A 72,089-nucleotide genomic window follows, 5' to 3' on the forward strand; every position below is an offset into this window, starting at 1 on the left:
TATCAACTCTATCCCAGCTGAAACTAGGACACCCCATACCCAGGGTTGAAGTTTTGGTGGCAGTTTTCCTTCAATCACCAACGATTTTCAATCCGAGTACTGCGTGGTCACTATGGCCAAGATGGCCGCCAATCACCACTTTGCCCACAAGACCCTCTCTGTGTACAAGCAACAACAGATCTAAGAGGGCACCTTTCCTCATCAGCTCTCTTAGTACCTGTACCAAGAAGTTATCACCAAGGTGTTTTAGGAATCTCCTGTTTCTATCAGCTGTGCAGTATTCCCAGTTAACATTTGGCACTTTGAAGTAACCCATAAGGACAAGGGCCGCTCTTGGAGCAGTCTCTCTTAGTTCTGTGTAGAATAACTCATTGGTGTCATCATCCCAGCTGGATGACATGTAGTAGACTCCCCCAACAACATCTCCTTTATTTGTTTGTCCCTTAATCCTTACCCAGAGGCTTTCAAACATATCATCACCATCTGCAAGCTTGGTACAGCCCAGCCCCTCCGTTATATGCAGCACCAGCACCCTGCCTCACCCGCCCTGCCTATCCCTTCTGAAGAGCCTGTAACCATCCATCGCAATACACCAGTCACAGGACTCTTCCCACCAGATCTGCTTACACCAACAATGTTGTGGCTCTGGGACAGAGCCAGGGCTCCCAGCTCCTCTTGCTTGTTCCTCATGCTGTGTGCGTTGGTATAGAAACATTTCAAATCTGCTCCAAGGTACCTGGCACCTCATGGAGCAGACTGATGGGCCTCACTAGTACACAGCCCTTCAAATTTTGGCATGCTGTCATATAGCTTATTACCAGAGAGGCTAGTTTTATCCCCTTCCCCCTTCAAATCTAGTTTAAAGCTCTATTGATCAGCCCTGATAACTCCTGCACAAATATCTTTAAAAAATCTTTAAAAAATCTTTTAAAAAGCAATGCAAAGAAAATATTCTGAACATGCTCGGGACAGGAAAGGACTGCTTGTTCAAAATAGATTGTTAGGGTTTTGCACACTGCTAGGCTGAGATTTGTTTGTTTGTTTTACGGCCAAGTCTCATCAGATACAGAGCAGATAGTTCCCCCACAGAGCAAAAGGTCACTCTGATGCTCGGTGAATCCAGGCCTGGAGAACTGAGCCTGAACGCTGATGCACTCGAGCTGTACTTTGAGGCAGGATGGCATGGCACCATTGCACGCATGCAGAACGCCAGGGGCAGATTTACTTTAGACAAAGTATGAAGATTCAAGGGAACTGCTAGGGACAAAGTGGCAGCACATGCTGAGGCTACGAGGCTGTTGAGCATCAGAGCTAACTGCACACCAAGTGCCAAACAATAAGTGGAGTCACTGGTGCAGAGCCCTGAAATAGCTACGGCTGGTGAACTTGGGCAGAAGAAAAACTGCCTGCAGCAAGAGCTTCAGCTCAGCACTTCCAATCTGAGCCAGGACCGAAGAAAACTGATGAAGAAATAACCAGAGGAATTGTGTTCAGACCTAGCAGGTTTTTCTGTCTCTTGGAAGAGCCAATAAATAAATTAAATCAACGTTTAAGAGAACGGGGAGTTCCCCAGTGTCGTCAGCTTGCCAGTCCCTCAAAGGGCTCCTAGGTTTGTGATAGCCCCTTGACCTCATGTAAGAGGTTAAGAACCCAGAACAGAATTTAGCTACTACAAGTCTCTGTCCAAAATACAAAAGACATAACTATTCACTGGCAATATAACAGCTTATATGGCTTTTAAGAAGTTATTTTTGAAGAGACAAGAATCATATTTTTACAGCTCTTACCAACAAAACAGCCCCCACCCATTGCCTCCCCCAGATGTTAAGCACAGACCAACAAAGCATGGGGGGATGGAGGGAGTGGAACAGGAACCCTCTGTGTTATTTAAAGCAGGCATCTCCAGAGCTGTGAGTGTTAACAGACAGCATCCCAAGTAACCTGAATGGAAATCCTAAAACATGCATTGCCACAACTAAACATAACTATCCCTTCAACTTGAAGGAGGTTTTCTTCATGTTAAGTTAGCTGCTTTCATTATACGTGTTTACAAAATATATGTTGCCTGCATGTCTAATAGCTGAAACAAATTAGAAAGGAATAAACAAAATAAAAAGTCTACTTTTTGTTTTAAACAAAATATCCAAAACACCCATTTTAAATTTGGAATGGAAATGTTTTATTATGTTTAATAAACAGTTTACATCATATAGTTTATTAGAAACATGTTTTGTACCATAACTTTTATTTAAACTTTATTCCAAGTAGGTAATTAGTCTATCCACTTTTATGGTCTCCCTTAGACTTTTAATTTAGACACTTCCATTTCACCAGTGCATGTAAAGACAACACAAACATTTAGTAGTAGCAGGTTTGCTTTTCACATTTCCTTCTTCTTTCCCATTGAATACTTATTTTTACATAACAGCAAAAATTTTCTTCATGTAGATAGAAGGTTTTACCAGAAAATTCCCTTTGAGCAAATTATTTTTTTATTTTAATTTTTTTCTTAGGAAAACATTATACTTTGCAAGGCCTTCAGATGAACTAGGGCCACTTTAACCAAACAATTTTACATTTGAAGCATGAACCACTTAATCTGCACAGCAAGCTGATGAAATTTTATATACCAAAAAAAAATCACAACAGGCATTTGGACAAATGATCCAAATTTCTGGATCGTGACTCTTCCTAGGTGTTGCAGGACAATTCTGGTAACCTGAGCATGACCTAGCATATACTTTTCAGACACCCTGTTGAAGGTCTTTCATCTGTTAGTTCCTCAGCTGAGGAGCCACAAAAGATCTGTAAGTGACTCCTCTACATTCGAGTTAAACAACAACAAAAAAAAGCTTGAACACATTTCTCAGGCAGTTGTTTATTGGTTGTTTAGAAATAGGAAGATGCCAGTACTGAGGCCAGCAACAGACAAGGAGGGAAAAAGCCCAACAGCTGCTTCTTTCTTAACTCTTGACACTGCTGGGTAAGTCTGGAATCAAAAGCATCTAGCAAGAGCACTTCCAGATCTTGCCCCAGAAGCTCAAGTAATCCTCTTTGTAAAACCCTATTCCTAAGGGATTAAATGAAGGCCAGCATACTGTACTGTTCCAGACTGAAACAGAACGCAGCCTGGTTTAAGTACCTGCTACAGCATTTGCTGCAGCGTGAAGCTACTGACGAACAACACCCTCAAGAACAAGTCTGATATTACTAGGCAGTAAAACCCATCCTTCTGCTGGTCTGTTCCCTACCCCAGCCAGGAATATGAATGTCTTCATTTATACTTTTGTCTGAAATGTACATATATCCCCTAAAGATCCTCAAACAACAATAAGGGCTGTATTAACTCTTTATCATCTGGTGTACTTGGTAGCTACAGATCATTCTCCCCAGCCCTGTTTGTAATAGAGATATGGAAAAATTATACTGCTTCTTGGAAGAGAGTAAGTGTCCCAGTAAGCATGCCTGTAAGAATATGTTCAGCGTATGTTCCTTGTCACATTTCCCCCAATCCTGCTGATGGCAACTTCAGGGACTATAGAGTTTTACTACGAAAAATAAGGAGCTGTGCTAACCATGCTTCTACCACTTTTCACCAATATCCAATTGTTGTGGTTTCCTTGTACTCCACGGTTTGGAACTGCATCACCTAAATTCTCATGAATATACCAATGGCAGCTGCTATCCATTCTTTGTTCTGCTGCACTCCACAAACTACACTACAGTAACACTTGTTTTATTTTGAAGGGTACACTATATTTGACTGTTATTTAAAGAAGAAATTAATATTTGTAAAGAATGACACTGATGACAGCAATAATCTAAGCACTAGGGAAGAGCTACTGTAATACCACTTTCCCAAAAATCACTCTTCCTTTCTAAGAGCCTAATTTAACTAATAGTTAGTGGAAGAAACTGTAATTGTTTTAAGACTGTTTGGATTTGATCCCTTTTATATTATTCCCATTATAGGAATCACATGTCTATCCAATAGCCACAGAAGAGATTTGCACAGCTATTAGCGCATATACACAGATCAAAATCTTAACTTCCTGCGCTCTAAGAGTAACTTCGGTATATGAAAAAACTTTAAGGGACATAGTATTATTTAGAGAAATAAGACTGCAGTTTCTAGAACTTTTCTCCTTCAAAATATTAAGTGTAGCATAACCCACTGCAACAAGTGGGTTAAGTGGGTATGCAACACTGGAAACATTCATTCTTTAATTTCTGAAATAGCTTCACAGGAGTTACCCTAATTGAAAAATACATTTGAATACATGGCTATTAGGTATGTAATGTTCTTACTACCTTGTTCAGATTTAAGACTAAGAGATATTTTAATTACAACTGTATTAGGAAAGTAACCCCACTCCTTATATATAAGAAAAATAAATATATCTAGTAATGAGAGGATGTACGTGCATGAAGGAGAAAGTACAGGAGACCTAGTTAATACAGTGGAATTTAAGTAGAACTTGAAGGAAACAGCTGCCCAGCTTTTATGGATTCAGCCTCTTAGAAACTCAGAATATCAAGTGTTGAAGTTCCAAAGTTCATACACTTATTGAGGACGTAGTCTTAAAAATAGCATTAGCATTTGTAAAAAAAAAGTCCAGGTATCAGCAATTAAACTTTCTTCATAATATCAGAAATGCTGTTAATACGGAATAAAGGGGTAAAATACTGTTTCTTGGTGAAACTTATTTCCAGTGAAACCAAACTGTACTGTTGTCAAAGAAGATCTCTGCATTTGATGTAAAAGAGAGATCCATTACAGTCACTCGTTGGCAAGTAGTTCAGTTATGAAAAACAGATAAGCATAACTTCAGTAAGCTACAACTGCACTGCAGCTGCAGGAACTTAAAGAGAAAGTAAAGAGAAAGTGCCACATTAATTATCTTTTTGGACAAATTTGTCATAATACAAGCTTTAGACACTACAGTTACCAGCAACATTCTATCATGTAAAAAGGGGTGCACATTCTTCAAGCTTTTTTTGAAAACAAACTATTGTAAACCTAAACAAGTTTATAAATTCTTGCATCTTCTTCCTAAACTGAAATATATAATATATAAAGTATTTTACATATAATATTTTATATATAATTGTTTTCACATTGTAATTTAACAGGCAAAGTTAACATTTTTATTTTGGCAAAGGAGACTTCATTTCAGATGCTAGTTTGGAGCTCCTGTAACATCCTGAGCAGAAGATGAGGAATCATGATCAGATAGAATGGAAGCAGTTGTAGCAGCTGCTTCAGGAAGCATGGGTGCAAGCACGTGGCGACAAACAGGGCATGTTCCCGACTACAGGAAAAAGAGGAAAAAAGTGGGTCATTTGCATAGTTTGCATTCAGTTTCATCGAAAAGCTAAAGTTTATGATTTACACAGTATTTCATGTCTTAACAACAGCACTGTCTCAAAGTCACATTTGACAGGACAGATAACTGGAGCTAAAAAAATCTTATATCTCTGATAAAAGGTGCATTTTGTTCTTACACCAGGTGTATGAAGGTTACATCAGACTCCAGCAAGGTCTTCTTCAAAGTGAAGATTTTACATTTGGGAACTCTTATATTTGCCCCTTTACTCCAAAATAAAAAACTTTGTACAACCCAAATCTAACAAAAGTATTACATCATCGTCATCAGCAAGAGCAGTTTACTGTGACAGCAGAAAAAAGTAAGGCATAATACAAGCAATATTTACCTTGAAATCAACACTATTAGGGTACAAAAAATATAAACCCACCAAGAATTCATGCTAGAGGTCATCTGATCTCCCTAGTCTGAATCAATTAACCTTCTTTGTGTAGTTCCTGAGGAAATGATGCATTACCTTGTAGGCTCAGCACTTTCTAACAAACTATTTGAGAGCCATCAAGTCCAGGTTCATTCTGTCTGTAAAGCAGGGTGCAAGTGTGTGGACAAAAATACTAGTAAATCAATTAGTTTTTAGTCTCATCTCAGCATGATGCTCAATATTTTGAAGGAAAAGCTAATTACAGATGATTAAAACAAAGTCTAATACAATTGGTTTACCAAAGGTTCATGCTGTAAATTAATCTACATGTATTCTAGCAGATTCTTACTTCCTCTTTATTTCTTCAACAATACCTGTTACAACAAATGGGCCCAACGTATTCTGGCAGGACAGATACTTGGTTCTCTTCAGAGGAAACCAAGCCATTACCTTCACTTCAAGGTAGGGTATAGTAAAGAAAACTTCTCTTAACTAACTGAAGTATAACTCATGTCTCCTTCATTCTTACTGAAAGCACACCACGTTTTTCCAGACAAAACTCCTCTCCCATTCAAACACCACTACACTCCAGTCTACATAAATAAGCATTCAGATTTAAGGATTTATAGTATTCAGTTTATTTATACATATAATATTTACATTAACACCCATGCCTAACAAAGGCCAGGTCATTCCCCTTCACGTGATTATGGATATAAATTACTCTCCTCATTTGCATTAGAACTTGGTCCCATAATGCATATAAGTAACAGGCAGTTATTTCATGGCATTTCCTCCCACTTTTTCTAAAGGTTTTAATAGGTCTCCTACTAGAACACAAGTACTCAAAAAAAAAAGCATCCTGTTTTAATTACCTTCTGTAACCAAAGAGTGACACAGGGCTTGTGAAACAAATGATGACAGGGTAGCTCTGTTAAGATTTCATCTTTCACATATTCACTGCAACAGATAGTACAACACTGGTCTTGACCTACAGCCATGAAATAGAAAAAGCATTAGGTTTTTGGTTGTGATTTTTTTTTTTACATCTAAGATTAATTGAAGTTAAAACCAATATATATCAAAAGTATCAACAATGATTATGAAATACAATCACACTTACTGAAGTAAAGATTTATTTTCCAAACTGACCAAGGTTATATTCAGTCTAGTTCAAAATTTAAAACCTTAGAACAGCCTTGTCAGCTGCATAGTACATTTAAATACTATATCTATGCTATTATAAAAACCTAAGTTTGTTCTTATAAGCTTTGCAGAAATTAATACTTAATTGTTTTTTCCATACCATTATGGTCATCTGTGACGATAATCTGTGGCAGACGATCTATGCTTTCTTGAGTAGCTGGTGGATGAGCCTGTTCAACATCAAATCCAAGGGACTCCAAATGTGCCAGAGCATTCTGAAAAGGGTGAGCAGAGACCAAGTTCTCTTACAAATGCAACATTCCATATAAAAACAAATAAGCAAGAAAAGGAACCCTGTCAGACTAACCGTTACATCATTTTTATTTTTGTAATGAATGAGCTGAAACTGAAGGTCAAAACAGTAACAGCTTGTTTTTAAGACTTCTCAAAATATCAGGACAGACTCACAACTTATTCTGTAATGAATGTTTGCTCATGTTACAAAATTTCAGGAAAGAGAACAAGTCAAAAATGCAATAAAACTTGCCAGTACAAAACTGTCATTACATTTCATGTTCTGAAAATAAGTTTATTAATTTGTTTCTTGGCTTCAACTACAGCATTACCCAGATATGAAGAAAAACATCAAGTACTTGGACTAGACTGTTAATGTAAGCATTCAGGAAAAAAGCAGGATCCACAGAGATGTTTCTCATCTGTATAATTACCTAAGACAGCCTGCTCTTTGAATTCATCCTGTTTTGAAACTTAAAATTTAATTTTTCACCATACAAAACCACTATGACCCCAATGCCAAAGCAGGCAGATTTGATGTTTACATCATACATTCGACCACCTAAGACATTGAAAGTGAAAAGATCTTCAGCAGAAGAAAAAATAGCAAGAAAGCAAATATAGCAAATCTAGGTTCTAAGAAATGTACGAGATATACCTGATTAAGCAATACAGCAGACTAAAACTGAAGAGCCACAAACACATAAGCACTGAGTTCATATTCTGAATGAACTATGCACAGCCCTCAAGTACAACTACTTACTGTTCTTAGCAGGATGAAATGTATTTATTCTAATAGACAAACTTCCAGGCGAGAATTTTAAGAGAAACTGACATTTTTACAGTGTCAGTGGTTTACCTAATAACTGAAAAACAAACTAGAGAAACATTGGATTACTTTCACGAGTCTTTCCTCTGGATCTTTACAGAAAGTTATCAGCTGCAGTCTGACTATGTATCTGCTCTTGTCAGAGTGGCAAGGTAGCTTGGGCAACCATTCCACCTAACAGCTTTACACCTACAGTCAAATATTTGTGGTAACACAGAGATCAGCATGAGCTAACAAATACTTACAGCTCCTACTGCCACAAGTATTCTCACCTAGAAATGCCAGTTTAAAGCAAACCCTGGAACAGTTAGCTGTGGTGCAATACGCAAGTCTACTTGCAAAACAAGTACATTCCTCAAATTCAACAGCTTAAAACCATTCTGTTCTGCCACAACAGACAATGCTGCCGTACTACCATTAGGATAACTTCAGTATTTGTAATGGTATTTTGCTACTGCTGTGAAGGTCTGAGAATAACTTGTAGACAGTAGTATTGTATTTAATTAGATTAACTACTACAGCTGGAAAAGCTAGATAAGCTCCAAGGCAGACAGAAGGATGCAGTATTACCTGTGTCAAACCTCTGTGCCTATACCCAGTATTAGCACAACAAAACAGAAAATAATTCACATTGTACTGTTTGCTTTTTGAAAGCTACATAACTAGCAAGCACCACAGACGCAATGACTTTAAATGATGTTTAAAACTACATCTTCAAAAAAAGCAAACCTAAGAAAGGTCCATTTTATAACTTACAACTTTTTCGAGGCTTCAAAGATACCCTAATTTTCTCTTATTTCATGTGTGACTGTTTACTGCTCCATGTTCCATAAGCCACGTTGGACACTACTAAAACCAGGGCTGTTATGGGCTACAGGTGTGTGAGCACCTCACAGCTATGAACCAGCACAGGAAATACTCAAAAATGAGATCACTAACAATGCAGACACACCCAACCTGTTCTACACTGCTACTCTAACACTTTCAGTTAAGTAACTTCTTTAAAAAGTGATAGTACAAAAAAAGAAAAACCCACATACATAGGTCATTAAGGACAAAGTGCTTAGCAGAACCCAAGAGTCTTATAGAAGATGGCTTTTTTGTTTGCTTTTAATATGCATTTGCTTTTTCTCCCCTCCAAATCTAACAATTGTGACAGAACTCTCCCTCCCCTCGTCACCCAGGTATAGCAACTTTGTTTTGCTGGATAGTTTTTTTCCCCTGAAAACTGAGCTATAATAGACTACAATAACAAGTAATGTCATCACAGTTGAACTGTCTAGTTGAAGAATCTACTAGTTTCTTTAGGTAACACAGCTGTGTGGGACTTACAGAGGGGGATTAAGTAAATCAGTAACAGGCTGAATAAAGTCACAGCTTTTGGACAAGTTTTTAATGTTTCAATTAAAAACTCAATCCAACCTATTCACCAAACCAGAGAAATAGAATCAGAGACTGGTTTTGGTTGCAAGGGACCTTCACGACTTTCTAGCTCTAACCCCCTGCCATGGGCAGGGACACCTCCCACCAGACCAGGTTGCCCAAAGCCCCATCCAGCCTGGCCTTGAACACCTCCAGGGATGGGGCATCCACAGCTTCTCTGGGCAGCCTGTGCCAAGGCCTCACCACCCTCTGAGTGAAGAATTTCATCTTAGTGTCTAATCTGAAGCTAGCGTCTTTTAGTTTAAAATTATTACACCTTGTACTGTCAGTACACTCCCTGGTAAGAAGTCCCTCCCCACCTTTCCTATAGTACAGAAAAGCCACACTAAGGTCTTCCTGAAGCCTTCTCTTCTCCAGACTGAAGAACATTAACTCTCTCAGCCTGTCTTCATGGGAGAGCTGCTCCAGCACCCTGATCATCCTCATGGCCCTTCTCTGGACCCACTCTAACAGCTCCCTACCCTTCTTGTGCTGGGGGCCCCAGAGCTGAACACAGTGCTCCAAGTGGAGTCTCACAAGAGCAGAGCAGAGGGGGACAATCACCTCCCTCACCCTGCTGGCCACACTGCTTTTGGTGCAGCCCAGGGCACAATGGGCTTTCCGGGCTGCAAGCTTGGATTGCTGGCTCATGTTTATTTTTTTTGCCCACCAGTATCCCCAAGTCCTTCTACACAGGTCTACTCTCAATTCATTCATCACCCAGCCTGCACTGACACTGGTGATTGCTCCAGCCCAGACGAAGGACCTTGCACTTGGCTTTGTTGAACTTCATGAGGTTTGCAAAAGTCCACCTCTCAGGCCTGTCAAGATTCCCCCTGGAGGTCATCCCTTCACTCCAATTTGTCGGCCATACCACTGAGCTTGTCATCATCCACAAACTTACTGACTACACTCAATCCCACTGTCCATGCTGCTGACACGTGTTCAATAATACTTGTCCTAATTCAGACCCCTGAGGAACACCACATCACTAGTCTCCACCTGGACATTGGGCTACTGATCACAGCTTTTCCAATGCAACCATAGAAACAATTCCTTATCCACCGGATGGTCCATCCATCACATCCATTTATCTCCATTTTACACAAGGATGTCATGCAGGACTGTATGAAGTGCTTTGCATAAGCCCAGATAGATGACATCAGTTGCTCTTTCCTCATACACCAGTGCTGTAAACCCATCGTATAAGGTCACCAAATTTGTCAGGCAAGATTTGCCCTTTTTGAAGCTGTGATGGCTGTCACCAGTCACCTCTATTTTCCATAGCTTACTGGAGAATCTGCTCCATGACCTTGCTGGGCATATAGGTGAGACTGACTGGTGTGTAGTTCCTCAGGCTTTCCTTTTCCCCCCCCTGCTTTTAAACACGAGGACATTATTTCACCTTTACCAGAGACATATTACTTAAAGCTAGTCAAAGCTTAGACTTCTACATTATGAAACCTCTGGTGCAAAAATACCTCATCACCAAGAAACAAATGGGTTAGTTTAAAGTCACAACAAAAGCAGAGGTGCAGTGAACATCTTCCGTAAAGGTCAAATCAGACTAAGCAAGATTTAAATAACATGTTGGCCCTAAAGACAAATCTAAATAACACTAAACTAAATAACATTAAAACAGTGTAACTGACAACTAGAAGAAAGCATTTTTGAATACTTGGACTACAAATACTGTAACAAGAACAAGTATTCTGTTGGAAAGCTGTTATACAGATAATATGCAATTGCAGAAAGACAAATGTGCCTGGGTTCAAACAGGGAAAGTTGTTTATATGGGGAAAGGAAAAACACATGCAGGCAGTAAAATCTGCAAGGTGAGAGCAAAAGATGTACAACAAGCAGGAAAGGTTTCTAGTGAACTGGAACCAAATCTCCCTGTAGAATAAGCAAGAAAAATGCCCAAAGACAGAACAAGTCCTGATCTCTGAAATAAAATGGGCTATGTCAAGAACAGATGAAATCACTCCCTTTACTCTTGGAGAGGGAAATTAGAAGCATAAAAATCACATCTTTATTCTTCATGACTGGCATTTTAATTCTTACATCCTTCAGAGCTCTAAAGCCTCATCACCTTGACCTTAGTACCTACGATAACCCTTCATAGTGATCTCTCTCTACTTGATATATATGTACAGTTAATTGAAACTGCAGAACAGAAATTGTTGTATTACATTTTCTATATACTGAATAAAAAGACCGCATTAAGAAGTACTGCATCAAAAATTGCATTTTCTAGTTCTAGAGAAGATATTTTTGAGTCTTATTCAAACTTGGAAAGTCTTCAGTTTGTTCTTCACATCACAAAATATATTTATTTTTAAATAGGGTTCTTCCCCCCCCGCCCCAAAAAAAAGAAGTTCTGTATTCCACATTTTGGATTTCTGACCAAGCACTGTGACCACAGTAGGAAAGATAAGGAAAAGGCTTTGTAACATTATGACATTTATGTCATTCACTGTTCCAGTGAACGATTTCTCATTTTTAGATTTGTTGAAGAGAATTCTACATCCTACATCTACAGCTGCCTGATTACGAGGAAAGTTTAAGAGGTTGCTGTTCCAGCTTTCACACACAAATTTCTAGTCTTTGTTAATCCAGTGACAGATAAGGTCACATCATATTTTATTAATAGATTATATCAGAATAGCCACTCACAAGTCCAGAAAACATATCCTACGTCTTGCTGTGATCATTAAAAAATATGATCTCAGCAAACAATCAAAATTAATTCTGGATGGATAGATAAAATGGTAGGTAATAACCCTTAAGAGAAAGGATATTAATTCTGTTTAATCAAATAAAAATGAGAATATCACCTTTAAAAGTAGCTTCTTAAGTTAAATTTTCAAAACAAAAAGAGCACTGATGGATTTGAACTAAAAAGGACACTATACTCAGGAAAGGCAAGGAGCAGATATATTAATCAGCTGTTGCAAGACATCTATCTGTTTCAAGCAACAGATATTCTAGAATTTCTTAGAGGGTATTCTGCTTTGTGCCAACAATACAGAAATTGACACACAGATAGTATCAGTACACTTTCTAAAGGACAAGGATTGAGAGCATTATATATAGATCCTTAAATCGATCTATATAAGTATGACACTAATGTACTTCCCCTTAAACTCTCAAGACTTAAAACTTCTTATGGAGCAGTTATTTCCTGATGACTAATTCCAATTATGCCAGACTTCTTATGCCCACCATAAAGTTTCAGAGATTCAAGTGCTAATTTCAAGTAGCAATACTATTTCAGAAAATTGGCTTTCCCTCTTGTCCAATACCCAGAGCGACCTGATCCACAGGTTCCAGAGAATAACTACCTCTGTAGTTATCTAACTGCTTGCAATGCAAGTTCAACAGCACTCAGTTCCTGGAGACACTAACATAATCACAGCAGCTTCTCAGTCAGCCATATATATATTCACCTATGACTGTGTTTACAGGTCAGCCTGACAAAAAGTCCACACATTTCTTCTGACAGAAGAGCTACAGAATGCTGTTGCACAGTAATGAGAAAAAAATCTCAGAACTGTAATAACCTCAAGTCACCTCTTCAAGTGTTTACATACAGATAAAAAAGGATGGGATTAGTTTCCCCTCTCTACACAGATCCTTTCTTTGGTGTTAAGGAGGAGGTCAACTGCTTCTATAGTTCTCTCCTGTCTGATGTAGTGACAACTGGCAGCTATGAAAAGGGCATAGATTTTTCCTATACAACTTCAAAATACTGCTTTTACAATAAGGATATCAACAGATACATCCATAAACAGTTTTGATACATCTCCAGGTAAGTAACACTAACAAGATCCTGCAAAGCTGAAGAGGACCCTGTGGTACTCTATCATAAATAATGCTGACCTCCCATATACCTTGAGGGATGCACAATACACGGAAATTCAATGACTGCCAACTTCAGGGAACAAGCTTTTAATCCCCTTGGAAAATTCACAAAATGTTTGATTTCATTGCTATCTGAGGAAAAAAATGCTTTATGATTGTTTCCACTGACAGCCAGCTTTAGAAAACATTTTAAAATGTCCTTGGAATTGTGCCTGCAAGCATACTATGACACAGCCTGCCCTATTCACCCCTTTTAACTAAAAGCCAGTTGCCAGGCTGCCCCTTGCTGCCCTCTAAACTTCACATAAACATTCAATTTAATTGTTGCAGCACCATATTATATGTCTACCAAACACTTAACTCTTATTTTGGCAAATATTCTGCAGGGAAGATTTCTAGCAGTGCAGGAATTGTCACATTGCATCAAGCTGAATTTCAGCTAGCTCCATATTCATTCTGACAGTGACCACCATCACACAACTCAAGAAAAAAACAAACAGGAAAAGAGACTGTAGCCATGACAGTTTATTTATCCAAAGTATAAAATGAAATCTATTAGAGTAAGGTAAAAATAAACAGGATTTAAAAAAAATATGGAACCAAGACACCAGAAAAGTCTTGTGGTGAAGTATAAAAAATAAAAGACTTCCATTAAAGCTCTTAAAAAAAAAAGCTGGGATAATCTATAGGTACAGATTCAGGTATGAACTTTCTTTTGTTAAGTAGGGAATTTAGCAACATCTTTAGAGCAATTTACTCAATGTGTTTATACTTGCTGAAATTACTATCTTCTCCTTTTTCCTCTAAGAGAAAATAAAGTTCTAAAAGTAGTGCTGATCAATAACTGCTTGCTCTGTATCACTTACAACAACTTTAACATTTATTTTCAAGTTTGCATACCTGAAAGTTCAAGATGGACCAGGAAAGTAGTTTTTTAGTTCTCAGTCAACTTCCAACTAAGAAAAATTTGTCACAATGCCACTTATATAATACTACCAAGAACACATGTACAATTCTTACTTTTTCCCCAAACACTGATTGAAATAAGGTCTGAACCCTTTCATATTTAATATAGCACAAAAGATTACACTCTGAATTTTAAAGAAAATCTGAAACTCAATGACCTGAATATTTGCTTATTAAAAACAAAACATAAGAACAGAGGGCTCTGTTCACACAAAATTAAATTGCTGTGTTTTAATACCTCCATAGCTTGTGCTAAGCGTTCCTCTAGTGCCATATAAGTGGTAAATTGGGGATCCACATATGAAATGGCTTGAGCAACTCCTAGGCCATCACCAAACTCATCCAGCAGCCTGTAAAACATGAATTAGGAAACATGGTTAACATTAAAAAGTTAATATAACAAGATGAGGGCTGGACAAGTTGTCGCACATTACCTGTTAATGAGTGTGTATTATCTCACGAGGTGGTTATGGAGGCAGCTCTGACCTCGGCTGGCTGCCAGACACCCACCAGACACTCTCACACCCCCTTCCCAGTAGGACAAAAGACGACAGAGTGCTCATGGGTTGAGATGAGGACAAGGAGATCACCTACCAATTAATTTCTATGGGCAAAACACTCAACTTGGGGAATGTTAATACAATGTACTGCCAATTACATGGAGTTAGATGGTAAGACACATGGTCGATTGCTGCCACACCTTTCCCCCAACCCCTTCTCCCCAGACTCAGCTCCAGCCATTCATTTCCAACACCCCCACCCCCTGGCCAGAGCACCTCAGGAGCATAGGGGCTGTGCCCATTACATCCCAGCTCCACTCTGCCCCTCCTTCCTCCTCACGCTTTTCCCCTGCTCCTGTGTGGGGCCTTCCACAGGCTGCAGTCCTTCAGGAGATGCCCAGCTGCTCTGCCACAGTCTCTCCACAGGCCTGGAGCACCTCCTGCCCTGACCTCGGGCTCTGCAGGGCTGGTGTTCTCACTTTTCCCTCACTCCTCTCTGCATGCAGCAGTTTTCTCCTTTCTTAAATCTGTTCCCCTGAGGCACCACCATCTTGGCTGCAGGGCCCAGCTGGAACCAGCATCCCCACTACCAGCGTCTGCACCCAGCACAGTAGTACAGTCACAACAGCGCAGACCTCAGATGAATCTGAGGTAAGCTTTGACTGAGCTTTTGCTTTGACACTTCAGAGAAATTTGTTATATTATTAATAAGTAGAAGAGAAGCAGCTTTAAATCTCTCACTGAAAAACATTCCCTCTAGCTTACTTTCACTTTAAACCAAACATGTTATTCTAGGATTAGGCTTTGCAAGTGGCTTTGATCGCTTTCTTCCTACTATTTGCAGGACTCCTCTAATAAGTATATCACAATATTCTTCAGCAATTTAATGACAAAAGATTGACTGAAATATTTGAAATTATGATGTTAGGTAAGCAAGTGTCATTTCAAAGAAAAAAGTAAGTTTTACAACATCTGAATTGTACCAGCTGCAAAACAGGTAAAGACCACAGTTAAAATGCTGTAGTGACTTGAATGTTGACTACATTCATATTACTTTACTCTTTTTTACACTTCCACTACACTTATCTTGAAAAATCAATTGAATAAGTATACCCATCCATAAAATACTTAGTGCACCAGAATTCTCTCAGATCAGACTGATTTAGCAGATCTACATTCTTCCCTCGTTAAAGGAAACGTAACACTTGCAGTACCTTAAAACTTATGTTTCTTTGCAAGTCTTAACAACCAGATTATCAGCCTTTGAAGAATATGTATACCAATAGCCACATGTATTTTGACATCTTACATGAAAAAGAAGACAACTACAAAACCTCCAAAATTAATACAGAAAACTACAAGAGGCATACACACCTCCACTCGACATCCAGGTCCTCACTCACACTGGAGTCATCCTCAAGGTTGTTGTTTCCATCTAATATAAATAAGCCAGGATGCACAAAATCACTAACTGGATGATTTTCCTCATCACTGCTACTTTCCGTTTCTTCATGGTACTGTAACCAAGTAATCTCTCCTTCCTCCAAAAGCGTTGGTTCCCTTCAAACAAATAAAAGAAAACTGTTTTTTCCTTTCAAAAAAATCAACAAAGAGCTAATACTAAAAAGTTAAGAGAATTTACGAATATATACCAGCAGGTACACACATTACACAAAATATATATATTTTACAAATATATACAAGAGGGTACACATATTACATCAACAGCTGAAGCTGCATTTCATGGACTGCAGAGTCCCAGACTAGGGATTTAATGTTGGCTGTGGGAAAAAAAAAAATCAACTGACCCATCCAGACTAAGAGCTTAGTAAAACACGATTCTGTGGCAAAATTATTTTTATAATACTCAAGGCCAGCAGTATAGTAAGCTACTTGCTTTGCATTTTCTCCAGTACAGGCAGTATCCCTGCCACAGTTAATTCGGTACCAACTTTCTTATTCATCTAAGCTCCTAAAACAAAAAAATAAAGGCTCTCTCAACTCCCTAGAACAGCCTTCCATGGGGAAAGCTTGGCCTAAATGCAGAGATATTATTTGTAAGAGAAGCCATGTACATGAGGAGAAAGGTTTCCTTTTCTTTGATTCTCTAGAGGAGCACAAGTCACCAGGATGTTTAGAACCACAGCACTGCAAATCCTACTTTCCTGTTTATTTGTCCTCTGATAAGGAATCATTTTAGAAATGGGTATATTCGCAGGCTATTTGCACACAGAAAGCTAAAGGATACACAGCTCCATTGCTGCTGTTCTGAAACAGATTACTTTTCATAAAGACATGCTAATTCTTCAAACCTCAGGAGACAGCAATACTAACAAGGCAGTAACAGATTTGGACTGCTTGGTGCTAGATACCATCTGCCTAAGAGCATAAGCAGGAGAAAGAACACTTAGGCATGACTTGTTGCACTACAAACACTCAAACTAAGAATCAAAGGTCAGTATTAGATGCTTAGAAATATTTTGCTTGCCTATTTATAGCTACAAGTTTTGCCTTGCAACATTGGCAGACACTTTAAAAAAGCATACAATGAACGACTGGAAAAAAACTGCAAGCTCTCAGCAAGCAAATACTTCCAGTTTACTTCAATCACTGATAAGGCTGAAGAAATGAAGAGCAGCAGCTGTATTCACTGGAATATGGAAAGCAGGGACAAACAGTTTTGCACGGAGTACTATGCAGTATCAGAAGATGTGTATAATATATACCTCTTTACAATTAGCTTGTCTTACCTGACATTTTAAAGTCAGTATATCCAGCCTGTTATCCCTACAGGTGCTACTTTTTCCTCATTATTGGAATGTCAGCGCCCTCTTATTATTTCTGTACCTTTCATTAAATAGTCAGTATTGTTTGTATGACATGTCATTTTTCATTTCATTTTAAATGAGTAACTACTGTGGTTATTATGATGTAAGCAAGTGGTTACTGCTAAGATAGTGACTACCTTTAGTATTTATTTTATTCTATACAGTGTCACATGGCTACTGTGTTACTGCTGATGTCAGAACTGACAGAAACAAGTTTCTTAGTGAAATAAAAACATACCCTCCTTGAAAACTGCAGTCTACAAACACTTCTATACCACTGGGGCTGCTATGCACTTCAGGCTCATGTTCCTCCCTGCCTGGGACAGTCTCCCAGCTCTCATCACTTGAGGACTGGTCTTTTTCTGCAGCAGCAAAACAGGAAGGCCTAGATGCAGACCATTCTCCATCACTACATTCTGAGCTGCAATATGAACAAAGCAGAGTGTTAATTTAAGCACTGGTTTATGGAAAGAAAAACAAACATACAAACATTGTGTCCTCCTGCTTTTATACAAGTGCTGTTGTCAGTGTAGACTACTTTTCTACGATATTTTTTTGCTATTTATAAATGTATTAAGTTTATATATAGAGTTGATTCAAATTCCTTTCCTAAAAAAGTGCCCATCCTACTTCACAAAAAGGTTTTGTTCTTCTCTCCACATTTTCAGAGTATATGCAGCATCTCAGGAATATAAGCCCAGACCGCATACACACCTCTTTCTACCAGCACCTAGCAAAGAGAACATCGTATCAGTGACACTGAACATCAATGCTTGCTTAGCGAACAAGCAGAAATGTCAGCCTTACTTCTTGAAGAGACAAACCTGTAGAAAGATGTTCTAACGACCTCTAAGCCATACACACCAGTCCTTTCCCCTGGCCCCTTTTTTAAACCATACAATTAATGAATTACTGAAGCTAATTAACCCACCAGCAGAAATAGATGAATGGTAGCAAGTTTTTCCACGTACAATTCATCCTCTATTTCACCAACTGAAGTTGAACATTGATGTTTTTGTACTTATCCTCTAAAAGATCAACATACTGTAAGACTAACGCAGAGATTCAGAACTGTCCTTTCTTTTAAAACAATCTAGTAATGATTTCCACAGATTAACAGATTATAGTAATATTACTATATTGGTAGTCAAATTTATTCCAATATTCTGCCTATAAAATTCTCATTAAAGTTTACACACATACACTAATTCATAAAAGAAAAGAGGTTATGTTTACAGTCATTAATAGCAAACAATGCAAGAAATTTGCATGTGCATATTTCTAAACTTAGGATTTAACTATGCCAAATTCTACAGAGATGCAGAGCTTCCCTTAGGGAAGGGGTTACATACAGACTTGTCACTTACCGAAACATGACACGTTAACTTAGCATGTGGACTTTCTGGAAGCAGACCTTCTCCTAGACAAGCTGGCCTGTACGTGCCACATGATCCCAACACTACATGGTGGGAGGTAAAGGTCACACTCCTTGTTCTACCACCCTTGCCCTCCCTAGGGACCCACCATGACCCTCCCAGCTCAGCACACACATGGTTCTAGCAACTAGGCAAGGCTTCCTCCTCCTCACGCAGTCTATACATGCTATCACCAAAACAGCTGGGCATGTCCTCAAGGGATAAATCTGAGGTGAAGGCCCATGCTGCAGAAATCAGGATGGTGAACTTCTCCCTGGGTTGGAAAGTGAAACTTGAGTTGCAGGATATAGTCTGACATGTCAGCTCTGCTCTCTATGCAGCTACATATACATTTTTGAACACTTAAATATGGACTAACCATTTAAAGACAATTTTACCTTGTGAAAGTAGAAAAAAAGTCTTTATACAGAGTAGACACTGACAGTTTACCTCATAAGAACACATCTTTTGAGGGTAAACACGGATTATGTTTAAATTAAAGAATATGCATGCTTCCTGTTTAATAGGTCAGTAATTTCCATCACGAAGAACATAGTCACTTCTTCACATCCAACCTATATTTCTCTTATGTCATGTTACAACAAGCTATCACTCCATCATGGAAGTCAGCACTATAATTGTACAGTATAGTCTGTTTCCTCCACTGCATTTTAATCTTCTAGCAGCAGCATTTCACAAGTAGAAAAAAATATTACCTAGTAACGAAAATGTTAAAAAAAGTAAACCTTACAGGGAAGGAAAGGATTCACTTGCAAGTCCACCTGTATGTTCAATAGAAAAAAATTGAAATTATGTCTACTAATGCAGTTTAAAATGCCTTACGGATTTTGTTCTCTTATAAAGACAACTCTGCAACATTTAAAGGATTGGATAAAGGATAAAATATTTTATGACCATATTCTGAAATTGTTTTAGTTACTATGTTCCATTTGCTGACAAATTATAAAGACTTGCACATTACTTACACACACAATTCAGCACAATACAAATATAAAAATGGTACTTTACCTGTCTTCATCTTTGTGGGGCCGTGGGAAGTATCTGCTCCAGTCTTCAAACTCATCCCAAAAACTGCTATCATCTAAGACATCTTTTTGTTCTTGAGCTGTTGTGTTTCTCCTTAGGTCTATCCTAGCGTTTTGAGGACCTTTGTACTCTTTGGGTTCGAAGAACATATTGGAACTCAATTCTTCTTCATCATTTCTCGATGTACGTTCATCATAGCCTTGCTGGATTTCAGCAGTTTCCCTTTTCCTCTTAGAACTGCTTTCTTCATCATCGTCAGGCAGAACCGTCTTTCTCTCCAAATGGCTTGTGGCATTTTGTTTTCTTATTTTAGGTCTCACTACTAGCTCAGGTGAGTTTCTTTGTTCAGTCTCCTCACCACTGAGATTTAATTCATTACAAGTTGTTACAGGGGTCCTAATTCTAGTATCTACCAGATTCACCTGTTGTGTTTCATGACTGTCACCACTCAGGTTACTTTTTGGTATGGCTTGATCTTCGGCAGCAGCTTCTTCAAATGTCCTGTTGTTTGGATGGTTCAAGTCTGAATCTATGCTCAAATATCTTGTTGAAGGCACTGGTCTCACTTCCTCACAACATTCTCTAGAAATTCTGCGGTTGAGAGTGGACAATCGGGACTGTACGTCATTGAAAGCCTCTGTACCGTTTTCTAACTCAGAAGCCACAACATCTAGTGTTTCCTGAAATACACCTGCTTCTTCTCTTCCCAAACAAAGCTGGTCTTGTCCATCCTCTTCTCCGTCACTGCTGTCTGGCTCGTAAGAGTCGATGTTTACAACAGCAATTCCATTGTGACCATTCAAATCATTAGACTCTCCAGAAGCATGTTCAATGAGGAGCTCAGAATTCTTATCAGGATTCATAATGTTCCCTGAGATTTGGTTGCCTTCCACTTCATAAGAGGCTAGAGAAAACGGTGAAGTGCTTGCCCCAGAAATTTGGCTCAAAACGGTCTGACGAACAGGTTCTCCAGTTGCAGTATTTTCTAACAGTGTCTCATCCAATAAACACGAAGAAACTTGGACCAATGGCCTGGAAACTGCACAGAAAGTTGCAAGAAAATACATCAGGAAAAAATATCAAAAACAATAGAGACATTCTCACTTATAAAATCTGCTCATAAAAAAGGGTAGTTTACTGGGAATGTGATGCAATTTGATAACGAGAAACATGTAGCAGAGACGTAGTCATTCTTCATTATTGTATTTACAGTCTCATTTCTATAAACTAAGCCTAAAAAAATTAAATGATACAATTTCAGCTCAGCCTGCAACAGCAAAAAACAAATATTAAAAAAGAAGCATGCTCATAAGCAGCATCCTTACATTGTTTAATTAAAATGGAATTTTAAGATGAGAACAGGAAACCTGAAATATACCAGAAGATTTAAAGAGCTGCAACATTTCTTTCCACATGCTAAAAACTGGACTAACTGTTCATTAACCAGCTGAATTGTGCCTCCTGCCACACACAGATAAAGCCATTTATTGCTACTATAAATTACATACTAATAACATTGTATTTTGTACATGCAGCTGTGAGTGCAACTCTTCATGAGAAGACAATAATAGCAGAGGTGAATGTGGAATTTACAGTTGATAGTTACCATCACTGCAAATTCTGTTTGGTTATATTACACTTGAACAACTCTTGCATAAAAGGGACAATAAATATCAGATTCAGCAGCAAGAGCAGCTTCCAGCTATGAGTCTGGCTTGTTGGAAGCGATACTGTAGCATTACAGGCATTATCTGATTAAAATGCTGAAGTTTCTTCACAAAATTGCTTAACACCTGAGGCTGCCAGGCACCTCTGGAAATCATCTTGGCCAGCCCCTCTGCTCAAGCAGAGTCACCTAAAGCAGGTAACGAAGGACTGTGTCTAGTCAGGTTTTGAAAATCCCCAAGAATATATATTTCTACCAATCTTGCATGGTTGCTTAGATGCATTTAAGGTGTCAGGTCAATTAATAAAGAAATATGCAGCTCATTTTAGTTAGCACTGACCCAGCACAAGACAAGAATCAACAGGGGAAAAATTTAACCTAGTTGAGGGAAATAAATCGATCCAAAATGTTTCCTCAAAGAAATCTGAAAAGCTGTGATAAGAAAAGAGACCAAATAAACAAAAAGCATTTTGTTGTTAGTTAATGTAGAAAACAAGTCACTCTTAGAATTTACATACACCACAATCATTAAGAACAAGGAGATAATACTCTCCAAAAGGCACATTTTTTAATGACCCTTGAAATAAGAGCAGGCACAGGTCTGAGTAACTGAAATAAGGTGGTAGCATTACAGAGGTGGAGCTACAAATAAAATAAAGCCATCCAGAGATGATCCACTTCACCTAAGTCTCCAGGAGCAATGGCATATGATAAAGTTAATACTATCCTATTATCAAATTAAAAAAAAATAAAGGAGACAGCAGTTAGAAAATGGTCTACAAAGAAAGGAGAAAATGTTACTTTAGAAGTTCTGAGGCTATGAGGCTATGTCAAAACTTTTACGTCAAACTTTTTTTCTTTTTAAGCAGAAAACAACCTCATACTGACTAGGATATGGGAATGTTTCTAACCTAACAAGTCCTTTCTATTTCATTATGAAATTACTATCTAGACACTAAAGTCATAGACAATTTAGTAAATACTAATGCTTGATATTCATTAAGCCAAAAAATGAAAGTGGCCCAACTGGTATCAACAAAGGAGAACTTTTAAGGTGTCATACAGGCTTAAACTAATTCCAATGTAACTACTCTGAGGCTGACAAAGATTACATAGCAACCTGGTCTATGATACATCAAGTGTTTCACAGCCTAGTTCTACTAAACGGTTAAAATAGGAATTCCCTTCCAAATGACATTTTCTACAAAGGATTAATTTGCCTTAGAGACAAAATAATTGGAATTCTATAGCATTATGATTATGTAATTGGTTAGCATGCATTAACTCAATCAGGAATGGACTTCTAGCAAAATTAAAATGCAAAACAGATAATACTTCGATATGCCTTCATGTTAAGTTTCATTCTAGGAAAACATTCAAATAGTAGTTTACACATATTACTATGTGGCTACTCTCTTCCCTTCTCCACATTTTCCTGTGCACCTTCCCTTCCCCAAGCACCTCAATTTGCAGTTAAATGAAATATATACAGAGATATGCACATACATAAAGAAATCTCTTCCTGAATATTGTCGAACTCTAATCCTTCATGTTCTCCATTGTGTTGGTGTGCATTTCCATCTTGGCTGTTCAAGGACGGTCTAAAACTGACATAAGCATGTCTTCTTCCGTATCTTCTACCTGTAATAGTCTGATATCCACCTGCTGGTCTTGGCCATGCAGGTTTTCCAGCTTCTTGATCCATTGCTAGATGAGATTACAAAGAAAGAAAATAAAAACAGAACAAAAGAAGAAACAAACAAAAAGATTGTGTTAGACAGCATTATCTTAAAGTTTTCTTCCTCCCCAACAATTTGTTTTTTTCCTCTTCGTTTTAGCAAGGAATTTCCCATTTCACTTCAATAAAGTTTTGAAATTCACTAACTATAATTTTTAAGAATTTAACATGCTCTGTGTATATATGAAAGCACATAACAGGATTCTGATCTACACTAAATATTGACAAGTACCAATATTTCCCTCATCTTAACATGTTTGAAGCAAGTAACAGACATAATAAAAACCTGAAATTAAGTCCAGATACTACATGACTTCCTTTTTTCTTTGGATGTGATACACCTCTACACAATGATACATATGTTATCTTGCAAGACATTTACAAGCACTATAAGAGAAAAGATTTCAGGTAGTGCAGCACAATACAACTAGCACTAGCTGTCTTACCCATGTGACAGGAAAAGTACAAATAATCAAATTACACCTTCTAGAACAAAAGTCCAAGTGCATTACATAGTTCAGGCATGGCCATACAAGGCAACAGCCTATGTATGGTTCCTGTTATTACAGTAATATTCCATGTTGATGGATCTTAATCTGTATTTCTTGCTAAAAATTGTAAGAGCTACACAGAAACTTGAAAAACAGCGGGGGACAGCTGCCAATGTTGCAATGAGGTGAGTTTCTAGTACAGCAGTAGTTATCAGCTATAGATAATCTAACAAAAGATTGTAATCCAAGGCTATTGCTTGTACATCTACAACTAAAATTTCAATATTTCAGATGTTCAATGGTTATCTCATGTCCTTCTATGTAATTTTTAATCTTTACTACATATAGCATTAACACAGTAGCTCTTCCACTCTTGAAACTCAAACTGAAAAGGGTGCATTACATTTAAGGAGAATGAAGTTTGCAACTATTAACACAGTCTTCTGAACTTCAGGGAAAAATATGAAAACTTCATTTTTCCTGGCTGTTAAACTAAACTCTTCATTACTCTTAAAAAGGGAACGTCTGTATGTGAAGACACTGTTGATCAGTGGTTGCTTTATGAAGCTTTCAGTACAATACCCACAAGTAAAGCTTCTACTTGCAATATGAAGACTACCCAAAGAATACAGCTGCACATGTACCAACCATCCAAGACCTTAAGCAGTTGTTTTGTTGTTTAAATTAGCATCACCATTGCAGTTGTCATTCTGCTAGGTCTCAGACACAGGAAACTACTTTTGGTGCTGCCTACGTAATGTAAATCATAAAAAATAAAACGCAAGGAAAAAATTAATGAAGTATTTTTCCTGGGGCTGTACTTACAGAAAAATCACATAATCCCTTAAAAGCTTTAACCGAAGAAGCAAATAGAAGAAAACTACCTATTATAAAGTACAGCTTCTAGTAGAAGCTACTGTCTTAAGAGGTTCAGACACAACCTCCTACAAGAATTTGTCTACAATTGCCTGCATGACAATTCTGAAAACATTTCCTAGCAATCTGCACTTCAAAGTTTTGTGAAGAAAGTTGAAATACTTTCTGCATGATCTTCCCTGTAGTAAAAAAAAAAGAGGCAAACATAAGTTGTAGGATGATAGTGGAAAGTGCTGGGTCTGAGAAAAAATCAGGTTTCCAGAAAAAACAAAAATAATTCCCCCCCCGCCCAATATAGAAGAAAAAAGCTAAGGTTCGAATAAACCAAACAGAATTACACACACTAAAATATCTGTCACAAGAGTCTAAAGTATTTGTGCTTCATTCTCAGGTGAATTAACAGCAATAATGAAGAGACTTCCAGTGCTCAAAATTAAAAAGCAAATATTTGCAATTCAATTACTTAAAATTGCAATGTTCAAGCTACGTATAACATAAGGAGTCTTCTATTTGAATTTTGTCAGCTTCAATTTTTGTGATCTTTAGCTAATTTTAACAAAGCATTGACAAAAATGCTGCTGTAACTTACTACATGAAATCTGTGGCTCTAAATCTCGCCTAGAATGTGTAACCCTAGTCATCTCTTCTTTCCACTTTTCTCCCCACACCTGAAATGTCTTCAGCTACAGCCCACTTCCGTGAATACTAAGTCCAAACATGCCCATCACAAGCTACAAATGGTGATACTTCTTATTTCTACAGACCTGGGATAGAACCCAATTTAACCTTTGTAGAAAAAGGTTATCAGGTATCAGAGGCTGCTTTTCTCATTTGTCTATGATATTCTGTGTAGTTTGATTACATATAATCTTCCTCAAAAAAAAGTATTTGTCCAAAGCTGCCCATCCTGTAACAAACAACAGAAGCTAAAATCATAAATTCAGCATTAACTACATTACTCCTGTAATCCTTTGCAACTGCTGCTCCTTAGAAATGTTAAAATTCTCTAACATCTTTGCCAAAACAATCTCTGCAACTAATGCAAAAAATAAGGCAGGGTAGGAGGGTGACGATTTTCTTAATTAGTCAACCAGTTAAAATCCTTACTATGTCAACCAGCAAGTCATGTTTACTCAAGTAATCTCTGACAATTCTTAATTTCCAGTTATTATAACATGACTGGAAAACAGAATGCCAGAGGGAGCTGACAATAAGCATCTACATCCAGACAACTTGCAGAGCAAAATCCAAGTTAGATTAGTAAGTTAGCATAGCAACAGAGAAATCAGCCTTCAACCACACTAATACAACTGGTTGAAACAACAAAAAAATAGTGTGAACATAGCAACACTGCTTAATTGTTAATTTCAGTTTGTTCTCTAAAACATCAGTATTCTTCATGAACAGATGTCCACCCAAGAGAGTCAAACTCTTGGAATGCAACTCTTGATTTTTTATTTTTAAAAATTGATGCTCACAAAAGGTAAAATCTTTAAAGCTGGATGCAATGCCTTTTTTTTTTTTTCAAGTAATTCCTCCACATGCAGAGTATACATCTTGTATTCAATTGTTCTTAAAAGATACATCATGCAGCTATTCTGTCCTGGGAGAGGCTTATTAGATCAAAATAGTGAAAGCTTTCACCTTTTACTGAACATTTGGATTAAGGGAAAAGTAGAGATCTACCTAGATACCAAAATAAGGAGCCTGCATGCCTAAAATGGGCAGCATTTAGGCATCTAAATCCAGACACTTGTCTACAAGCAATCCTTCACACAATCAAGTTCTTTGCAACATGTAATAAATTCTCTCAGTTTCTGATTATATTTATTATATTCTGAATAAATTCTCTCAGTTTCCCCCAGCTAACCCAACCATAAAAGTGGGCATTGCTCTACCTGGCAGCCAGAAGCTCAGTTTGTTAGGCCTGTTCAAAACACATCCAATTGCTGCTGACAAGACAAAGTTCTGCAAAAGAGAAGAGTCTTGGATATATCTTCATAATATCTAAGGCCAGGATGAAAGGATGTGCTTCTCTTCTGATGCCACACACCGGTGATTAAATAATTCAGGCATGTGAAACAGGCTAAACACATTAATCACATGACAAGCTAAAGATGTTTATACCCACACCTCCATTGTTTCAGAAGGATACTGCAGTCACCTGAATTCCTCAAAGGCTCATTAACAGCAGTTATTAAGAAGAAAAGTTTAAAATTATTGGACATAGATTTAAGAAAGACACAGAATCCAGGAGAGTGGTTCCCAAAATGCACAACGAAAAGCAGGTAGGCCCAAGCTTTCCTGGGCAGAGCCTCAATCACTAAAGCAATGGAGCAGACTTCTTTACTTCCATGAATACTGCACCAAGGACTCCACTCCCCAGAGCCAGCAGACTACAGACTATGACATGGAAACCCTGAGAATCTGGATGGACACCATCTATCTGACTTACGTAACTCCACACACAAAAAAAACACACTATTTTTCTAGAGCAAACACAATAATGTTCAAGGCTAACTGAAGACGCATGCTGTTCATAGCCCAGTGCCATAACACAGGCATTCAGAAATGATCCATTACCTTGACCACAATCCTACATACAAGTCTCAAAGTCGTTGTGGTTTACAGAGCCACAGCTGGCCAGACTGGAGCCTCCTGCTCCATTACCTGATGAGTCCTCTGTTGGAATGCCAGCCCTCACACACTACAACCCCAACAACTCTCTTCATGGCAGAGGGAGGTTAAAGGGATCCAGTGTATGATTCTTCATTACTTTTCATTCTCCCCAGTGCACTTCACTCTCTCACATCCTGTACACTAGAAAGAACAGAAAGGGCTTCCAGGAATTAAGGAGTGCACGGCCTAGATCACAAATCGCCACCCTCTGGGTGGGTGCAAAATACCCATTGTGACATACGAACCTCTGCATGGAGCAATGCCGACCACCATAGGAGCAGGCAGTTTTGTCTTACCTGTGGTTCTCAGAACTGCTCTGACCTACTTGAACAGCACCATTGTGTTCAAGCAGAGTCTAATCCATAGAAGCACTGGCAGAAAAAACAGAATGAAGGAGAAACCACAGCTTATCTGAGACATCTTAAGAAAATCCTACCTTTCTTCCAAAAGCTGAAATACTGAAAATCTTTCGTTATGTACCTAGCAATTTTTGTAGTTTAAGGAATATAATGAGAGCACTAGCCAAAAAGTATCTGAATACATTTTTTAAATTTAGGCTATATTATGATTGCTTTGAAACTTTCTATGGTGATAATTGCATGGATGTGCAACAAGTAAAAATAGAAGCATATAATCCTACTAGAAGTGGTTCACATATTTAAGTTTCACATATTAGTTTCTTCTAATTGCCTGATACAAAAACAAATGTGTTCCAACAAATCTGTATTTAAATTCCTACAGGTTTTCAACTTCAAAGGTGGAACTGGCCATTGGCATTTGCATTTCCATTACTGACATTAATGAGTAATGGTATAAAACCTCGTCCTTTTATTTACAAAAAGCTGTACAGAAATGGAGTACTGTTGAAGATACGCATGCATTATTCCAGCTCAGAATTGTGAACTGCTTGATGGGAGCTGCATGTTCAGAACACAAATCACAATTGCAAACTAGTGACTATGCAATTGTGAATAAGGGTTCCTGTAGAAGGATTTTTTTTTTTTCAGAAAAATTTGGCTCCCTTAAGAACCAGGAAAACATTAAGAGACTCTCCAAAGACATTCAATAAGACAAAGAAACAAAGAATGTTTCTTTGATTAAGTGATCCAGGGAGGAAACTGTATCATGAATAAATTGTAGCTGTCCTGCTTACACAAAAAAAAGAAGCAGACCCCTGCTACACTGACAGCTTTATCACATTAAAGTCATACAGAGAAAAAAAAAGTCACCACTTTTCACCATCTTTCCTATTCCCAGTCTTTTTACTTCACGACAAATGCTCTAAGCATTTGTTGCCGTGACAGCTCCCAAGAAGCGACCATTATGACTGATCAAGATGAAATAGACCATATCTCCTTGAAGATCTGAAAATGAACTTTATATGGTATAGAAAAAAGTAATTTGATGCTTTTTCATCGATTCACAGCAAAACTGCTTAAGTATCTAATCATCCACCATCCTTTGCATCACACCACATTATTTCAAGTACATTATTCCTAAATTAAGCATAATAAAAGTTTTGAGGAAAAAAGCTTGATTTCAGACATCTTAATAAAAATACAAAGCCAAACTCTATTCTACCTCTTCATGTCTTTAAGGTAACTCTAGCTAATACTAAGCACTGCTTCCTTTGCAGTTTGTTCCAAAAATTAATAGCTGTGGTATTAAAAAAATCTCCGTATAACCCTGAACTCAGGCCTATTTTTACATTCAGAGGCACCTAGCTTCAGATTCCAGTTATTCAATCTAGTGGAAAATGAGATAAAAATTGGTCATTAGTTACTGCTGCAGAAGTTTGGGAGTTTTGTTGTTGTCTGTATTTTTTTTAAGCTAGTTAAGATATATAGTGAGTCTCAACTGTCTCTCCATGAAGTATTTTTTCCAACTGTTTAATACCTTTGAACTTTTTCCCATTCTTCCTCAAATTTTTCACAGGATCCTTCAAAAAAGTAGAACTTGTGCGTATTGTGGCCGTGATCTCACCAATACTCAACACAGAAGTAAAAGTAATTTCAGCTATCCTACCCAGCTGCTCTTTTTTCTTTTACATCTACTAACAAATAAACCATTTTCTGCCACAATATTAAAATAGAAACTCACATTCAAGGTCTGAAAAAAGTAAATGCATATAATACAGACACGCTTACTGTCTTCTAGATTACAGAATTAATTTACATATTTTTGCAGAAGTTTAACAGTGCATTTGGCTGTCAAATGGGTGAAACAAAAACAACTCAAGTTCTTGACACCTTCTCCCTAACCTGGCTAGTCCTGAATCACTGCTAAAGCACATCCTTGATCAATTCAGAAAAAAGTTAAAGGTAAAAATATTCATGTTATCTTTTAAACTGTATTAACTAGTATTCCTTATCTGTAACCAGCATTCTACAGCTCCGTTTCCCAGAGGTATTGGAAACTTCCAAGAAGAGATGATTTAAAAAAATGAATTTGAATGGAGAACTTTCAGTTTTGCAAGCACCAGTGATCAGGATGATGGAGAGATTATTCCATTTCAGTTCACAGAAGAAAGGCATAGAAAGAAAAGGAAGTATCCGCATAATTTAAAACAGCAGATTGTCACAGTTCCCCTCTCCCAACTACAGCCAGATCAGCACTGAAATTCTTGAAATACTTAACTATGCTCACAAGCTCCACACTACATACATTGGCAAATTTCATTTCAAGACAATGAATGTTCAGATAGAATTTAGCTTCATTGCCTGGGATTTACCTATCTAATTTTATCTAAAATGAAACATTTTACTAAACAACCTGATTTATTTATCCAAAAGTTTCTTCTTCAAAGTCTTTAGCTTAGCAGTGACTTCAGACTCATAATTACGATATTTGAGAACAAAATAGTGATTATTTTTAAACAGTATCACCTCAACTATGTGGATATAAACAAATGGAGTGTGCTTCAAGGATTTATTTTTCAGTCATTAATTACTGTCTTTTCATTAACCTTCCAGGTCATTTTGCACTCTCCTTTGAGCACATGAATTCCACTAAGTCAATGTTTTCACTTAGTACAGCTCCTTATCTCTGCCTGAAGCTGAAAGTAGCCTGTGGTCCCTGTTCAATAAGCTGGCAGGCTGGCTTTCCACTGAATTCACATTAAATGAAACTGAACTTTTTTTTTGTTCACCTCTAAGATTACAGAAAGTGATGACTTTTAACATCTGAAACATCACCTGGTTATACCTTCAACCAGACTGACCAATTTAGGTCTCCGGGATCCCAGTAGTGCAAAGGATCCCTTCTGCAAATATGAACCATGTATTTTTTCTTCCACTGTGGGCCTAACTTTGGAAATACAGTACAGGCAATTAAAGATATCTGAATCTTTTTTCTGAAGAAAAGAAATGCTTATTGTCACCTTGTCTACTTGAATGACAAAAATAATTCAGCATTTAACATTATTTGGAGAGCTAATAAAAATACTAACTACATCAAGTTTATATTTTTTGAACTCCAAGAACTCTGCAGGGCTCTTCACAATTATTTGCTAAGTCATCTTAAACTAAGCTCTTAACTTAAAAGCACGCATGCACACTTGGTGCCAACATGTTTATACCTAGCGGGCACTACAAGCCTGACCCTATCAATTTTGATATAAGCAGGATCAATGCTAGTGACAGTAAAATAACAATACCAGGTGGCAATGTGATCCTAAGCACATGCAGTACCAGAATTAGGTTCTTACACTTCCGAGACACTTCCCTCAGTCTCTGCTCTGTGCGCCCTCACACACGGCCCTCCCCATGCTCCCTAGAGCAGGGCTTGCTGCATGGCCTTTCAGCTCCAGCAACAGAAAGGCAAAGAGGTCAGAGCCAGACTGTGCTTGTCCTTCTGCCTGCAAGTACAGCGGATGGAAAACACAGCTGCAGCACACAGGCATGCATCTGGAAACAGGTGAAGAGAGGAAGGCTGGGCATTTCTGGGGCAGAAAGGGAAGGAAGGGACTCAGGTCCAGTGCACCCTTCCACTGCACCAAGGTCCCAGTTTCCAAGGAGTATTAAATCAGATAGAGCACTAAGATTGTTCTTTGGGAAGACAGAGGAACAGACAGAAGGAAGAGGAGACATCCAAAACCATATCATCTCTTAGAGATGTAATAGCAAGGTAATGCTTGGTGATAGTGGATGAAGCACATTACTAACCATTTGCATTTTAGGCAAAAATAATCAACAATTTAGATGACAGAAATCCTAAAATGCTGTTTCAGAAAAAAGCTTTTTATATCAACAGCAGAAGTCTAAAGATAAATTTGAGGAAGGTTTTATGCTCCTATTTGTTTCTTGCTGACGAATACAATTTGTCTTGGAAAGCATAATACCATACAAATGCTCAAGTGTTAGACCATGTTAACAGAGCAGACATCCCTTGGAATTGCGTAAGAAGGTAATAAACATGTATATGAACAAAACCAAATACTACTACCAAACAAAAAGTTATCCTCCACGCACACACTCTTTAAAATGAAAGACTCCTAGAAGAAAGGCCACTGCAAAATACTCTGACGCTGATCTGAATCACTTTGCAAAGACCAAAACAGAGGGAAAGAACACCAATGAGATGTTTAAATTGATAGGGGCTTCCTTCCACTTCAATACTAAATACAGTTTCTATTTTGGATTTCCCTGAAAATTTGCAGTTTTATATATTCATTTTTGTGCCACAAGTGCAAAACATTTTCTGATATATTGCAGTCCATTAAGGAATAATAATACAAATAGTTCTATTTCTGCATTAGTCAATATGCACACTAAAAGAAGATACTTAGTATTTTGGGCACTGTCTGCATATCTTTAATATCAATTAAGGATGTATACATGTCCTGGTTCCAGTTCGGACAGAGTTAATTTTCCTCATAGTAGCTGGTAGGGTGCTATGTTTTGGATTAGGATGAGAAGAGCGCTGATAACATGCTGATGTTTTAATTGTTGCAGAGCAGTGCTTACACCAGGCCAAGGACTTTTTGGCTTCTCGCTCTGTCCTGCCAGCGAGCAGGCTGGGGGTGCAGCAGGAGCTGGGAGGGGACAGACCCAGGACAGCTGACCCAAAGTGGCCAAAGGGGTATTCCATACCATCTGACGTCATGCTAAACAATATATAGGGGTGGCTGGCCGGGGTGGGGGGGCCGGCTGCTCGGGGATAGGCTGGGCATCGGTCAGTGGGTGGTGAGCAATTGCATTGTGCATCACTTGTTTCATACACATTATTATTATTAATACTATTATCATTACCACTATTATTATTATTGTTATTATTATTTTCCTGTCTTAATAAACTGTCTTTATCTCAACTCACCGGCTTCACTTTCCCGTTTCCCTCCCTCATCCCAGAGAGGGAGGGGGGAGGGTGAGTGAACAGCTGTGTGGTGTTTAGCTGCCAGCCAGGTTAAACCACAACAATATGCTGATACTCAGCATATACAATCACAACTCTATCCAAATTGTAAAAAAGTTTGCCAAAGGCTTTAAGGGGAACAGGCTCTGGTACTATACAAGTAATAGTGAATTCAAATATATGCAGGAAATTCTAAATGGTTGCTTTGAATAAAATGTTTTAAATATAGCCACAGGGCAATTGATATTTCGTAAAGACGCAAAAAGGAGAAACATAAGACTAGTTCAAGTCCAGAAATCCCTTCGCAAGTGGATCCCAGTCACGACCTCCCATGTAGAATGGGTGAGCTGCTACAAACCACCATCTTGTCACAGTCCCTTTCTATCCCTAGACATTCTCCTTAAGCTGAAGATCCTGCATCATTCCTAATCTTCGCGCAGGCTTTTCCAGCCAGCATGGGTGCAGAGAATCCCCTGCACAGTTGTCTGTTCACTTCAGACAAACTGCCGGGGTCAGACAGGCTTGCTCTGATGCTGCTTCAGCTGCAGTTACAGTAGCTGGCTGCCAAGCTGTAAACTGGACCAAGTGAACTTACTAAGCTTCACCAAATCCCCCTTTGTTAGGGTCTTTTTTTTCCCCCAACTTCAAGCTCACATGACAGTTGCATCAGCACAGCTGAGGTGACAGAACAGAGCCAGAAGCAAGCAGCTAGAAGCAGGGATCACCAGGCAAACCGCAAACTCTGCTACTAAATACCTGCATCCCTTAGCCATGAACTCTCTGCCCATTGAGTACTGATCTGTAACCATTCCAGCACTGATTTTTCCACTGTCCTCCTACCAGTTATCTGGTCCAAATGTGTGTTCAGCTTCTGCATTATGCCTAGTTTCTTTGCACTGCCTTGCTCATATTTTAGCCCTACACACTTTACTTTCCTAGATAGAACTGAAAATAGTTTAAACTCATTGCTTTCGTCTGCCTTGACTTTGACTCAACCCTGACTTTGGTAGGACATGCAAATCTGTCCTACCAACTGCCAGCTCTGGCTTACCATAATAATTGCTTTTCCAGTTTTTATCCTGAGGAATAGCTTCAGCAGAAGTTCTACATTAAAACTCAACTCAAGAGACAGGAAAGATTAAGGAACTGAAGCACTAAAAGCTTTTAAAGATAAGGATGGTGTATGTATCGCATGCACTAACCAATTAAGTGCAAGTCCCACCCTGCCTTAGTAAATGAGCATTACAGCTTGAAAAATAAGAAGCCTAGCTTTGGCAGTAGCCCCTGCAGTGATGTGTATGGTGGTTTAACAACTGATGGGCAGATCAGCTCCACCACACAGCTGTCTCACTCCCCCTTCCCAGAAGGACAGGGTGAGAAAACAGGATAGCAAAAAAAATAAAACAAACTCATGGTTAAGATCAGGAGTGGTTTAATCAGAGGAAAACAAAAGCAAAGACTGTGCAGAAGAAAAAGGAGAACACAAATACTCTGTACTTCCCACCAAGGAGTAAATTTTGGCCATGTCTTGGGAAGGAGGGCCTCAATGTGTCGCAGTTGCTTGGGAGGCCAGGCGCTTCCCTAACAAGAGCCCCTTCCCCAAACATCCCGTTGGGCAGTTTGGGTCAGATGCCCTGGCGTGTCCCCCCTCAGGCTGCCCACCCCATCCTGCTTGCTCTGGGGGGCCAGGGAGCCAGCCCTGGTGCTGTGCCAGCGCCACCCCGCTGCAGACAAAACATCGCTGGTATCCAAGGCTGCAGGTGCGGGGCACAGCGCTGCGTGGGGTGCTGTGGGACAGAAAACTCCATCCCAGTGGGACCCAGCACACAAACATTACTGTTGACACAACACCTTGGGGTGCCAGCTGCCCACTGAACCCATGCATCTCTCCTCCCTGCAATTTCCCACACTAAACATGTACCAAACTAACGGTGTGGAAGGAGTAGTTTTCATCTCCTGTTTTTAAAATGATATCCAGAAATTCACTCCTTTTTTTCAGACTGCCAGCACACGGTTTATCTCCTTTTCTCTCTCAAACCCAGAATTACTTGTGCACTAAGAACACCACCAAAACCTTCCGCCACCCTGATCCACCCTCTTTTCCCTTTGCCTCTGACTTCCATACTGTGCTTTTCAATTTCAGTTCCAATTACAAACTTTAGAGATGAGGATGTGTCTCTTTAGAGCTGAAAGGCCACAAATGGAAGCCAGAACTAAACAGTGTCAAAACTTTTGAACAGTTTAAGCAGAGAAGGTTCAGTTTTATGTTTTGTTAGTGCAGGTAACCTCAACATACTTTAAGAAGTTGGAACAGTCACTTCCCCTCTTCCTGGCAAACACAGCAAATATAAGATGACAACAGAATCACAGGGTGGAAGTTCAGGTACTCAAAACTTTTAGGAGTGATACAATTCAGCAGCAGATCATGCCCAAAGATGTGTTTTTCCATTGTCATCTTTCTCTCATCTTACACAGCTGCCTCTATTAAATTCAAGTTAACCCAAACCCAAACGAACCCTCATCTGCTTCAAGAAGTACTGAAAATCATTTTCAAAAGTGTTTTTTTTTTCCCCTGAAGAACAGTGAAAACTCACTGCTTTGAACAACATTTTCCTTTCACAAACAGTACCCCATTTCTTGGATACAGGGCTAACAAAAGCCTCTGATCCAGCTGACAGATAGGAGACCTCTCCTGAAGTTGGTTGGGCCTTCAAGATTCTTGAAGTTTAGACACATAATGTGAAGTGATCCTAATGCACCTGGGAAGAAATTGAGACAGTTCTGAAGAGAAGAGCAGGACAATCACTGTCAGGTGGGGATAAGCAACAGAGCAAATTGTCAAAGCAATAATTGGTGATGTGCAGCTCCACAGGACTCTGGAGGCCCACATGTTACAAAAGTCAATACTCCTGCTCTGTCGCAGCAAACAGTGACGAACTGAGTGGTATTAGAGTGAGGGCTGCAAGGCATGCAAAGTAATCCCTCTATATTGATCAACATTAAAACTGGATCTAGCATTCTGCAAAGAGTTTTAAGCACCATACCTCCCCACACACACAAAGAGGGGAAAAAAAGAAGTTGGTCTTTAATTGCAGCAAGGAAGATTTTCCTGACATTCAGAAACAACACAAGTGAAAGTGACAAAAGGGAAATGTTTCTACCTAGAGTAACACCATGGAGCTTAAAGGGATTGCGGGGGGGGGGGGAATGAAGATGGTCATGCTGCAGCCCAGAGAACAGGGCTCATACGAACTCCCAGTGCTGGGATACTGGCAGAGCAGAATAGCTACCACTCCCCAGGTGAGCCCACCTGAATTTCAGATGTATATGCTAGAAGAACATAGAAATGGGGTTCACGTCATCCCTTACTATACTGGAGAGGGAAACATCTGTGCTTTTTTCTAGCCCCCTAGTGGGTGGGGTCAGATGTGCCCTACAGTGTGACTCCCGATCACTATTTGCTTTCACATACTTCAGATGTGAAATCGACCGATCAACTTCTCATTTTTATTACTTTTGCACATCTTCTACTTCTTACAAACTTCTGAAGTGTTACACAATTGAAGTGCTCTATGAAATGGCAACAATTTCACTGGGTGTGGTACAAATACTTGATTTTCCTGTCATCTCCTTTTAAAAAACAATCACCTTTCACTTGAAGCCTCTTATGCCAGTCTTAGAGACACGTTATAGATTTAATACCTAGGAGTCAATTTTTAAGAGTCAAAAAAAAATACTGTTGCAGACTCCTAACTCAGAGAACTGCTTAAAATTCTTACCCAACCAGCATTCTGAAGCTGTTACCAAGCTACAAACACCTTGCTCACCAAACGTGATGAAGACTTGCCTGTTTATAATGCAATGGCAACTACAGAGCCATTAAAACAAAAGGCTTATTTGGGCTTTTGCTGATGTTTTGAAATCATTTGAGTTATGGAAACTTCCCTTGATTATTTCAGGTTTATTTAACCTCCGACACTAAGCTGATGGGGAAGGACATTTTGGTGTAGCTGATTACCACTAATCTCCTGAGCAATCATCCACAGTCCACCATCAGTATCAGAATCATTTCTCTGTACTTCGCTTTTCTATGTTATCAAGTAGTTACATCATTTCATATTCAATCAGTTAACACCTTGGATTTTTTTCTTCCTGCACAGCATCTAGCACAAAGGTGTTGCAGATGTTACAGCAATACATGAAAACCACAGGGGATTTTAGCAGCTAAAACATTACAGACTTTCCAGACCATGTTTTAATAATTGTAAGTACCTATGAAAGAACACGCATATGTGCCAGCTGGAATTTTTTCTGCTTCCATAGTCACACATTTGGCTACCTGAAACACTGTATAAGGGTACCAAAATATCACACTTGAAATTAATCAGATTGGAAAAGCTGTTTTAGAACAATTACTCAGAATAATAAATACTATTGGCAGCAGAATCCCCAAATATCTTCCTCCATGGTGACACAAGCTTTGAGGAATTCATGTGCCCACTCTGTTGTCCTTACGGATTATTCCACTCATTGCTACAAGCTTGTTAATAATTACATCTGTTTCCAGTATAAATAGCTTATAACCTGCTCCACAAGTACCACAAAAGCAGCCAACCCGACAGGGCCTTTAGGCCTTTAAGGGAGCAAAGGTTTGATGGCTCAGGAAGTGCCCCTGTACTAAATGAGCACAGCATTACTCCGAGCACTTCAGGATATTCCTGTGAAAAACTTCATTAAGGGTGTTTCATTCAAGTTCAGGCTATCAAAAAGGCACAGAGACCCAAACCGCAAACACTGAAAGTACCACCCGAAGCTCAGGCCTGTGTGTGTTTTAAGGACATGCAAAGGATCGCCCCTCCACCAATGCTCTGACCAGAAGGCCGGGGTTAGCAAGCATTCCCCTCCCCCAGTGATTTGGGTTTATACTTAGGACATGTTCAAAGGTGTTTCTATAATATCTTGAAACAATGTTCAAATGAACTGAGTTTTTAAAATGTTTGTTTCAATTTCAGTTGACACACACAATCTGGACCTGTTCAAATATACCACTAAATATATAAATAAAAGGCTGCTGAGGCATCACTACAACACCACAGTAAACTCTGTCAGAATTTTACAGCCCAATCCACAAAAGAGCAGAGGGATCATTAACATATCAGTGAATATATCAATTTGAACACATTTACTCCCTGTGCTTTGTTCAAAATATTACTTAGAAATACTGTGATAAGCCCCTGTTGAACTGCAAGTTTTATGCTTGTAACCTCAAGTGCATCCACAACTCCAATTACCTCAGCTGGCAAACAAACTGTACTTACACCGCAAACTGTAAGCCATAGCTTGTCCCTCTTACAAACGCATTGTCTTCAGTACAATGGGGTTCTGGCAGCTGCTGCTGTAGAGCACAGTAATACTTTCTGTTTTCGTTCAAGGTTCCTAAGACATAAGAGGCCAAGAATCAAAACACATGCAACCCAGCAAAATACTACGGATCACAGTGGAGACCGCTTTGTAAAAATGGCAGCAATAGCAGTTTATTTTTTTTGCTGCCAATATCCATCGCACTATTTGCTGAATTAACCTTAATATATCATATAGCTATGTTTTATTTGCTACACTGAATTGTTTTAACAGAAGAAAATGTTTTTGTAGGAGGAGCTAGCTTAACAAGGCAGGAACACACAAGTTATTTTGATGAGGCCTTCACCTGCGAAGAACTTTTGCATGCTATCTACATTGTATTGGTGAGGGGGAAAAAGTGGTCCCATTTCATAATGGCACAGCAATTGCGCATTTTAATAAAGCTTTAAAACCGCATTTTTAGTGAGCCACTTTTCAGACATCTTCCTTTCTTTAACAGGCAAGGAAGAGCAGGCAGTTCTGCACAAGCCTAACTCAACTACGCACAAACTTATTACACTTATACGCTCGGGAAGTTTAAACATATGCACTTTGCAGGTGTGAAGCTCGCTCAGCAGAGCGGCTACGTGTTCCTCGCGATTCGCGCACTGACAGGGCGCAGAAGGCTGCTCCTGTCAGCCCCGCTGTACCAGCGGAGGCCCGGCGGGCCAGCACAGCCCCGCCGGCCCTCCCGTTGGCCCCGGCCCCGGCCCCGGCCCCGGCCCCGGCCCCGGCCCCGGCCCCGGCCCCGGCCCCGGCCCCGGCCCCGGCCCCGGCCCCGGCCCCGGCCCCGGCCCCGGCCCCGGCCCCGGCCCCGGCCCCGGCCCCGGCCCCGGCCCCGGCCCCGGCCCCGGCCCCGGCCCCGGCCCCGGCCCCGGCCCCGGCCCCGGCCCCGGCCCCGGCCCCGGCCCCGGCCCCGGCCCCGGCCCCGGCCCCGGCCCCGGCCCCGGCCCCGGCCCCGGCCCCGGCCCCGGCCCCGGCCCCGGCCCCGGCCCCGGCCCCGGCCCCGGCCCCGGCCCCCACTTACGGGCCCAGCCCGGTCCCAGCCGCCGCCAGCTACCCGCCGCCGTCAACGCAGCCAATCCTACCCACAACGGCAGCCGGCAGCAGCCACTAATAGGCCAGGAGGAAGGCGGAGCGACCAATCATGGCAGGGGGGAGGGAACTAGAAGGGGCTGCGGAGAGGGGGGCTGTAATGGCCCTGCCGGCCGCGGGGGCGGGGAGGGGCGGGGCTCGAGAGGGGCTGGGGCTTCCTCCATGTCCCAGGGGGAGGGGGCTGCGCTATGGGGTGGTGGCACCTGGGTTGTGTGAGGACTGGTGGCACCTGGCTCGTGTCACTGTGTCCATGTCCTCGCTGCCCCCCAGCAGCAGCCCTCATGCTACGTGGTCACCACTGTCCCTACAGCCCAGCCCTGCCTCTCATGCCCTCTGCTCAGTGCTTGCTCCTCAGCCCCTCTGCATTTACAGCCATTCTTCCCCATGGTGTTCCATGTTAAGCAAGGCGAGAGGCAGGGTGTGCTGCATTTCAGTGTGCTAATTCCATGTGCAAGCAGACTGGGAGCCAGGAAACCATATAAAGCAGACAACTAAAGAGTTCAGGCTCAACAGAAGTACTCCCTTCGTTTGCTTTCTCCTCTACATAGCTGCTGATTAGCCCTGTAAATCAGGGATTATTTGGATGAGAAAGTTTGAGAATAATAATGGTGAAGACAGGGTTGAATGTTTATGGGTAAGAATCAGGGGGAAGGCCAATGAGGCAGGCATCCTGGTAGGCATCTGTTATAGACCACCTAACCAGGCCAAAGAGGCAGACAAAATATTCTACAGAGAAGTCTCGCAATTATTAGCCCTTGTTCTTGTGGGCTAGTGACTGCGAGAAATTTCAGCTTACTACACAACTGCTGGAAATACAACACAGCAGAGGGGAAACAGTCCAGGAGGCTTATAGTGTGGGTGGAAGATACCTTCGTGACACAGCTGGTGAGTGAGCCAGCTAGGGACAGTGCCCCATTGGACCTTTTGATCGTAAGTACAGAAGGACTTGTGGGCAATGTGAAGGTTGGAGACCATCTCAGGCACAGCAATACTGAATTAATAGAGTTTTCAACTCTTGGAAAAATGTGGAGGGGGATTAGCAGAACTGGCACCCTGGACTTCTGGAGGGCAGACTTTGGTCTTTTAAAGGGATTTGTCGGCTGACTCCCTCGGGAGGCAGTCCTGAAGGGCAAAGGAGTCCAGGAAGGCTGAACACTCTTCAAGAAAGAAAACCTAGAGGCACAGGAGCAGGCCATCTTCATGTGCCAAAAGATGAGCCAGCGTGGAAGAAGAGTGGCCTGGCTGAACAGAGTTTGAGACCATTAGGAAAGTGTGCTGATAAGCATGTATGTAGACAGACTGATGGACAGACAGGCCAAACTCAGGTATGTTGAGGCAATGTGAATTACTGAGAAAGATCACGATAGGCTAGTGTTTGTAGACTGCCTCTACAATCAGTAGAGCCTAAATCCCTCAGTAGCAGAGGATACAGATCTTCAAGTTAGGCTCATGTCGCAAATTACCCTCTTAAGGAGCCACCCTACAGATTGGCATACAAGAAAAAAGGAAAAATTAATCACCGTGAGTTAAAATTATCCTCTGTGAGTGCTCTTCTTGGTACGTCAACCCAGCACACCATGCAAATAGAAAAAGAGTTTTGGCAGAAACAATCAGTCCAATTGGAAGGATCCTACCACTGTGCAAGCATCTTGAGATTGTGTCCTCAGCGGGGAAGCAACAGTGAATTCTTCCTGAAAATTTGATTTTCTGATTCATGATTATATTACAGTAAAGACATAATCCAAATATCCGTGGACTAACAGTTTCTTTCTAATGAATTTTAAATGATTGAATAAGATACCTTCACACTGCTGAAGCATCCATGCTGTCATTCGTATGGTATTCAAAAGACTAGATAAATACATAAATAAAACATAAATAAACATCAACACCTGGACTTATGTGAAGTGTTTGTAACTGTCCCACATGACATCCTTGTCTCGAAACTGGAGAGACGTGGATTTGACGGATGGACCGACTGCTGAGTAAGGAACTGGCTGGATAGTTGTACTCAGAGTTGTGGTCAATGTCTCAATGTCCAAGTGGAGATCAGTAATGAGTGATGTTCCTCAGGGGTCAGTATCAGAGCCAGCATCATTCAATATCTTTGTCAGCGACATGGACAGTGGGATTAAGTTCACCCTCAGCCAGTTTGCTGATGGCACCAAGCTGTGTGGTGCAGTCGACATGCTGGAGGGAAGGAGGGACCTGGACAGGTTTGAGAGGTGAACCTGTGCAAACATCATGAAGTTTAACAAAGCCAAATGCAAAGTCCTGCAGCTGGGACAGGGCAATTCCAAGCACAAATACAGGCTGGGTGGAGAATGGACTGAAAGCAGCCCTAAGGAGAAGGACCTGGGTGTGTTGGATGACAGAAAGCTCAACATGAGCTGGCAATGCATGTTTACAACCCAGAAAGCCAACCCTGGGCTGCACCAAAAGCAGCGTGGCCAGCAGGTCAAGGGAGGTGACTGTCCCCCTCCGCTCCACTCGCATGAGACCCCCTGGGAGCCCTGCGTTCAGCTCTGGGGCTCCCAGCACAAGAAGGACATGGATGTATTAGAACAAGTCCAGAGGAGGGCCACAAAGACGGTCAGAGGGCTGGAACACCTCTCCCATGAAGAGAGACTGAGGGAGTTGGGGTTGTTCAGCCTGGAGAAGAGAAGGCTCCAGGAAGACCTTATGGCATCCTTCCAGTACCCAAGAGGGGCCTACAGGAAAGTTGGGGAGGGACTCTGTGTCAGAGGGTGTGGTGATAGGGCAGGAATAAAAGTTTTAAAGTAAAGGAGGGTAGATTTAGATTAGACATCAGGAAGAAATTTCTTATGCTAAGGATGGAGAGGCACTGGAACAGGTTTCCCAGAGAAGTTGTGGATGCTTGTGGTGGTTTTAATCATCTCGGCAGCTGAGCTTCACCACAAGCACTCTCTCACTCCCTCCTCCTCAAAGAGAAAGGGGGAGAAAATGTGATGGAAGGGGCTCAAAGGTCAAGATAAGGACAGGAATAACACTCAACAATTATCATCACACACAAAACATACTCAGCATAGAGAGATTAATGTAAGTTATTACCTATTTCCAACAAGCTAGAGCAGTGAGAAACTAAAAGCAAGCTACAAACACCTTTGCCTCATCCACCCTCTTCCACCTCCTCCCCACAAGCAGTGCAGGGGAATGGGGAATGGGGGCTGCGGTCAGTCCCTGATGCTTCATCTCCACAGCTCCTTCATGGTCACTCCCTGCCCCTGCTCCCCGTGGGGTCCCTCCCACGGGATGCCGTCCTTCCTGAACTGAGCCTGGGGGGGGCTGCCCACAGGCAGCAGCTCTTCAAGAACTGCTGCCACATGGCTCCATACCACGGGGTCCATCCATCCCCCAGGAGCAAACTGCTCCAGCACGGGTCCCTCACGGGTGGGCGGCAGCTCCCCCCAGACCCCCTGCTCCTGCGTGGGCTCCTGTCCACGGGCTGCAGCTCCGGCCCGGGGCCTGCTCCTGCGGGGGCTCTCCGTGGGCCGCAGCCTCCTCCAGGCCACATCCACCCGCTCCACCGGGGGCTCCTCCACAGGCTGCAGCGTGGAGATCTGCTCCATGTGGGACCCATGGGCTGCAGGGGGACAGCCTGTTTCTCTCACATTTCTCACTCCCCTCTTCCAGCTGCTGTTGCACAGCAGTTTGTCTGTTGTTCCCCCCCGCCCCCCCCCCCCCATTTATTGGCTTGGCTTTGGCCAGCAGTTGGTCCCTTTTGGAGCCATCTGAAACTAGCCTTTACCCAATGTGGGGCAGCTGCTGGGCTCTAGCGGAAGATAATCTCTGCCCATGGCAGGGGGGTTAGAGCTAGAAGGTCTTCCAGGTCCCGTCCAGCTCAAGCCATTTTGTGATTTTATAGGCAGATTTGTCATGTGAGAATTATTTAACGTATCTAAGGGAGAGCCACATAGAATTTTTTAATGTTTTCAATGTTGGTAGTATTCAAACCAAGCTTTTTGCTCAGGAAGCCAAGCTGTAGCTGGACATACTGATGCCATGCCTATTATGAACATACAGAACACCACCACATCCAGAGTGTCACCTCTTCTCCCAACTCTCGATTATTATGCTTTATAGCAGGACAGGAATATTATGGTCATCCGTCAAGTTCATCCACTTTCCTAGAGGAATTCAAATGAAAGTATGACAGAGTAGTAAAAGGAAGACATGAAAAACAATATGATGGTAGGTTCCTCTAAAAAATTCTGTTGCAGACTTTAAGTATGCAGTGGGAGAGTGTCTGCTGCTTTGCAGCTGTTTGGTCAAGGACCTTTTTCAGTGCAACAAAGGATAATAAGAAAGGGAGAAAGCCATAAACAAGAAAACACAGGGACAAAAAAATGACCAACAAAGGATAAGGGAGGCAGTGATGGCAAACAAACCTGGTCAGCCACACGGATTGATAAGCGCATGGGAGAGGGTGAGAAGACTAATCCAGCAAGGTTATTTGATAGGGGACCTGTTCTGCTGGGAAGCTAAGGGGAGAGGAGGAAGGAATGGGGGCAGCATCTGATTCTGCCCTGCCCTGGGCATATGTGGGGGACCCACATTCTCCAGCAAACTTTGAGCTGGCCCAGCCCAGGGGGCCCGTGCTGGGTGTTTGTGATTCACAGACTCAGAGGTTTGTGATTTTGGGTGCTGGTGGGACGAGTGTGTGGGCACTGGTGTGTGCAGCCAGCCCGAGAGGGGAGCAGTGGGTGTGCGGGGGCCCCGCGGGTGGGCAAGAAGCTGGGGGTGTGGGCAGGGGTGCCGGGCAGGCAGAGGGGCTGTGCTGGGGCTGGGGAAAGTGGATGTACAGATGCTGGTGGCCTGGGGATGTTGCCTGTGGGCCTGCATCAGGGCCTGCTGGCTCTGCCAGCCCCAGGGCAGGAGGGGACAGTGCTGTGCCCCCTGGGGACAGGGTCCTGTGTGTGCTGGTTGCTGCAGGTACATCCCCCTCTCCCCCCAAACTCAGATGGCTATAAATTAATGAAAGCTTTTTGTGTTCCAGTGGAAAGCAGATAATCTTAAGGCAAGCCCATTGTACTAAAATTCACCTGCCACTCAAGAACAGGAAAAGATTCATTTTAATAAAATGAAGGCAGAACATTTTAAGTTAGCTAAAATAATTTTGCTGAGACATTGTAAAATTAGCCAAGATGTATTGCTGCAAAGTAGCATTGCTTATAAGTAATATTATCTGTAGCTATGCTTAAGAACAAGGATTAGGATGTTACAAGATATACCTTGTTCTTTACATACATAATGTATATAAGGTTTAGGTTTACAATAGTATAAATAATAAAACAAACTCAGCATAGAGAGATTAATGTAAGTTATTACCTATTTCCAACAAGCTAGAGCAGTGAGAAACTAAAAGCAAGCTACAAACACCTTTGCCTCATCCACCCTCTTCCACCTCCTCCCCACAAGCAGCACAGGGGAATGGGGAATGGGGGCTGCGGTCAGTCCCTGATGCTTCATCTCCACCGCTCCTTCATGGTCACTCCCTGCCCCTGCTCCCCGTGGGGTCCCTCCCACGGGATGCCGTCCTTCCTGAACTGAGCCTGGGGGGGGCTGCCCACAGGCAGCAGCTCTTCAAGAACTGCTCCCACATGGCTCCGTACCACAGGGTCCATCCATCCCCCAGGAGCAAACTGCTCCAGCACGGGTCCCTCACGGGTGGGCGGCAGCTCCCCCCAGACCCCCTGCTCCTGCGTGGGCTCCTCTCCACGGGCTGCAGCTCCGGCCCGGGGCCTGCTCCTGCGGGGGCTCTCCGTGGGCCGCAGCCTCCTCCAGGCCACATCCACCTGCTCCAGCGGGGGCTCCTCCACGGGGGGGCTGCAGCGTGGAGATCTGCTCCATGTGGGACCCATGGGCTGCAGGGGGACAGCCTGTTTCTCTCACATTTCTCACTCCCCTCTTCCAGCTGCTGTTGCACAGCAGTTTGTCTGTTGTTCCCCCCCCCCGCCCCCCCCCCATTTATTGGCTTGGCTTTGGCCAGCAGTCGGTCCCTTTTGGAGCCATCTGAAACTAGCCTTTACCCAATGTGGGGCAGCTGCTGGGCTCTAGCGGAAGATAATCTCTGCCTGTGGCAGGGGGGTTAGAGCTAGAAGGTCTTCCAGGTCCCGTCCAGCTCAAGCCATTTTGTGATTTTATAGGCAGATTTGTCATGTGAGAATTATTTAACGTATCTAAGGGAGAGCCACATAGAATTTTTTAATGTTTTCAATGTTGGTAGTATTCAAACCAAGCTTTTTGCTCAGGAAGCCAAGCTGTAGCTGGACATACTGATGCCATGCCTATTATGAACATACAGAACACCACCACATCCAGAGTGTCACCTCTTCTCCCAACTCTCGATTATTATGCTTTATAGCAGGACAGGAATGTTATGGTCATCCGTCAAGTTCATCCACTTTCCTAGAGGAATTCAAATGAAAGTATGACAGAGTAGTAAAAGGAAGACATGAAAAACAATATGATGGTAGGTTCCTCTAAAAAATTCTGTTGCAGACTTTAAGTATGCAGTGGGAGAGTGTCTGCTGCTTTGCAGCTGTTTGGTCAAGGACCTTTTTCAGTGCAACAAAGGATAATAAGAAAGGGAGAAAGCCATAAACAAGAAAACACAGGGACAAAAAAATGACCAACAAAGGATAAGGGAGGCAGTGATGGCAAACAAACCTGGTCAGCCACACGGATTGATAAGCGCATGGGAGAGGGTGAGAAGACTAATCCAGCAAGGTTATTTGATAGGGGACCTGTTCTGCTGGGAAGCTAAGGGGAGAGGAGGAAGGAATGGGGGCAGCATCTGATTCTGCCCTGCCCTGGGCATATGTGGGGGACCCACATTCTCCAGCAAACTTTGAGCTGGCCCAGCCCAGGGGGCCCGTGCTGGGTGTTTGTGATTCACAGACTCAGAGGTTTGTGATTTTGGGTGCTGGTGGGACGAGTGTGTGGGCACTGGTGTGTGCAGCCAGCCCGAGAGGGGAGCAGTGGGTGTGCGGGGGCCCCGCGGGTGGGCAAGAAGCTGGGGGTGTGGGCAGGGGTGCCGGGCAGGCAGAGGGGCTGTGCTGGGGCTGGGGAAAGTGGATGTACAGATGCTGGTGGCCTGGGGATGTTGCCTGTGGGCCTGCATCAGGGCCTGCTGGCTCTGCCAGCCCCAGGGCAGGAGGGGACAGTGCTGTGCCCCCTGGGGACAGGGTCCTGTGTGTGCTGGTTGCTGCAGGTACATCCCCCTCTCCCCCCAAACTCAGATGGCTATAAATTAATGAAAGCTTTTTGTGTTCCAGTGGAAAGCAGATAATCTTAAGGCAAGCCCATTGTACTAAAATTCACCTGCCACTCAAGAACAGGAAAAGATTCATTTTAATAAAATGAAGGCAGAACATTTTAAGTTAGCTAAAATAATTTTGCTGAGACATTGTAAAATTAGCCAAGATGTATTGCTGCAAAGTAGCATTGCTTATAAGTAATATTATCTGTAGCTATGCTTAAGAACAAGGATTAGGATGTTACAAGATATACCTTGTTCTTTACATACATAATGTATATAAGGTTTAGGTTTACAATAGTATAAATAATAAAACAAACTCAGCATAGAGAGATTAATGTAAGTTATTACCTATTTCCAACAAGCTAGAGCAGTGAGAAACTAAAAGCAAGCTACAAACACCTTTGCCTCATCCACCCTCTTCCACCTCCTCCCCACAAACAGCGCAGGGGAATGGGGAATGGGGGCTGCGGTCAGTCCCTGATGCTTCATCTCCACCGCTCCTTCATGGTCACTCCCTGCCCCTGCTCCCCGTGGGGTCCCTCCCACGGGATGCCGTCCTTCCTGAACTGAGCCTGGGGGGGGCTGCCCACAGGCAGCAGCTCTTCAAGAACAGCTCCCACATGGCTCCGTACCACGGGGTCCATCCATCCCCCAGGAGCAAACTGCTCCAGCACGGGTCCCCCACGGGTGGGCGGCAGCTCTCCCCAGGCCCCCTGCTCCTGCGTGGGCTCCTCTCCACGGGCTGCAGCTCCGGCCCGGGGCCTGCTCCTGCGGGGGCTCTCCATGGGCCGCAGCCTCCTCCAGGCCACATCCACCCGCTCCACCGGGGGCTCCTCCACAGGCTGCAGCGTGGAGATCTGCTCCGTGTGGGACCCATGGGCTGCAGGGGGACAGCCTGTTTCTCTCACATTTCTCACTCCCCTCTTCCAGCTGCTGTTGCACAGCAGTTTGTCTGTTGTTCCCCCCCCCCGCCCCCCCCCCATTTATTGGCTTGGCTTTGGCCAGCAGTCGGTCCCTTATAATAACTGCATTGCAGTAAGTATGGAAAGAAGGATTATAAGTCCATGATCAGAACTGGAGATTTAAAAATATTTTATTGAATAAAATATTTTAATTCAAAAATCAATATTTTAATTGATTAAAAGTTTTTTTTTTTTTTTTTTTTTTTTTTTTAAGACAGTATTACCTCTACCTTTGTACTTCAGAGTGCTTCCCCGAGGTCCTTTGATTCCTGCTGTCACTGCAAAGGAGATTTGAAAAATGTTATCATGTTTGGGCTTGATTCAGTATGAGAATTTCTTTGTAACAATTTTTTTTTTCTGTATTTGAATCAATGAAATAGAAGTATAAACAATTCAACAAAGGTTTTAAACTAGCCTAATACAAATAATTTCTCTTTCACATGCCTTAATCACTTATTGTTCTTTCCACAGCACTGGGACTCAGCCTACTGTCATCTACATAAGCTATATGCTATTTCAGACCTTTCTTCATCCCCGAGGACACACACACACACACACAAAATAAATAAATAAAAAAGAACAAATGGAAAATGATTTTATTCCAAGTAACCTGCAATAAGTCACATTGCCTAGATAATCAACTCAGATGCTAAAACATGGCTACAAGACATCAAAAAGTCCTGAAATCTGGTTGAATAGTGAAACTAGTTATTAAAGAATAACCATATTCAAAAAAATGTTTTACCAGTGAGAGGTAGCTTTTAGTCATAGCTGATAACCTAATGCCTTATAACTGTATCTTTTATATTGCAGTTACTTGCAACTATCTAGCTACATGTCAGTGTAATAACAATGGTCTTATCCATGCCTCATAAGAAAATGGGCTGGGGAGAAATCCCTGTTCCTGCTTATGACAGTGAATGTTTTCTCATATTTTGAAGAGGCTGTGAATTTTCATGACACCATCTGAACCTTTTATTATCTTTGTCACCCACTGAATCTAAACTATAAACACGGATTTCTGGGATTATCAACTCTGACCTCATGTACTCTTAATGAATATAGACATTAATTAGGCAACATTTTGTTAAAACTACGTATGTTCTGAAATGTGAAGTGGGAACTTGTATCAGCTGTATCCTATGTATTAGTGAGTTGGTCATGCTTCTTTTGCCCAGGCCTCCTAATGCATCTTTTGGAATGGGTTAACAAAAACTGAGCTCTGCAGGATAACTAAGAGTAGTAAATGAAACATAAATACTGAAAAATTCCCAGGGCAACTGAAACAAATTAAAGTTTCATTAAAGAGGCTGAGTACACTCTAAATTGCATTTATTTATATCTCACAATAAAGTAGCAGACCATACTCAGGCTATAAAGTATATAGCCAAAGTTTGCCAGCAAATGTGGGTCCCCCACATATGCCCAGGGCAGGGCAGAATTAGGTGCTGCCCCCACTCCTTCCTCCTCTCCCCTTAGCTTCCCAGCAGAACAGGTCCCCTATCAAATAACCTTGCTGGATTAGTCTTCTCACCCTCTCCCATGCGCTTATCAATCCGTGTGGCTGACCAGGTTTGTTTGCCATCACTGCCTCCCTTATCCTTTGTTGGTCATTTTTTTGTCCCTGTGTTTTCTTGTTTATGGCTTTCTCCCTTTCTTATTATCCTTTGTTGCACTGAAAAAGGTCCTTGACCAAACAGCTGCAAAGCAGTAGAGCAGTTGTTCAGAAAGTATTAAAAAAAAAAGAAAAAAAAAGATTATTTTGAAAACTGCCTGCTTTTTGTGAGGACGTGTGTATCTGTGTCAACAAGAAGATTGATTTAAAAAAAAAAATATAGGTAGAGTGAACAGAGCTTTTTTCCATTTCCAGTCTTCACTACTCAAGTTATGAAATCTCCAGCCTGTAGAGTGAGTGACACCACTGTGTAGGGCTTGGAATCTTTTTTTTTTTTTTTTTTCCTCACTATTTCAGCATTTTATTGTTACTGAATTTGGATGCTCTAAAGAATTTTTTAACTACGTCCACAATGATATGTACCAAAATATGTCCTGGCTTAACAAAGAGGGATAAACATATTTTAGATGGTGACTGCCTTATCACCTACGGTGATCTGACCTGTAGATACTATGATTAAGATTTTCATACAGGCTTGATATAGGCATGAAAGTCCTTTCAGCACCAAAATGCGTAGTTTACATTTAATAGATTCTAGTCTCTCATAACTTTCCCTGTGCAGTTTTTCTCAAAATCAAGAGTACCTGAATTTTTACACTACAAGGTATATAGGTAGTGTTATAGGTATGTAGGTCTATAGGTATATGTAGGTAGTGTTAGAATGAGTTTTTCAAGTAAATAGCTAGGAAGGAATTTGGATGTCTCCCTATAGATATCCAGCCTGTAATTATGTAGCCTCAGCTGTTACCACCTTAGGGAACTCAGGACAACTGCCTAACACTGATAACATTCCTGCACAGAAAACACCAGGGTCCTCCTTGCTCAGAACTGCACAGCAGAAATGTATTGGGTATGTACTTTGGCTGAAGTTACAAAGTCTGCACTTGTATTGGAAATGGAAATGAAGTTGATGGTTTTCTACTGACATTTTTATCCCTTTTATTAAAATAAGTTTAAGAAAGACAAATATTTTTTAATGAAAGCTGGTTTATGAAGAAGGTAAATTTCTGACAGTTCTCAGATATCACTTCATTTAAAAGTGAACGGATCCCCAAAATGATGCTGCCAAACTAGTAGAAAGTTATAATATTCAAATTCCATGGTAAAACTTGACATGTCTGCAGTTTGCTTTCCTAATTAATCCAATTTTTTGTCTGTCTGCCTCAGAATTTTAATGTTTCTATGTGTTTTGAAGGTAGCAAGTAGGACAGACTTCACTGAGAAAAGAGCAGCATGGTGTGCCCCACATCAGATAACTCCCATGTTAGTTCAGCATAATTTTTTTTATCTGTAGAAGACCAGACCCGTCAGTACTTGTCTTCACAGAACAACTGATTTTAAAATGATACAAACTTCATAATTAGCACAGGGTCTGAACACTCAGAATGTAAGCTTTCAAAAAATAAATAGGATGGCATAATTCATTTGCTGGAGATTGATTTTTTTTCGCCAACAAAAATCTGTCTAGGAGCTATTACAGGAATTATCTTGCTACTTATCTTCATTCTGTTTCAGTAACAGCACCTGTAATATTTTATTGATGTAACTAGCAAACCAGATGGCAATTTTGCTAAATCTTGAAGAAAAAAGTAATTGATTTTTATACAGTCATTGTGTATAACAACTTGAAAATATTAAACTGGATATGCATATTGACCGACTATGAATCAAGCCATCTTGTTATGTTTGTTGATAACCTACTGTACTATTGATTGTAAGACACTGCCTTATCCTCCTGAAACTCCTGAGTGTGGCCATATCTTTTCTGTGTCAAACTTCAGGAGATCGTTGGCAGAATCTGAAAGTTCTGTGTAAATTCTATAACCCTTGCAGATCCTACTGCAAAAGCCAAGCCAATTTTATTTATTCTATTACATGTTTAAAGCTAATTTGTTTTCTGGCAAAGAAAGTGGAATACATACACAGCCTGAATATTTTTTTATTTATTGAGCTCTTAATCTTCCATGGCCAGTCAGATTGCTTATTCAAACTAAGCCAGTTAACAAGGATACAAAACACAATTTTCTCACTTAAAACAATTGCTGTAACATGAAAAATTATGCTCAACTTTCTTTATCTCTTTTTACTGCTTCCTGACTCTTTCCCACAAAATGTGTTTATTTTCTCAGTAACAATATTTTAATATATCATCTGAAAACTAAGTAGTGAAGAATGTTTTCATTGCAGCAACATCTCATTTAGTTTCAAGATAGAGAAGTCTACCAGCAACCATTCTACCTTTATAAGCATGTAAGTTCAGGTATTTCCCACCCTCCAAGTATATAGAAAAGTTACTGGTCAGCTCTGATTAAGAAGTTGCAGCACTGGGCAGATTTGAAGAGAAAGCAGTCAGTCCTGTGTGTGTCCCAGAGATAACATTAAAGAATGAGATCCAGTACAATTGTCCATGCATAAATCAGAAAAGAAAATAAATGTGGTGGTACTAGTCTCCCTATCTACCCTCAGAAAAAGGCTTTAGAGAGAAATTAACCAACAAATCACAGAGAAAGCTGGCTTACAGAATTTCCCATGTTTTATTGCTTATAAAAATAAACCAGGGAAAATATTGCAATACTGCAACCTGCAACATTGTAGTATGTAGATAATTTGCAAATTTTAGAAGCTCTCTGTCCATAGTGAATGTAGAAAACACAAAGTCCACTATTACAAAGAAAATTCTGATAAAATAAAAGGAGTTATCTCACAATATTAGCAGATCTCCACAATTAAACTTGGAGTGGAAAAAGAAAAAAAAAAAAAGAGAGTGAAAGAAGAATCTGAAGGGTTTGCAAACCAATGCATATTCCCAGCTTTTAAGGTTTTTATTGTACAAAATCAAAAAAAAAAAAAAAACAGAAAACAGAAAAAATACTATACAGAAAAATATAAAACATTGCTTTCCAAAATTACTGAAATTTCAAATACCTTAGTTACTTTATCTATTAATATTTATTTATTTATATATTTATTCATCCTGAATTGGGATATTTCTGTGGAGGTTTTTACAGTGAAGAACTGACATTTTAAAAACAGAGAACATTTTCAAGCATCTCTGGTCTCCAAACATGTACAGATCTGGAACAATTCCTTAGCCCTTAAGAATACATACACATGATAACACCATGTCAATATTTCTTATCTGTTATCATCTATTGTGTGTTTTCTGCTTTCTTAGACAAAAAAAAAAACACAGCTGTTTGTCCTGGTCCTGAAGAGCTCATGACGTACAAAGGTATTGAGGCAGGTCAAGGGAATTCCTGCAGCACAACAGACTAACATGAGAAGAATGTTTGCTTGTGACTGGACGCATATGCTCAATGCAGATTTTTGAAATGGAATTACTTTTTCTAAAGAATTCAGCACGCAGCGTGTTCCTATAACCTGTCAATGATGGTCAGCTATCCTCCTGCGGATTCCAGTTCATATTGCAGCCTGTTATGGTCCTGGAGGACCATGCCCCCATGTGCTGGAGCTGTCAGTGTGTGGAAGATCAAGATGTGAATTGCTGTGCTGCCTAGTGGGCCTGTTAGCCAGCCCAGACACGGTTGCCAGCACAGCCTCCACAGGCACATTACCCCTTCCATTTCCAAGAAGGAAGGCTAATACCGAAGGATAAAGCTAAGTATCTCACACAGCCGATGGATTACCATGATGCTCCAAAGCATCCAGCTACTAAATGAGACAAAGCTGTGAGGTTTTCACCAAAGACGAAGGCATTTAATAGCAATCTAATTCTTACGTTGCAGAGGTGCGGAGGGAACATCAGCCCGCTGCCTCCTACATTAATCCTCTAAGGAGGCAGCCTCAGCCAAGGTAAAACCAAAGACACCTTAATCTCCAGAGAACCCCAATCCCACCCGGAGGGCTTAGCAGGGCTTGGAGCCGCCGACCTGCGAGCAGGGCTGCAGGCAGCGCCTGGACCAGCGAGTTACAGCCCAGCCCGGTGCCCCCGCGGCTGCTGCCATCCCTGAGGCTCTCCTCAGGGCGCAGCCACAGCCGTGCTCCCGGCCTCCCTCCCTCGCTTCCTCCGGACCCAGACCCGGCCCCGCCGCCCGCCAGGTGGCGCCGGGCTGCTGCTGTGACAGCCACTGGTGCCCCCGGTCCGCGACGAGAGGAGGACGGCGGCAGCCCGTCCCGAAAGCCCTTCAGAAAGCGGTGAGGGGAGAAACCCGGCCGTGCCGTACCGCCCCGCGCCGCGTCCGGGGCCCGGGAGCGCCATTTTGTGAGCGGGGGGCAGCGGGAGGCCGCCCCGGGGGAGGCGAGGTTTTCCCTTGGCGTGATCCAGCGCCTGTTGTGTGTCTGGAGGTACTGATTCTGACACGGTGCTGGGAAAAAGACACCATTGTGGACGAAAGTTATGTTTCTGGGCTTTGCTTGCAAAGGGCATGATGTTCAGGGCCACCGCATACACACAGGAGTACTGAAGGGTAATGGGGAGACCTGTGTGTGTGCGGCACTTGCATGCCTTTCTGTGAGCAGGGTGCCATGGCGTGTCTCTTTGATAAACATACTTAGCACGTTCATTTCCATTTCTGTGGAAAGCGTCAGTATTGTGATACAGACAGCTTAATATTTCAGCAGTAATTTCATGACCCTGTGGTGATTTAGCTGCCTTTTTTTTGTCTGTAGAAGAGAGGAGCACTATCAGACGTCCAACTCAAATGCTACGTCACGACAGAAAGAGGATTACACATAGAGATTACAGCTCTCAGCATACCACATAAGTATCTAACAGAAGCATTTCATATCAGAATTAGAACTGCTACTGGAGAATTCAGCGTTCGGGTAATTCGATGACTGTCCTGTAAGTCATGTCAGCTACAACTGGAACACAGCACGGAGAGGAAATCCATCAAGTGTCTGAATGCATGGATGTTTGTGTTGCTGAGTTAGCAAGGGCCTAACAATGGTGCATGATGTCACTTCTTATCTCTAACGCCTTTGCGGTAATCCACTGCTGCAGTTGCTGTGGGATCCGGACATATGGTAAAAACTCATAAAGGCAACAGTCCATAAGGTCAACAGACATATGTCTGAAAGGCCAAAAAGTTAATATGCTGAGAAGTCTGTAAACCAGGAAGCTGAAAACAAAGTAAGTATCAGGTGTGTTTCCAAGAAGGGAAAAAGGCACTTTTGAAAGACTGGTAAGAAATTTATTTCAAAAATGTTTTTGTTACTTTTTTTTTTTTTAATTCAGAACAAAGTTTGCATACAATTCTTTAGCTGAGTAAATATCATTAAAGAAACAAAACACAACTTCAGTCTACCAAGAAGTGTGAGAGAGCTAGAAATAATATGTATGTCAGTAGTACATTAACTCTTTCTTAGGCCAGTGTATACTGTTTCTCACTGACTTCTGGATACTCCAAAGTGTTTGATCTTGCAGGAAGCAAGCACATGTTGAAAACGTCAGTATTCAGAAGTGCCGAGCCTATACTGTGTAAAATACAAATGTAAACACTATGTATTACTTCAGGAAAATTTTAATTATACTATGCTGTTTCAAACTAAGATATATTTTTAAACAAGAGATAGGTTGTTAAACCGAGAGGTTGTTAAATAATGTTAGAATCAGATTAATGCACATTCTGGCAGTTACAGAACACATTCACAATTAGCAGATAGTGTGGATAGCTGGCAAGATTTGTTGGTTTTCTATTGCTGCTTGGTTTGCTGGCTTCATTTTGGAATTAATCATGGAAAATGCTATAGATGTTATATTACAGAAGTAAGGAGAACTCTATATGGCAGCTTTACTTGTCTCTGACTTCACTTAGCCATGGTGTCCAAGATGCCAAATTGTGCTTCTTTTCCCACTGTCAGCATGTACTTCTGGTCTGATGCAGTGTCCAACAGCATTGAAATCCTCAGGCCTATTTGTCTTTACATTCCCTTTAATTCTCTTTTGTTACCTTTTTGTCTAAGTCCTCCTCTTTCATCTTCTTACCTGCAGAATGCTGCAACCAATCTTATCGCTCAGACTAAGAATAGAAGTAGATCACCTTGAAATGACTCCTCGGTCCTTTAAGAATACAGCTCAAAACCACCTCTTTCTTTCAGAAATCTATACGGATTTTCTGCAGTTTACCTCATGGATATAACCTTTAACTTGCCTCTCCAGCATCACTTCTTTTTTCTTTTATCTTTCTGTCTTCCTTTCTTTTTTTTTTCAACCTGCTTCCTCTTTTTTTTTTTTTTCCCTTTACAGCCTGTGCAAGCCATTAATGTCATCGTTTTCTTCTCTACATTTCCTGCCATCTGTATCTTGCTAACTTAACACATCCCACCTTCTTTCAGACTGCATTGTATAACATACCCCTTTCCCCTTGTCAGTGCCTCTGGTTGCTTTCTGCCTTAATTCTATCTATACTAGAATAATTTATTCACTAAATTACATTTTATATGTTTTCTGCAGTCTATACCTTTTGTTGTTACTCTCAGTGTAGAGTGTTTTCTCTTTACAGATGATGGATTGAGAGAGAGGCAAAGTATGTTAATCACAAGCAATCAGGGCATTGAAACCGAGAAACATTTCACCAAAGTGGCTGACAGATGGCTCTGCGCTGTAGTCTGTTTATTTCATAGCTATCTCGCTCTTCCGTACTGTCCCTATCTTCCAAAAGTTGACTGGTCTTGTTACTGGGAGCAGAGGTCAGGTAACAGCTGTGGTGCCCAGTGTTGACACTGTTCCAAAGGTCATACTTTACAGTCTACAAATTACTGCTGTCAATAAGGGAGGAATGGGTAGGAGTTAGAAAAACTCAAGAAGGCAGTGGAGTGCTGTCCTAACATCCAAACAATTTGTTCCTGATTTTCCCATGGGAGTTTAGTCTCCTGGTGTTTTCTTGAACAAATATTCTGACTAGTACTGTGTCTACCTAGAGAACGTAAATTTTTCCAGAGAGATTGTTCCAGGGTAAGCTATTTTTCTGAACATTTTAATCAGAAAAAAAAAAAAAACAAAACAGAATGGCCTTCAAGAAAATGGAAAGCTGCTTTACAAAAGTAGTATTTAAAGTAAAATACCGCGGTAAATTAAGCTTTTCCTATATTTCGTTGCTGTTGTGTGTTACACAGTATCCTAATGCTATATGCAGTACTGCCTTTAAAAGAAAGAACATCAGCAGCAGTTTTGCTATAGATTTGGTCTAACAAACTCTCAGTTTCCAAAACGTTGAAAAGTCTTTTTGAACATCTGTACTCCTTTCATCATGCAAATACCCTCCTACTGGTATAGTTACAGCTAATTCCCTCTGAATAATACTGCTGTATTCAGGAATAGTGGCATGACACTCAAGCTAATGGTCTATACATATTCTCAGCTTCACAAAGACATGAGGAATGATAGATTTTTACAGCTGTTGCCATTGGCATCATTTCTGCAGAGTGAACATGGTATCTTTTAGTGGTGTTTTTTTAAGAGGACTTGCTTTAGGACTTTGTATTTGTTTTCTTACATAAATTTTGTGTGCATTGTAGGTAGGTACTAAGGAGAGGTAAGTGATGAAATAGGCATGATGTGCTATTTGCTGCAGGAAAGGAGTATCTCATTTTCAGTGCTTGTATCCATGAATAGTGATGTCCTTGTGACTCAGCACTGTTATACAGGAAATCACTATAAAATTTTAAGGAGCATATGTGAAAACAGTTACGTGTACCAGAAGTAAGGCGGTAATTTGTTTAAATTTACAACAAATACAAAGTTTACCTCATCCCTAATCTACTGTAAATTTTAATTATATAAAATTCATTTATAGTCAAAATCTGTTTGCGAAAGTTATAGTTCATTTGGGCAAAGGAGCGGGGTGATGCAATACTTCATAAGGTCGTTAGCTTCTCCAGCAGTTCTTAGAACAATTTTTAGTAATTCCATTCCTTTTCTTAGGATAGCCTAGCAAAATAGTTTCAGAAGGATTATTTGCCCTTGTTTTTCCTGCAGATTATGCAAATCTTAAAAGATGTGGAACCTCCCCCAAAGAATCTATAAAACACATGGAGTACTGTCATCATTTTAGCTATGTGACAGTCTGCAGAGCCTTGCTTGTTTCTTTTCATCTGAGGAGAGAGCTTATGCTTACCATACCAGGAAGAGGTGTGTGTAGGTGGGCTTGCACTTTTTAGGCCTTCAGAAGATACGGGGGGAAGTATAATAATAGCACTTGAAATTTAGACTTTGTTTAACTTCACACAGCTTTGCAAGAGAATCAGGTGGCGCAGGGAGATTTTTTTGGCAATTTTATTTGTGTGTGTAAATCATACCAGTCTGTCTTTTGGTCAGTATACTCTGAAGCAAAACTGGGGATACTTTTGCTGTAATGTTTTGTAAAAGTGCCCAGTATGTCTTTTTATGAGGTAGTGTGGGTATCTGAAGGAAGATATCTGAAGCCAATCTTCATATAGTTAAGTTTCTCTTCAAGAAGCTCATTTAAAGTGGACTCTGATATACTGAACTCCTCTTAATAAAACAGAGATTTTTCTTAAACAGTATTTTTTCTCCTTAAGCCATTTGCTGCAGGTGTACTTGTGTTTTCTTTTGAAGAAACTGAGACTATTGTTGGAGCATGACATTTTCAATGACCATTTCTATTTTTTGTGCTTATAGAGGGCATTTGACCTTGTTATAATGCAACCTGGGATATGCAGAAAGGTGTTTTTCAGTCCAGAGAGAAGATGAGCAACAATTGTTCACAGAGGTAAAATGTCATATGAGAACTGTGGTAAAATAAAATAGTATTTCATACAGATCCTTCATGTCTTACTTTTTATTTTTCTCTGTCATTATAAATAAAACACTGTACTAGATCTTGTTTTAAAATAAACCTTCAGACAAGTAACACAATTATTCCATCTGGTATGTTGCAAGCACTTTAGAAAAAGTGATGCAAATTGTGATGTATCTCAAAAAAACCTATGTAAATTACACATAAGCACGTACACATGCAAATGCAAGTTCATATCATGAACAGGCTTATTCAGCACCCCAGCTGTCAGTGTGATAATGGTTAAAACTTACATTAAACAAGGGAATTCATTTTAAAAATGATGCTGTCTAGCTGAGCTGTTCTGTCCTACCCCTGTGCTTCACAACAGGACTTCTCTAAAAATTTTCTCGGCTCTCCCGTCCAGCTTCATAGATAAAAAGGAAAAGCAAATAAATCTTCACTTGTTCCCTCAAAGGTGAGTTGTACAAATGGGAATGACCTTGCAGAAGCAATGTGAGGTCAGATCTTTCCATTGGCATTACTGTATCCAAATGTGTCACAAAACAGAGCACAAGTTAGAGCTATTTGAAGAGTTGTGTTCTGCCACCTGGCCCAGTAAGCCCAACAGGCACTGGCGCTGACTCTTGAAGGACTGTGTTCATGCAGGACCAGCATAAATAAAATGGTCTTACAGCTTTCTGTATTACCTTGGCAAGCAGTAGAATTTCAATGCATTTGGACATGAGACAGCATCTGAGAATCCATGGCTACTTTTCTTATTTTTTGCTGAGTGGATCATATGTTCACTTGATGTTGTTGCTGTAGTGTGCATTTCCAGTAATGTAGACAAAAATGGAAGAGAATTGTGAATTTCAAGGCTGGCAGGGGAACAGGAAGATGACAGAAACAATACTGAATTTGCACTATTTTATAATACTGAATTTGCAATGCTGTAAACAGCATTGTCACAGCAGTATTCACAAACATTCTCACCCAAGTGACTTTAGCTTTTCTTTTCACCTTTGGCATTCCTCAATTGTTGAAAAGGATCTCTCCTGGAATTTCCATTATCCACTTATCCTCTACACTTGGATTGCCTGTCAGCTATTGCTGCCTCTGTAATACATTTAAGACAGAAGTTTGACATTTGAACTACTAGCTGTGGTTGTGGGCAATCTGCCTTGTTCTTGGTCTAAAGGAGCCACAGATTAAGATAGCTTTGCAGCATCTGGATAAGCATTGCCTTTCCCTGCATGGAACATCCATCTTTAGTGTGACCACACTTACTGGTTTGCTGAACAGTGCAAATTTGCATAGATTATGTGAGTCGATAGAAGACAGATTATACTTCTGTTTTGGGAAAATCTTTTGCTTTCCTCATCTGCTCAAGGATTATTGTCTTATGCTTCACATTCATCTCTTCTCCCTACCATAATGCTAGCTATGGATGAGAGATGGGTTTATTTTTAAACAAAGAAATATCTGGAAATCATTCAGCTGATGGGCATTTCCCTGTAACAAATTCTGGGTCTGAGTGTTTCTAACTTCAAAGATTTATTTAAATTCAAGCATGGGCTGTGCCTCCCTGAGAAAAACAAACTGATATAGCAGAAAAATGTCATACAATACATACAGGATTGGTTTAAAATTGGTACCAATGAGAAAGGGATTAGGTACAAAATTTTGATCTTTCATTTAAAGAAGCGTGGTCAGTCTATTAACTAAATTACACCATACTGTTTAGTGGGCAAATAGTTTTGTTCCTTAAGCCATTACAGGACGTGAAAGTTTTTATGGAGCTAGGAAAAAAAAAAAAAAGGAATGAAAGGGTATGTGCAGTTTTTGGCTTATATTACACATTATTCTTGTTTAAAGAGAATAAAGCATTGATTTAAGTGACAGAGAACAGAAAACATGGGACAAAAAACGTTAAAGCCTGCTTTGATACCAAGGTGATGTTAACCTTGAATTTCAGTGTTTCTGCTCTCCTGACACTAACCCTTGAATCTACAGTCCCAATGCCTATTGCTAGGACGAAATGAGTGGAAGATGGACACTTTTAAAATCCCACTCCTCATCTCCAGTCTTTGCTGGTATATTTCCAGTGTTACTTTCTGTTAATGTCATGTCTTCTTCTTACATGTAATGATGTCCACCACACAAACAAGAATTGTAGCCATTTGAAATCTCAAAAGCCACAGGAGAAAGAGATCTTAGTGTTTTATTGGATTCAGACTCAAGAATCTGTGCAACCCTCATGGGAGAATTTTACTCCTAGTAAACATGCATTATTGAGCTGGGCTGTAGCCATTGAACTATTTTATTTGAAAAGCCTAATTCTGTATTTGTGTTACTACTGGCTGCTGAAGAATTTTTTTTTTTTTTTTTTTTTAGAGCAGGGGGTTGCATTCAATGCTGGCTTCTTTATTTCCTCCATGGTGACAGTTTAATTCAGCATTTCTTCTGTGTAATTACATTGTTATATTCAAATATATAATTTGGTCTTTTGTGTTGTTCTGGTCATTGCTGTCTTGGATACCAAGTCAGGATTTCTGTAACCTGTTTTTCCAAATGTCCTCTCCTGGTGAGCAATGTATGCAATACCCTTCAGAGCATTTTGACAAAGAATATTAGGTACATCAAGGAATTTCTGATAAAATAACATCGTGTTTAATATTAATGTGTTTACTCTATACCATATTTGCAGAACTCCTAGGTCTGCTTTGAAATTTACTTGAATAAATAGTTGATAAAAGAAGTAATAACTTATGTGAACAAACTCCAGAATACCAAATGGAGAAACAGAAGCTTATGTCACTGCAGTTTCTCCAGATTGGTCTGCATTTTATACTCGAGATTATTAAGAATTATTCATAGAGTCATCATTGTATTTCATGCTGGTAACAAGCTTGATTTGGAAAGACTTGGGAAAATACACTTGTCTTTTCTGTACCTACCTTGTTAACCTTAATTTGAGTGGCAGCTACTAGTAAAGTCTGAGACAATTTAAAAACTGAAGTAGCGTCAACCAATCATATGAAACAATATTCATCAAAATGTGCCACGAAGATAATTCATCAGATTTTACAGGATAGCTAAACCCACCAGGGTGTGTGTGTGTATGTTTATGTGCACAATCTGCTGAAGCTGAAAAAACAACTGCTTGATGAGTGTTTCTTCCTTTGTACCAGCCTACCCACTGAGCTGGTAATTATTCTTGCTTTTTATCTAATCATTGTAAGACAGCAAACAATCTTTTCTCCTGCTCTCCTCCTTCACAAATTACATACAAGAAAGTCTCTGTATTCTGAATCCATTTTTAATTTTCTCCTATCCATCACAATTAATTTTAAACATTTTAAATTATATATACAGTAATTAATGCTCTTGAAAAAATAACACTGTTTTTATGAGATAGTTATACTCATCTCTTATTCCATTCTAACAGGCAATGGTCTGAGTAAAAATCCGTGAAAGGTAAAGGAAATATCATGTGTGTTCAATCAAAGTATGTCAGACGATTCAGGAATGCATTAAAGAAGAAATAGCTAATCCCTTACTTCCTTCAAACACAGCAAGTTGATTATACCAATAACACTGAAAGGAAGCAATGACAACTTATTTTAGATTCACAACTCTGAACATTTAATAAAATATGATTTTACAAATCACAAGGCTTGAATTTCAAGGGAGCCTATATCCCACAGTCTAAAATCCCATGTAGTGATACTAAATCCCATTGAATTTCCCTTTAAAAATATTTTTTCTCAAGTCATTCAGTATGGACATAATTTATTTATAAATAACTTAGTATACAAAATCCATGTCACCTTATAGTGGAACATGTATACCTGAATGAAATGTATATATTCTAAGTTCTTCCAAACAAAGGCAGTTCATTTTCTCTGTATTTGTACATAGCACAACATTACCAGGGCACCCAAGCTCATTACACAAACATAATAACAACAGCAGCAGCACCATTAATTTTGTTCTCCATGAGGTAAATTATATTTCTTCAAAATTTTATACGTTATATTTTACAAAATATCATATATGCAATATATAAAATGTATTAGAAAAAGTCTCTGGTAGTAGTAGTAGTGTATACTCCTAGAAGTACATTAGGATTAGAATGCAACAGATTATTACTTCAATCAAATGGGAAAATGCATGTGACCCAGAAAATAATACTTATATATTCTAACAATACAAAAAACCACTCAGGGAAAAATGATGCTGAGAAGGGTTCGTACAGTTCTATGAAACTGAGAGCTTCTGTTATTGGAACACTGATTCAAGACGATGTCTTAGATGTCCATGCCTGTAGAATATATTCTTTCATTTTGTTTTGTTTCATTTTCTCTTCTCCTTTTAGTAAAACTGAAATGTGATAAAAGACCTGTAGTGTATTAAAAGAGTCTCAAAGCAATCAGTACCTAGAAATAAAATGAGAAATAGGGAAATATTGAGAAGAAGAGGGAGATAAAAAGAGGGGGAGTAAGAAAAAGCAAAAGAGGGAGAAAGTTGAGATGGTAGAAGTGCAGTAAAGGAAGAAAGCAAAGCTAACACATCAGTATTTTGGATAAAGATTTCTGTCTGAAGTTGCTTTTCAACTATTTCAGTCAGTAATGTATTATCCTACTTATCTGACCTTTTTCTTAGGCAGCTACTGAAATCTTGCAGATCATAACTGATAGGATTTTTAAACATCTCTCAGGTTTGTCCTAGTGGTATATGTCGTACCTGTAACCAATCATTATTCCTCCTATAGAAGATTAGTATTTTTCATTAATTTACATAGAAATTTTGCAGTCACCAAATTTGATGTATTCTATTTAAATTGTTTGTATATGGAAGGTATTGAAAAAGCATTTATATAGTCTTTTAATAGCACTGGCACAATAATATCCTCTTTCCATCAAGTCCTGCTTGAATTCATATTGCTAATATTCACAATTGCCTTGGTACATGTAGATTAAAAATAAATCAATTAATATAATAATGGCAGTCATCACTTTTGAAGTAGAATTATGAATATTTTGTGATATAATATGTCTAAAATATATATCAAACCTGAAGAACAGAATCAAAAGCCAAAATGAAATGAGTCATGTGGAAATGCTGAGAAACAACAAAGCAACCAACATGCAGAAAGGAATCCAGGGAAACCACATGGCTTGAAACAAAAGGAAAACAGACTGTGTAATGGAAGGCACACTGTGCAGATCAAGCAAACACAAACAGCATACAATAATGTACAGAAATGACTGAAATAAGACATGAAACACAAGAAAAGGATTAATGAGGCAGACAGAAAAATGGGGTCCTGAAGTGCCTAATAATAACAAGGAGGGGGGGGGAAGGAAATGGAAGAACAGTATGGCTAAAGGAAATGTGCTGCACAAAGCCGATCACCCCACTGTTTTTGCTTTGACACTTTAAAATAATGGGGCTTTTGTCTAGGGGTCTAATCCAAGGATAAGGCTGAGAAAACAAAATTTTGGCACCCTGATACCATTCTGTGAAAGAAGTCCAAAAGGAATATTGAACTCTTATTCTGAGAGCGTGTACTTTGCAGAGGTGTAGTATTTTATTCAGGATTTTATTTTTTTAAACTGCTTTCTATTGACAATAAAGTGCCACAGCATCTGTCTAACAGGACAGAAAGGTAAGAAGAAGGATGTAGAATAGTAAAGGGAGGCAGATTACGGAGCTGTTTGAAGAAGCAGGGTGCCACTTCTCTATTTTCAACAGCAGTTTCATTTCCAAACTGACTCCTAGTAAATGGTGTCAAACATATTTCTCACCAGCCCAGACTGCAGAAAAACCTGCAGGCTCTAACAGAATGATGGCTATACAAGGTGTAAGGAAGTGACCAAGCAGACCAAACCAAATGAACTGAAAGTTTGTAAGTTGCTGGCATGAAGATAATAAACTGATTAATTACAAATACTTTAATGGATTTAAGCAATCAAGAAGAGGTAGGGCAAGAATTTTGGGTAAAAATTAAGAAGTTCAAGCAATGATAAATGGGTTACTGAATCTGTTGTAAATTTTACATTTAAGCCTCCATATCTATTGCCCAAATAGAAGAGTTTTATTGATTTTTTTATCAAATACAATCTTTTTTGAGATATTTTATGGGTAAATGCTTTAAGAATAATGATGTTAGAACTGTATAGATCTGCTGAGCCTACCTTTATTAACATATTGATATTAGATTGATATAGATACAGCACCTTGTGATTTGTCTCTTCTTAGGGATGTATCTAGCATGAACAGCTAGCCAATAAATGAAGTGAGTACTGGTAAAAAAGATGTTAAAATCTTGATGACAATGAAAGAAGACAGAGGAAGCCTTTGTTTTACTGCAGTTTTGGTAACAATGGAGATTACTCTGAAGTAAAGGCAAAACAGAAGTGTTAAATCACTTGTATATTTCAGAAGGCTAAAAAACTGGAAAAAAAAAAAGTGAAGGGTCAAGGTGAAGGGATCTTCTAAAATGATAAAGGCAGCCATTCAGGCATGGTCTGAAGACAGAAGTCTGTGTCTAAGGAAGGGCAACAGCATTTTCACAGCTGGAGAGCTTGCAGTTCCCACCAAGGCAGCCCATGAACAGAGGAAGTGGAACCACCTTCACAAGTAATCAGCTTTCAGGTAAAACGCACAGGACTGTGGCTCAACGTCACCTTTTACCCTGCCATCTCCTAAGTGTTTGAGACATGATCTGTGTGTGATGCAGGCTGGTCCCTATCCATAATGGAGAAAATAATACTACACTGTTTTTTTGTTTGTTTTTGTTTTTGTTTTTGTTTTGTTTTGTTTTGTTTTGTTTTGTTTTGAAAGAAGTATAATTATACAGAGGCCACAGTGGAACAATTTTGCCTTCAGCATATGACTTATCAGCAAGTGTGATCTCATAACAGCACATGCTAATTGATTATATCTACTTATCATCACAGGCAAGTACTAGAAATGGTTGTAACAAACCTAGCTTTAGTAAGAATAAAGCCCCAAATAAGTAGTAGGAGTCTGTGTTGCCATTAGCAAAGCCAATGAAAACAGGAAACACTGGAATGGAAAAGCTGTTCATTATTGGAAGCATTGGTGGAACTAATTTTACGTTTAAATTTCTGTCACTTCATTTTAATTTTAGTTGCTTCCTGTTAATGGAAATTATATTTATTTACAGTATTTGCAAAAAACTTTGAAGATCATTTCTTTCATTCAGCCTAACCAAATTTATCACTTAGTCTCCCTTGGTGTGTGTGTGTGTGTGTGTGTGTGTGTGTGTGTGTGTAAACACAAGATTTTTCACTAATATCAAACTCTTCAAATGCTTTGTTACTTCAAGTAGGCACTATGTATCACTCGGCTGTTCAGTTTACAATGCAGGCTCATTACCATACTCATTATTGTGAATTATAGGAGTTGCCTGGCTGGCCTTCATTAACCATCTGGCAGTTAAACACTGATTTGTGTTTATATATAAAGTTAATTTTACAGAAGCACCTGAACATCCACTGGAAACATGGATTTAATCAGTTTCTCAGTATTTCTGCAAGACCTCAATGATTTTTCCAAAATCATATTTTGCTTTACCTTTACTACCTTTATTAAATTATTTATATACATGGATGACATCACATAATTGCATGCCTGCAATAACAGAGATCTTTTTTTTTCCTTTTTTTTTTTTCCCTCCTTCTGTTGCCTGCTAGGTAAAATGATTGTTTTTCTGCCATAGACAGTGGCTGATGTAATGAGATCCTGACCAGGATCAGCTTTTCAGATGACATTTTTCACAGAACAATAGTTTTGGGCCTAGAACATTACAGTTTGGCTTTATTGCTTCAGAAAAGGTTGCCACTTTCTTTTATACTTTTTAATTTATTATTTTTTTTTAATTTTCCTGAAACATTCAGGAAAATATAATTCAAAACCTACATTTCCACTCTGGTGCTCATAAGACGCTGGAAAGGATCTGAAGAAGAAGTAATGCAGATTGGATATAGCTCCTTTTTCCTTTATTCTGAAAAATTGCTTTTCTTCTAGGTCTTGATCATTCATAATCTTCAGTGGAAACAAAATCATTTGTAATTACTGCACTATCGTTATCAAATATATGAAATCATCAAGGTTTCCAAACAGCCATTTAAAAATATTTCAAAGATCTTATAAATATTGTATTATATTAACAGTTTGAAAATCTCTAACGTCAGAACCATTCTCTCAAACTCTTGGGAAATATATTAACTTCAAATTACAATTTTGCATCTTCAAAAAAGTCTCCATCTTTCTCAGTTGTATATTTCTTCAAATTATTTGCCTGAGCCTAGACACTAGTATTTTTTTCACAAGGTTTTCCAGCTGAGTGGGTGCTTTATCTACCTCATGGCCTTGTGCTTCTGTGTCATTAAGAAAATTCACCCTAGCATTGACAACGTATATAGTTCCTCCAGGCCAACAAAACTCCATATGATGAAACTCAGAGATGAATCACTCATTCTTGAAGGTTTCCACAAAAACAAAACAAAACAAAACAAAACAAAACAAAACAAAACACTGTGAGCAGACTCTGTGTAGCCAAGAAAAGAAGAAAAGTCACTGATCCGTTTAAATCCTTTGCAGCACCTGCTGGTGAATCCAGATACCAGGGCCCCACAAAGCTGGGGTGGACAACTGGACAATTCAGAGAACTGGCGGGGACATGAGGTAGGCTAGATTCAAGAGGAGATTAACTGCCTGAAGTGGGATTTAGTGATGGGTTATAAGTACCTTGATCTACAGCTAGGATTTTGAAAGGTGATCCTAATTTGCTGCCTGATCTTGGATGAACCTAAAGGTGAAAAGCTTCTTACGTTCAGGCTGTTTCATGGATGCCTGAAGGAATGAATGCCCTTGAGATACCTGGGTCTGCCCTTTATTCAACCAACCCAGGACAAATGTTCAGAGTCTGCTTGAGAGCACTCGCTTTGCTTTGAAATAAGCCATGGGGTTTTCTTCTGTTTCCATATTAATTTAGGTTCTCCCTCTCAAAGGATATAAACACTCGTTTTATTCCTTTCTTAAGAGTTTGTCATGTATAGTAGTACAGAAATACAGTAGTAAATCATAGACTTGATGAAAATTAAGTAAATTCCAAATTTCAAATAGATATTGTCCAGATTTAAATAATGTAAACTCCCTTTCCTTGCATTTCCCCTTAGCTGTGCTATCAAGTAGATGTATTAACCATTCTTCCACTGGGAACATGCAATTTATCTAGAAAGTTTGTGATTATTTTGGTCTGTTTCCGCAAGTTTAGTGAAGCAGATATGCAAATATTTGCCTGACATAGTGAGACTGTCAGTATTATCAGCAAGGCTGACAGTAAACTAATCTTAATATAATTAAATTGTGTCCTGCAGACCCCCTGCAAAAGCTTCCTTTTAAATTGATTTACCTTTGAGATGCCATATTAGTGTTCTCAGCAGGTATGCCCTGTAAACCAGGATTAGGACCACTGCCGGTATCACTGTGCAAGGGTAAATGATAAGACCCACGTGTTAGCTAAGGATCTGTGAACAAACATGTGGTCTTTTGACACTTGTTAAAGCTGTCCCGGACTCTGAGTCTCTCGACAGGATATAGTATTCACCATCCTCAACAAAACTGACCAGAAATTTGTTCCTAGGAAGGAGAAACCATTCTACAAAATCCGTGTCAGCCTGCTCACATTTTTAGAATAAAGCTCCAAGCGTATTTCGGACATTTGACTGATAAAATTCAAGCCCTATTCTTTAATCTTCTCTTCCTAATAACACAAATATTGTTCCCTCGAGATAATTTCTCTGTGCAGAGATTGTCTGCCTATCAGGAATTTTCTGCTGAGTTTCTGTACTCATGCCCTGCTCTCCAAAATTCCGCAGGGCTGTTGAACACAGAGGTGCTGGGGGTGGCGTTGGGAGATGGAAGGGAGTGAGACTAAATGTCTCCGCATGGCCCTGCTCTAGTTTTCTCATGCTAGCTGTCTCCTTTTGGCCCCCATTGGAGGTTGAATTGGGCTGGCAGAGTGATCCCTCAGGGCCTTTTTTTTTTTTAAGTCCTTGTGTGCTCTCTCCATACACGAGAGAACTAGCCTCATTTCTTATTTAAATAATGTAATTTTAACTAATGCTTTCATTATCTCATTTTGAGTTCCCACTTGTTAAATTCTTCTGACAGTAGAAATAGTGCAAAGAGCACACTTTCTGGATTCGCTGTTTGTACGACAATTATTTAATTTAAGGCCATATACGATCACTTTATTGCTGTAGATGGAACAGATTTCCATTCATAATAACACCTAATGGCTTTTGAGCAATTTTCATTATTTGTCAGCTCTTGTTCTGCCTTCAGATTCTCAGAAGTCAACATGTCAAATAAAGGATTTCTGCTCTTTGCTGTACTGATATATACAATTAAGCTTAGAGGCTAATAGATCTTTGGATTGTGGTGGGATCAATTAGCTATGCTATTCCTTTCTGTAAATTGCTAGAATGATAGAAGTACCATGACAGAAAACAGAAAATTGTTTAGTTAAATTAAACTCTTCTTCTTACCTTGCATTATTATTATCAGTGGCAGTTGTAGCTGTGAAGCAGTAGTAGTAGTAAACATTGTAGGAATAGGTGTACTTACTTAATAACAATAGAGAAATAAGCTTGCATGTAATCGATGTGCAGTGGCATGTGCTTCCAAAGCAGTCCACAGGATAACTTGTAATGAGGATTTCCACAGCACTGTTACTTTTTTTTTCTCTTAAACCAATACTCATTACTTCTTAAATCTTCTTAAATGTAGTATGATTTTTCATATAATCAGCACTGAACAATTATTAATTTAAGCACCTTTGAAACATGAATTGCCATTTAGAATAACTATAGCATTTTCCAAAGAATTGAGCCCCTAATGTAGGTATATACAGAACTTTCAATTACATTTTATAGTACCTATTGCAAACCACTTTGTTCTACTAGAAAATCACATTCATTTTTGAATAGTACTGGCACCTTTAATGATCTTTATTGCTTTAGTCATTGCTGCCATAGCCTCTCTATCCTGTTCAACAGAATATATCAGTGTAGCCCTTTCCTTTGAAAGAAGGCATTATATTTTATCAAATGTTAAATATGTCTTTGTATAAACAGTTGTTACTGCTCCTGTAAAACTTACCTGTTTGGAGACTGACCAGTTGTGCACATTTTTGATGTGAAGCAATGTGCATACATTTTCCAGGAAACATTGTTATTGCATGGATAAACTTCAAATTAATTTCACTATTCTGTTCAGCTGCACAGTAGGATTAGGTGGCAGGAGCCAGTAATCACTGGTTTAGCATTACTCCATATTTTGGAATATATATTTCTGGGACAGTTTGTGAGAGTCATTATAACAGACATTCTGGGGGAGATAGTTTTGACTAGGTGCCTTAGCTATTGCCTTGATTGTTGGTTTGCACAAAGCATTGCATGCTGTCTTCAGCCTGCAAGTTCCTGGAGAATGGCTATTTATACTGTATCCTTTCTGTATACAATAGTGAAGCAGCCATCTCTGGAGGACAGCAGCATTACCACTGCTGAGTGAGATTTGGCTTTGCATAATTACCTATGCGTGCTTCTTTTTGGATGCCACTTGTTCTGCTTAATCTTGCACTGCTTGCCAGCCTGAGGTGAAAGCGCAGTTAAGACTGGTGTTGTGTTGCATCGTCTCTGTGCTGGCTCTGCAGACTTCCCAGTGAGTCACAAAAGCTGTCAGTCAGCATTTTAAAATCTTGCCTTGGCTCTATCACAGCACCACGAGCTTTTTCTCATGTTTCAAATGAACATCAAACTGTTCAAAGTCAGGGTGTCAGCTTCTGCCTGCCATTTGTAAACATAACTCAAAACAAATCACCTAAGAATCGCATTGGACTGCAGAATGTGAACTGTACAAGCAAGAGTTTGGGCTGTGTTGAATGTAGGAAAGAGTTACAGATTCATTTGAGTCATTGATAAATAGTTATCACGGCAAGAATATATATCAAAATTTGCACTGGTTCTCTTAGCTTTTATCTATTTGCTGAAATATATATATATATGTATTTTTAATCTAATACTCCTTTCATATTCCTGGGTGTAGTGTGATTATAGTGGACATTATTACCTTTAGACAAAGTAGTCCATCTTTTTCAGATGTTTTGCAAATTACGTGCATACGCTTAATGTACTTCATCATTATATTACATAAGTTTTTCTTCAAATACATAGCCGGCTGAAACTAAATTGCATCAGAAAACTTTCTGTAATTACACAAGGAGGACAGTATATTTAGATATCTCACACATTATAAAATAAATGACTCCTCTTGCAGCTCAGTAGATTGGACTGGCCTTTAGGTTTCATTTACAATGATCCAGAACACTGATAATTAACTTGTGGAGTCAGTCCATGAATATATAGTTGAAAGTATCTGCTATTTTGAGGAAGAAGATTTAAAGGGAAGAGAGCACAGAAAAGGGCACATTCATTTTTTCTGTCATGTTTTGATAGTCTAGAATATGCAATGAGATTGCTTTAGTATATGGACAAATACACTTACACGTAAGAAAGGCTGCCATATGGATTCTAAATAGTTGAGGAAGGACATCTGGTGATATACTATTTAAAAAGATTAGTGGTTATTTTTTCTTACCAGTGCTATCTCATAGTGCTAATATGAAAAGCTAATTTTCAAAGTTACTTATAAATATCTGAAGTTTAGCATTGACTTTCAAAATTACATTTCTTGAGGTTTGCTTCTTTGTAACTGGAAAAAAACTTTCATGGTTGCCGATATTCTGTATTTTAAACACCCCACCCCCAGCTCCCACCCCCACTTCTCACCCCTTCCTTGCCCCATAGATCTGTCTAAACACTATTTTTAACTAGTATTAGTAAGGTGCAGAATATGGTGGTCAGGAACAAAGTGCTAAGCTGGAGACAGCAGGATTAAAATGTGTTAAGTGCTTTTCCAAGAAGCAAGCTTTAGTGGAAGGAGGACTCGTGCAGTTTTGTTGGTAAGTTCATTCCAACTTCTTTTACTTATACAAGAAGTTTTATTTATTCACTATATTGTCTATCCTCTAACAGGAAAAAAAAAAAGTCATTAAAAACTTGCTTTAAATGGTTGTTCAAGTAGCAATATGAGCAATGAGAACAATAAAAAACAAGAGCTACACATATCACCCACTCTGAAGAACCTAAGTGCTAATTAGAAAACTTTGCAACTTTGACTGAACATGGTGAAACCAAATTAAAAAAGAGAAATTGCCACTGAGTTTGGGCATTTTCTATGTGGACAGCTGTCATTGACAGAGAATCCAAAATATACAAACAAATGAGTATGATTATTTTGATAATATACTTCTCTAAGTGTCATTAGCAATCATGGCTGTGGAGAGCTCAGATAAACATACTGATCTACATTTGTTCCGAGAGTCATTTAACTGAGGAAACAACAAAGTCTTCAGTCCTCTTACTCACTTCTTTGTTAAATAAGAAGTAGATCAGATGTCAGTGATGGTTGTGGGAGGAAAACAGTGGGACTATTTGTTGAAAATTTTCCATCTTCACTGGAACAATGGGTGTAGAGAAAAGAAAGAGGTAGGTGTGGGAAAATCTCTGGTTACCTATTACCTAAGGAAAACAGCTCACTGGATGTGACTGTGGAAGATGATCTACTTCATGAGGGAAAGCTAAAACAGTAATTTATTCCTCTCTAGCTCAAAATAAAATAGTACTGGAATACACTTCTGTCATGGGCCACTCAGTTATAACACTGTGCTGAAACCAGTGAGTCAATGTAGCCTAGATAATAAAATATTCTAATTATATTGGGTTGAAATTATAAACTCAGTGCAGCCCTTGGCTTTATCATGCATTAGAATTTTTTCCACAAGCCATCACCAGCTAATTACTCACTCTTATCAGGGCCCAGCTACCAAAGACCTCTCATGTTGTCTCCAAATACTAATGACTATCACACCTTTTCCCTTGTTAATAATAATAAGCTTCTTTGCTCCTTTATATAAGCTAGATCTCTCTCTCTCTCTTTTTTTTTTAAATCTAC

General features: G+C 40.0%; 1 protein-coding gene and 1 long non-coding RNA gene across 4 annotated transcripts; one reads left to right on the top strand and one right to left on the bottom strand.

Moving 5' to 3' along the window:
- Nucleotides 1-2,155: 2,155 nt before the first annotated feature.
- PJA2 (praja ring finger ubiquitin ligase 2) lies at nucleotides 2,156-39,445 on the bottom strand. 3 transcript variants are annotated; one of them, XM_066988065.1, is made up of 10 exons: nucleotides 39,289-39,445; nucleotides 38,180-38,297; nucleotides 23,232-23,432; nucleotides 20,042-21,098; nucleotides 17,836-18,018; nucleotides 16,144-16,329; nucleotides 14,508-14,619; nucleotides 7,055-7,169; nucleotides 6,624-6,739; nucleotides 2,156-5,312 (listed from the first exon to the last, which is right to left on the bottom strand). In XM_066988065.1, the coding sequence occupies exons 2-10, from the start codon at nucleotides 38,196-38,198 to the stop codon at nucleotides 5,181-5,183; spliced, it is 2,121 nt and encodes a 706-aa protein (XP_066844166.1). In that variant the 5' UTR covers nucleotides 38,199-38,297; nucleotides 39,289-39,445; the 3' UTR covers nucleotides 2,156-5,180. The 3 variants fall into 3 exon arrangements, with proteins under 3 accessions (XP_066844166.1, XP_013046661.1, XP_066844167.1); XM_013191207.3 differs by lacking the exons at nucleotides 38,180-38,297; nucleotides 39,289-39,445 and adding an exon at nucleotides 27,501-27,684; XM_066988066.1 differs by lacking the exons at nucleotides 38,180-38,297; nucleotides 39,289-39,445 and adding an exon at nucleotides 27,414-27,432.
- An 11,966-nt stretch (nucleotides 39,446-51,411) lies between these two features.
- LOC136789046 (uncharacterized) lies at nucleotides 51,412-58,017 on the top strand. The gene is made up of 2 exons (XR_010827780.1): nucleotides 51,412-53,430; nucleotides 53,905-58,017. It is a non-coding gene; the product is annotated as an uncharacterized lncRNA (long non-coding RNA).
- The last annotated feature ends 14,072 nt before the right edge of the window (nucleotides 58,018-72,089 follow it).

This window comes from Anser cygnoides, chromosome Z, assembly GCF_040182565.1.
Source record: "Anser cygnoides isolate HZ-2024a breed goose chromosome Z, Taihu_goose_T2T_genome, whole genome shotgun sequence".
Taxonomy (NCBI): Eukaryota; Metazoa; Chordata; class Aves; order Anseriformes; family Anatidae; genus Anser; species Anser cygnoides.

What these genes read in the sequence shown, in the direction of transcription:
- PJA2 (XM_066988065.1), bottom strand. An exon ending in GACTGCAGTTTTCAAGGAGG is followed by an intron (nt 16,330 to 17,835) that starts GTATGTTTTTAT and finishes ATTTGTTTGAAG; the next exon opens with GGAACCAACGCTTTTGGAGG. An exon ending in GACCTGGATGTCGAGTGGAG is followed by an intron (nt 14,620 to 16,143) that starts GTGTGTATGCCT and finishes CATGTTTTACAG; the next exon opens with GCTGCTGGATGAGTTTGGTG.